This window comes from Bidens hawaiensis, unplaced genomic scaffold (genome assembly GCF_021521415.1).
Source record: "Bidens hawaiensis isolate Kalapana, Puna unplaced genomic scaffold, B.hawaiensis_p1.1 tig00031491_1, whole genome shotgun sequence".
NCBI lineage: Eukaryota > Viridiplantae > Streptophyta > Magnoliopsida > Asterales > Asteraceae > Bidens > Bidens hawaiensis.
In genome coordinates this window covers 81350-153438 of record NW_027495315.1, presented here as the reverse complement: position 1 = coordinate 153438, position 72089 = coordinate 81350, and the positions used below count along the sequence as shown (strand labels likewise).

The 72089-nt window shown below is 36.2% G+C and overlaps 1 protein-coding gene across 2 annotated transcripts; it reads right to left on the bottom strand.

The window, feature by feature from the left end:
* Positions 1-62837: 62837 nt before the first annotated feature.
* Positions 62838-66358, bottom strand: LOC143582202 (protein NRT1/ PTR FAMILY 6.2-like). Of its 2 annotated transcripts, XM_077064823.1 has the most exons (5): positions 66333-66358; positions 66114-66216; positions 65407-65624; positions 64326-64867; positions 62838-63761 (listed from the first exon to the last, which is right to left on the bottom strand). In XM_077064823.1, exons 1-5 carry the CDS (start codon positions 66333-66335, stop codon positions 62906-62908), a joined length of 1722 nt encoding a protein of 573 aa, XP_076920938.1. In that variant the 5' UTR covers positions 66336-66358; the 3' UTR covers positions 62838-62905. The 2 variants fall into 2 exon arrangements, with proteins under 2 accessions (XP_076920938.1, XP_076920937.1); XM_077064822.1 differs by lacking the exon at positions 66333-66358 and having other exon boundaries at positions 66114-66298.
* Positions 66359-72089: the final 5731 nt, after the last annotated feature.

Sequence of the window (72089 nt, the reverse complement as noted above, 5' to 3'; positions counted from 1 at the left end):
ATAAATTATCTGGATAATTTGTTTATATAAATAAATTATTTAATTGGTTAAATAATTACATAAATGTATGCACAATTTTATAAAAGTGAGTTTTATAAAATAAATGGAAGTGTTTTAAATGGTTAAAACAAAACACAAAAAAAAAAAAAAAAAAAAAAAAAAAAAACAAAACCGGCCACCCCATGTGGGTGGAGGGTTTGGTCCCATCCAAACTTTTGTCCTTTTGTGTTGACCACCTTTTATTAATAACCATTCACAAGACATGCATTTTGGTTCTTGTCTCATTTTGAATTTCAAGTAATCAAAAACATCCTCTCTTTCTCCCTCTAAACTCACGGCCACTTTGGCCAATTTTGGGGAGTTTTGTGAGCTTCATATAGTGTTCAATTCCTAGCATAAAGTTGGTGTTGTTGCTACAAAGCTTGGGGTATACAAAGCTTGAGGGTTTCTCCTTTGCAACCTTGCCATTTGAAGACATCATCATCTTCATCCACCTACATCTTCTTCTAAAGGTAGAAGAGGTACATTTTACATTTTGTGAGCATTTTGTTCTTGTAATATTGATCCTTGTTCTTTGGGTTTTAGTTTTAACATAATGGTATGTTCATAACAAGTTTTAAAATCTTAGCTTCCGTTGCGTTTTCTAGTTAAATATGGTTAACTTGAACTTTGATATTCTTGTTTAAAACCCAACAAAAATCATATTGAAGACAAATTGTAATATTACATAAACTTATTAAAAGTTAACTACATTGATGACTATGTTAACATTGTCATATACCTTGATCATTTTTTACCATCATTTAGTCACAAGTCTTCAATCTTCAAGGCTTATTGTGTAGATCTTCAAGTCTTTACTTATTTCTTCATTTCTTAATTTCTCTTCCCCTTTTTGTAATTATCAAAAAGCCGAAGAAAGCTCCCCTAAATGAAGATCATATTTGAACAATGCTCCCCCTCGATGTGAGATTATCATTTGACATTTAAACCCCAATGAAGATCACACTTAAATATTTATTCCCTTGATATAAGATTATTCTTAACATGTAAATCCCCCTTGAAGGATGTACTTGAATTCAAAATAGAAGTATTAAGCATAACTATAAGAAGCTCCCCATCAAATGTTGAGCTTCCCCTTGTAAGCATGCATATGTTGATCATGTGTATCTTTATATCAAATGTTGAGCTTCCCCTTGTAAGCATGCATATGTTGATCATGTGTATCTTTTTATATCTCCTCAAGTGGTTTTGAAATAGACCCTCCTAAAATTCTTGTTTCTTTCACCTTAAGATATCTTGAAAAAACAAAGGATTATTAGCACCAATTTGTGACAATAAAGTATAAATCAACAAAATTATCCTTAGTCCATTGTTTTTCTGTTCAAGCCAGATGATCATTACATCAATATTATGGCGCATGACATTTTCAACTCTCTTGGAGTATGCTAGAAGATTCAAAATCTCCCTTTCAAATGCTTAACTCTTTCTTAATGGTAGACATTTATCCTTGCAAAACCAAGTTAGTGCACACAAGTATGTATATAATAATGGCATAGCTAAGAAAAGATCTTATTCAACAATAACGCACCTCCTCAAAATGTGAACAACAATACGATGGATTTTTCTTGCAAGATAGAGGTAGTACATACATAAGCATATCATGTTAAAGAATATATATAACTGTTAGGGCTCGGATTTTCAGTATCCTAAACAAACGATATGGTCAAAATAACTCCAAGATATAGTATCCTTCGAAGATACAGGTATCTTTAATACATTATTATGCTAATGATTCCACCGCCTTTCTTTGATGCTTACCAGGTCATACAACGTTCCCATGTGCTCCTAAAGACTCGGACTACTCGTCAACAACCTCAAAGAACGTGTTCAACAAGATCAAACGACTACCTTAAATAAAACGTGTTCAAAAAGGAAATGTGGCTGATTGGAAGGAGTCTGTTATCTCCGGAGAATTACTGGGATGGCTAATCAGGAAAGAATCAATTATTCCCGGAAAAGTAGGAGCGGCTAATTGGAATTTAGTCTTCTGTTTCTTTATTGTAGGCAATCTTGTTAGCTCCTTTTGTATATAAATAGAGCTAAAGGCAAGATCATAACACACACTAGAACACACGAGACTTACTAGTACTCGCATTCTCTGTAATCACGATAAAGTTTAACTCCACACTTGTAACCGATTTATTTTATTAATAAACTGGTGGTGATAGTTTCACCACCCGGGGTTTTTTTTTTTCTTGTTATCCTCAGAATAACGGGTTTTTTCCTCGCAACAAATCTCAGTGTTCAAAGAGTTTTACATTCATTTTTACAAGCACCTAGTCCCACTTTACTAACTTGGTTGTAAAAATCACATTTGTCAATTTTTGACCAAAACAATAACCATCAAGAATATCCAAGTAAGTGAATTATATAATTCAAAGTTTGTTAGTTAGTTGCATCAATTAATCAATGCATCATAGTAACTCTATGCTAGACATGCCACTCGATCAAATATCATACTACATTACCTTTCATGCATGAAAGAAATGCCGAGTTCATATGCAATAAATCATAACTACTTCTCAAGTAATTTGTTAAGATACACACGTAACACGATAGGATAATCAAGCATACTATATTTAGTCAACTTAAGAAAGTAACCAATTATGCACGAAAGATAGCATGCTATCATATTTAAGCACATGATGCCATCAACATCTAAGTTACCTAGTGTTAATCACGATAAGCATGAGCAAATAATCTAATTATAAAGTGATTTTATCAAATCATGATCAAGTCAAGTAGATTAAAGCATTATAACACTTATTTCATGCGAATGAAAATAATTTAAAAGTTCTTTGTTTTCTCAATTTAATATTTCATATGATGACTCAAGCTTGCATTGAATGATTTTTGTTTTTCCTCATTTAGTCAAACAAGTATGCCATAAAAGTTTCATGTGTCATTAGTTAGTCAATTTTAGTAGAACGTTAAATTTAATAATTCACATAGGCATACTTGAGCATGTATCAAGATAACAGTTAATGTGATGTCACATGTGGAGCATAAATTGTTAATCGTTAAGCATCTAGATACATTACACAAACAACTTTCAATATGTGATGATGTTTAAATTCTCTACTTGTTTTATTGCCTTAGATATGCGATGATCATATTAGGATATGTTACCTCTGAGATAGGGATAATGATATGTCTAAGCATACACTAGGCTAATGCATGTTATCATAAGCATTCTACAAATGATCAATTTAATAAGCAATCTTAATTGTTCAAGCAATCAATTAGCACATATGTGATTATCTTAAAGACATATAAACAAATTTCAATTCATGTAAGATTATGTCATATGAAATTCTTAAGGTCATTTTAATCACGTAGAGGCATTATGCATGTTTATTTCTGCTATATTGAAAAACTCAATTCAAAACACCCCCCCCCCCCCCCGGTTCAAGCTTTCCCGTCACCGGCCTCTCCGACTCAGGTGTAACTTTCAGCTGTTACAAACCATGACCAAACATTTTTGATTCTTCATTAAATTATCATTGAATGATATTCGATTGTTATTAAAACCATCATCACTCTATTAATTGATTGAAACAGTTAATTAGATCGTAATAATCAAACCCAAACCAGGCGTCAACTCCGCCAATCAATTAGACCCGTAACAATTTAAAGCCCAAAGACATTTAGTTGATGTTTTCGCATCCAAACACGCACTCAATTTATTGCATCACACACTACAATCAAACCAAACCTCACCGCAAGTTCGGAGTTCCGACCAACCGTTTGCACCACATGTTTGTCTTTTTAGGTAATGTAATTTTGCTTTTTATTCGTTTACGACCTCAAATCGAAAGCCCTTTGTCAATTTTAATTGATAAAGGGATTTCATCGTTCAATTAGGGGATTAGAATGTTAGGGTTCTTGTAGGATTTGCGGGAAACTTAAACCATGAATAAAACTAAACATTTTCATAATATGACCAGGTGAGCCACTACCCAGTTGGACATTGCAATTCTTGTTAAACTTGATTCAGTTAAACCAAGGTTTGAGTTCACCTTGATTTTGTTTTCTTTCTTTTTTATATATAACTTTTATTGAAAACAATTTTCTTATTCTTATAATTCAAAACTAATTGATATATGACAAACCAAATTTCGTTTTCTATGTAAAATTAAAACTAATTACCCAATTTATATAAACGGTATAGACCGTAAGTTTAAAGTATTCTTACTCGTTTATAGTATATTTAGTTCGTTTATATTGGATGTTTTATAAAGTAAGCCCGTTAATTTTTTTTATTTAAATATATTACTTTTAGATAAAATAAATTATATGAAACCGTTAAGTAACCAATTAGTGACTTAACTATTTTTAAACCGAATTGACGTAGAATGCTATTTCATTTAGCTGAGTCAAGTTATAAAATATTTACAAAACGTTAGCTAGTAATTATAGAGCGTGTGAATCATTCTTTATTTGCGCTCGCGCATATATATAGAGAGAGAACTCTTTCTTAAAGAGAGAACTAGACATATAAAATATTTACAAAACGTTAGCTAGTAATTATAGAGCGTGTGAATCATTCTTTATTTGCGCTCGCGCATATATATAGAGAGAGAACTCTTTCTTAAAGAGAGAACTAGACAACTAATAAAGAAATATTTTTAATTTAATTAAAAAAAATTTTAATTTTTGTTTTTGTCATTATTCTTATATTTTGTTAACATTCACTCAAAAAAATTTTAAAAAATAAAAATAATAATAAATAAAACTCGTTGTAGTGCACATATGCAATACATCGACTTTTTTTTATTGCATGTGCACTACTGTGTATTTTGATATGTGCAATATATTTGAATAGCACATATGCAATTTTTTGTATTATATTAGTGCAATAGAAAAATTAAAAAAACCGATAGAGTGCATATATGCATTAGTGTTGTATATTACGTATACGCAATATTATGTATTACATACAATTATTAGTATTGTATTTGCGTATGTTCAATAGTGTGTATTGTATAATGCAATTGTGTTGTATTATATGTAATAAAACATTATTGTATATATGCAATACACATTAGTACACATATGTTGCAATACCGTATGCCCGAGACACATAATTAGGTTAATGTGGCTAGCCGTGTTTGATCCAAGTCGGGTCATACCCAATAACGAGTTAGACACACACCAATTATGTATTTGTTAAAATAAGATCTATAAGACAAATACAGAACACGACACATTCAGAAAATTGGGTTTCTGAATACTTACTTGAAAGTGTTAAATAAATTAATTGGTTAATTTATTTATTCAAATAATTATTATTGGAATGATTATTTAACTATGTGTTCTTTTATAAAATGGTTTATAAAAGATGGGGTGTTTATATATTTTATAAAGTATAAAATATATTAAAATTAAAAAATATATATATATATATATATATATTTTGGGGCCGGTTTTAGGGTGGGCCCCTCACCCCAAAGATTTGGTCAAACTTTGTCATGGTTTTGGTGGAGCTTGAGTGATCTTTACTTGACCAAAAACTAACACAATATATGAAAAGATTTGATCATGTTTGAATGGGAATATATATAGATATTAAAACAAGTAACAAAGAGGACTTTCAAGTTAGCAAACCAACTTTTCTCTCTTGTTCTTCTTGGTTCGGCCGAAGAAGCAAAAGGAAGAGGATTCGGTTTTCGGTTTCAAGTGTTCAAGCTCCCTAACATAGCTTGGTGTGTATTGGAGGCTCGGGGTACGAACCATTTGAGGTTTTCTCCTTGAAAGCTAGCCAAGAAACATCATCATCTTCTTCAACCATCAACTACATCTCTTAAAGGTTTAAGAATGTAAGTTTTACAAGCTTTGATAGTTTAGTTTTTCCCGTATTATTTGATCCTTAGTCTCGGGTTTCTAATCTTAAGATTAATGGTAATCTTGAAACAAGAATAAAGGGTTATTCATAGATTAACACACATATGAACTTGTAATGTATATATTTGGATATATGTACATAAAGTTCAAAGATAATCAGGCTTCCGCCTTAATTAATGACTAGTTAAATGGTTAACTAAGTTTAAAATATCCATAGAAACCCAACAAATGGCATCAAGAGCCGGGATACGGGAAACTAAGCTTCGGGTTTTCGGTTTTATATTTTTCCCTTTGAAAGATTTTATACAAAAATTAACATGCATGATTTTTTTTGTATTTAATCTTGTTATAATTTTTGGCTTTGTTCAAAAAAAAAAATAAAAATAAAAATAAAAATATAAAACCGAGTAAATGGGCCGAAGCCCAATTCGGGTGATATTGGGCCGAAGCCCACTTGTTTTGGTTAATGGGCTAACCGAAAAAAAAAAAAAGGGGAGAAAGTGAAATGGGCCGAAGCCCATTTTTGGTTAAATGGGCCGAAGCCCATGAGACTTTCTATTGGGCCGAAGCCCATGTGTTTTGCACATGTGGCCGAAGCCCATAATCAAATTATTGGGTTGGACTAGGCCCGATAAGGTCAAGGGGTTTTGGACGGGTTCTAAGACATAACTGGTTATGTTTGTTAAAACTAGACCGAGCCGTAGACCAAATGGATGTTTGTTGTGATTGTTATTAATTATTCAAAGTTTCGGTTTGTAATAATTAATTAGGGGCAGTTTTGTAATTTTGTAATTATTTATTCATATGGGTATGTAATAAATAGATTATTTGTAATATCTTTATTTTATAGAATAAAAAATGTATTAGGACATTTGGTTTTGTAAAATTAAAGAAGATTGCAAAATTGGAAGTTTGGGCCTTATTGGGCCGGGTATGGTGATAATGGGCCTCACAAGCCCATTAAGGGGATTCAAGCCCAAAAGGACCTAAGCCCACCAATTGAGCCCAAATGGAAGCTTATGGAAGCTAAGGCCCAAGTTCAAGCCCAATGGATTACAACGGGGTTGAAGAAGATGCTTGACGCATTTGGATGCGGGATCAAGTGGGAGCTACAACATCCATGTGTCGTGTGTCCCTTAGGATCGGACCTAAGACACACACTTGCTTCGGCTAACAAGTGTGGTCTAACTTAGTGGCTCGTGTCTAGTATAATTGTGTATGCTTGTTAATTGATTGTTTGATTGTGTGGTTGTTAGATATTAGGATATCAACTTCGTCACATAGAATTAATTAACAAAGCATAAAACGGGTTCTAACAATTATCGGTAATCACGTGACACGTAGTTTAATAAAATGGATTTATTAACTAGCCGTCTCACGCCCATAATAAAATGGTTTTATTATAAATTAGAATTTTGAAAATGGTTTCAAAATAATCATGTTACTAAATGCATGTTAGAACATGATTTAAAGTTTTACAACTAGAATTATTAAAACTAAAAATCTCTTTTAAAATTAAGGATAACAAGTTAAACACCATCCTTTTGTATAACGCTTAACATATTAGTAAGCTCTTAGTGGGAAAAAGGTCACCTAACCGCGTAGAGTAAATTAATATGTTAAGGTAATATTGGCATATAAATGGGAAAAAGGTCACCTAACCATTTGTATGTTGATATTACAAGTTGATACAAGTAGGACGACTTAAATTAGAACCATGTGAAGAGGGTCACCCAAGCATGGGGTCTAATAGGTGTTGATGGGATAAACATGCCGACACGAAATATGATTTCGAACCGGTCCCATAAACTCTAGAAGTTGCAAAAGGGTTTGCAATTGTTATGAATAACTACCTTGATAAACCGACAATGGGAAAAAGGTCACCTAACCGGAGTCGTGTTTATCGTTGGATTCTAGATTTTAATTATTAATTATATTTGGTATATATAAAAGGGTATTAATAATTAAAATTTGTAAAACACTAAAATGAACTTAATTAAAATTCTGCAGATGGCCGCACACGTCGACGACAATATAATCCCTAACGTCCAAAATGTATCTCTCCGATCTATTCTCGCTAAAGACCGTCTTAACCACAATAACTTTTCGGATTGGTTCCGAAATTTAAGGATTGTTCTAAAACAAGAAAAATTATATCATGTTTTGGAAACACCTATCCCCAACGAACCGGAAGAGGGAAGTGAGGTCGAATACATGAATTGGGTCCAACACACGGAAGATTCCATTCAAGTGTCATGCCTCATGTTGGCGACTATGGTTCCCGAAATCCAAAAGGATTTCGAAAACCATAATGCGTACGACATGATTACTCAACTTAAGGAAATGTTCCTTAAGCAATCGAGGGTTGAAAGGTTCGAAACGGTTCGAGCCTTGCATGCATGTAGAATGGATGATAATCATCCAGTTTCAACTTATGTACTTAAGATGAAAAGTTACATTGATCGCCTCGCCAAGCTCAATTGTCCCATCTCAAAAGAGTTAGCAACAGATTTGATCCTTAACTCTTTGTCGAAAAGGTTCGACACTTTCGTGTTAAATTATAACATGAACGGGTGGGACAAAAACATTGGAGAACTTCACTCGATGCTTAAAACAGCCGAGGCGAGTATGGGTAAAAGGGTTTTACCCGTGTTTGCGATCAATGAAGGTGGATCCAAGAATCGATCTCAACCCAATCCTAAGGCTAAGGTAGCAAAAAGAAAGGGTCCTCCTGTGCATCTTAAGGGTAAGGGCAAGGCACCGGTTGTGGCAAAGAAACAAAAGGTTGTGGAACCGAGGGGTCATAAGGATGATCCTTGTTTTGGTTGTGGGCAGACCGGACATTGGAAACGCAATTGCCCGGTCTACCTAAAAGAGCTAAGAGACAAGAGGAATGCAGGGCATGCCTCGGGTAATGTCTTTATGATTAATATTGAGCTAAATCTTATTTCTTCTAACACATGGGTATTGGATACCGGATGTGGAACTCACATTTGCAATTGGTTGCAGGGGTTCAAAAGGAATGAAGACTTAAAGAAGGGAGAAGTGAGTCTTTTCATGGGCAACGGTGCAAGGGTGCACGTGGTCGCTAGAGGAGACTTCACTTTATCGCTTCCAAGTGGTTTGGAAGTTGTTTTGAGGAATGTTTTGTATGCTCCTAGTTTGACTAGGAACATTATTTCCGTGCACCTTCTTAGACAATGTAATTTTGACTTTAAATTTGTAAAATCAGAAATGCATGTATCATCTAATGGTATCTTTTATTTTAAAGCTGTACCAAACAACGATATTTATGAATTGGTTCATGATAATACCTCAAATAGCTCATTATATCAAACTTCCACCAAAAGACTCAAAAAGGATTTGAGTGATTCCTACATTTGGCATTGTCGCCTTGGACACATAAACAAGAATCGTGTAAATACTCTCCAAAAGAATGGTCTTTTGAAAACAAACGAGTTAGGTTCGTTTGATGAGTGTGAATCTTGTATTCAAGGCAAGATGACCAAAGAGCCTTTCAAAGGTACAAATGAAAGGGCTAAGGACTTGTTAGGTATCATACATACGGATGTATGCGGACCTCTCAAGCCCACTAGTAGGAATAGTGAAAGGTACTTCATTACCTTTACCGACGATTTTAGTCGATATGGGTAGGTGTATCTAATGAAACACAAACATGAAGCCTTTGAAATGTTCAAGGAATTTCAAAATGAAGTACAAAATCAGCTCGACCGAACAATCAAGGTACTCCGCTCCGATAGAGGAGGCGAATACCTAAGTGATGCTTTTCAAAGTCATCTTAGAGATTGTGGAATTGTTTCACAGCTCACTCCTCCTGGTACTCCTCAACATAACGGAGTATCCGAGAGGAGGAATCGAACACTGTTGGACATGGTTCGATCAATGATGGCACGAAGCTCACTACCACCATCATTTTGGGGATATGCGCTACTTACAGCAGCTCGTATTTTGAATATGGCCCCGACCAAAAAGGTGGATCGAACACCCTATGAAGTGTGGCATGGAAAGGTTCCATCCCTTTCATATTTAAGGGTATGGGGATGCAAAGTTTATGTTAAACGTGACACCCCAAATAAGCTTGAGCCTCGATCCATCAAGTGTATCTTCATAGGATACCCAAAGGATGATATAGGATATATATTCTATGATCCTAGTGAACAAAGAGTGTTTGTTTCACGCAAAGGATACTTCTTAGAAACTAAGTTCCTTATGGAAGGACCTAGTGAAAAGAGAGTGGAACTTGAAGAGGTTCAAGAATCACTGGATGATACACAGTTGGTCGATACTAGCTTTCAACACGAGGATGTTGAAGGTGATCAAATGGTTGATCATACACACGTTGCTCGCAGATCTAGTAGGGTTAGTCAACCTCCCGAGAGATATGGATTTCTCGTGGATGATTGCTACTTGGTAGATTCGGATGAACCGATCTCCTACAAAGATGCTATGTCACAACCCGATTGTGAAAAGTGGCTTGAAGCCATGAGCGCCGAGATGCAATCCATGCACGATAACCAAGTTTGGGAATTGGTTGATCGTCCACTTAACTCCAAACTGGTTGGATGTAAGTGGGTCTTCAAGAAGAAGACCGATATGCATGGAAATCTAGATACTTACAAAGCACGACTTGTAGCAAAAGGTTTCACACAAACTCAAGGGATTGATTATGATGAAACCTTCTCGCCGGTCGCGATGCTTAAGTCGATCAGGATATTATTTGCCATTGCAGCTCATTTTGATTATGAGATATGGCAGATGGATGTCAAGACCGCTTTTCTTAATGGATATCTTGAGGAAGATGTCCATATGGTTCAGCCTGAAGGTTTTGTCGATCCATCTAATCCTGACAAAGTATGTAAGTTAAGGAAATCAATCTACGGGTTGAAACAAGCATCACGGATGTGGAATCATCGTTTTAATGAAGAAATCAAAGCGTTTGGTTTCGTCCAAAACGGTGATGAGGCGTGTGTGTATAAATGGGCTAGTGGGAGTATAGTCATGTTTCTTATTTTGTATGTCGATGCTTTACTTTTATTTGGAAATGATATACCAAGTATGGAAAGTGTTAAAGCGTGGTTAAGTAGTCGTTTCTCAATTAAGGATCTTGGAGAAGCGACATATATCTTGGGAATAAAAGTCTATAGGGATAGACAAAGGAAATTGATCGGACTCAATCAAAGTGCGTACATTGATAAAATCCTGAAAAGGTTCAGGATGGAAAACTCTAAGAAAGGTTTGGTACCTATTCCTAGAGGAACCGTGTTAAGCTCATCCCAAAGTCCTAGCTCTAAGGAAGAGCAGGATAGGATGAAGCATGTTCCTTATGCTTCGGCAATAGGATCTATTATGTATGCAATGATTTGCACTAGACCGGACGTCTCGTATGCTTTAAGCATAACGAGTAGATACCAGCACAACCCTGGTGACAGTCATTGGATGGCTGTCAAGAATATATTAAAATACCTTAGAAGGACTAAGGATATGTTTTTAATATATGGGTCTGGTGAGGAGGAACTCGTCGTAAAGGGTTACGTGGATGCGAGTTTCCAAACTGACCGAGATGATTCTCGGTCACAGTCGGGATATGTCTTCATTTTGAATGGAGGCGCTGTCTCTTGGAAGGGTTCGAAGCAGGATGTTGTCGCGTTATCCACTACAGAATCTGAGTACATCACCGCTTCAATGGCAGCCCAAGAGGCTGCATGGATGAAAAAGTTCATCATGGATCTAGGGATTATCTCTACCATTCAGGAGCCCCTAGAGATATTCTGTGACAATGAGGGTGCTATTGCACAGATCAAGGAGCCTCGTGCTCATCAGAAAACGAGGCACATTGAGCGCAGATTCAACTACATAAGGGATGAAGTTGAAAAGGGAAAGATATGTATTCATAAAGTTCATACCGATCAAAATATTGCGGACCCACTCACTGTTGGAATTACGTATGCCCGAGACACATACTTATATTAATGTGGCTAACTGTGTTTGATCCAAGTCGGGTCATACCCAATAACAAGCTAGACGACACCAAATGTATTCTTTTAATGATTTGATCATTTAAACGAATACCGAACACTACGTGTTTAGAAAATTGGTTTTCTAAACAAACACACTTGATAATTTAAATAAATTATCTGGATAATTTATTTATATAAATTAATTATTTAATTGGTTAAATAATTAAGATAGCATGCATGATTTATAAAATTAGTTTTATAAAGTATAAGATGGAGATGGAGATGTTTTAATTGTTAACACAAAACAAAAAAAAAAAAAATAAATAAATAACAAACAAAACCGGCCACCCATGTGGGGTGGTGGTTTTACCCAATCAAATGGCCTTGTCTCCATGTGATGACCATTTAATACATCTCCAATTACAAGACATGCATTCATATCTTTTTTTTGGTTTTTTCAAGTGTTGAAACAAGCAAAAATAACTCTCTCTCTTTCTCTCCAAAACCCACGGCTCACTTGGGCAACATTTGGGAGTTTTGTGAGCTAGTTCAAGTGTTCAAAAATCCTAGCAACTAGTTGGTGTTGTTGCTCAAAGCTTGGGGTATACAAAGCTTGAGGGTTTCTCCTTTGCAACCTTGCCATTTGAAGACATCATCTTCTTCATCCACCTACATCTTCTCATAAGGTATAAGAAGGTACAATTTACTTTTGTGAGCATCTTGTTCTTGTAATATTGATCCTTGTTCTTTGGGTTTTAGTTTTAACATAATGGTATGTTCATAACAAGTTTTAAAATCTTAGCTTCCGTTGCGTTTTCATGTTAAATATGGTTAACTTGAACTTTGATAATCTTGTATAAAACCCTACAATGGCATCAAGAGCCGGTTACAAGGACTTATGCTTCTTACATGTTCATAGATTTCGGGTTTTTCATGGGTGAAAAAGGGGTCCGAAATTTTGGTGGATTTTACCCCTCATGGATTTGTAAGATCTTGACATGCATGGAAAGATCTTAGGAAACCATTATTAACATTTGGATGTTGAAAATAAAAAAAAAATAATAAAAATTTTGGGCCGTAGCCTCTTGGGGGGGGGGGGGGCCGATTTTATTTGGTGATTTTGGGCATTGGTTGCTTAGGTTGCATGCTTAGAACATTTGGTATGTTTGGATGTGTCATAACCGAAACCTAGACCTTGGATGTGTTGATTGTTGTTTGTGTATGTTGATTATGTTTATTATTCAATATGGTTGTAATAATTCATAATCTTAGGCTTGTGTAATTTATTTATTCATAAGTTGGTTTGTAATAAATAGATTAGTTGCATTTTCTTTTTTTTTAGAAAAATATGTATTAGGATACATTTTGTAAAAATTGAAGATGCAAGAATTGGTGGATTTGGGCCTTGGACCGAAATTTTGGGCTTGTTGGGCCTCACCGGCCCATCATGGGATTCAAGCCCATTAGGCCCATAAATTTCACTCTTGGGCCCAAGAAGACTTTTGGAAGTTTGGAGCCCATTAACAAGCCCAACAAGAACACAACAACTTGGAAAGGATACTTGAAGCATTTGGATGCAAGTTCAAGTGGGAGTCAACATTCCATCCTTGTGTCATGTTTTGTCCCTTAGTTGTGACTTATGACCTATACTTGTTTCGGCTAACAAGTATGGTCAAACTTAGCGGTTCTCGGTTATGACTATATTTTGCATATGTATGCTTGGTTGTTTGTTTTACTTTATGTAATGTGTGGTTGATAGATATTAGGATATCCAAACCGTCACATAGGAACGACAACAAGCATGAAACGGGTTCTAATATATATTTGGTAATATCGCGTCAATTAGTTTAATTAAATGGGTTTATTAAAACTAAGCGATTACTCACATATAATAAAATTGGTTTTATTATAACTTGAACCTTGAAAATTGGTTTTCAAAATCGCCATATTTCTAAATGCATGTTAGGATATGGCATAATGTTTTTCAAACTAGAATATTGGAAAACTTAAAAATCCCTTTTTCATAATTACCAAGGAAACAAGTCTAACACCATCCTTTTGTATGACACTTAACGTATTAGGGAACTTTAAATGGGATAAAGGTCACCTAACCATTTTGAGCAAACTAATATACTTAGGGTAATATTAACATATTTGTGGGATAAAGGTCACCTAACCTCTTGTATGTTAATCTTACATGTTTATACAAGTAGGACGACTTGAATTGGAAACCATGTGATAAAGGTCACCTAAGCATGGGATCTAATGGTGTTGATGGGATAAACATGCCAACACGAAATAAGGATTTCGAATGGTCCCATACCTCTAGAAGTTGCAAAGGATTGCAATTGTCAAGATTGACTACCTTGTTAAATCAAATAACGGGATAAAGGTCACCTAACCGAAATTTGATTTATCGTTGGATTCTAGAATTTAATTATTATTTTAAAATCTGGAATAAAAGGGTATTAATAATTAAATTGATTATAATACTAAATAGAACTTTGTTAAATTTTGTAGATGGCCGCTAACAATGCAAACACCTCTACCCATAACACCCGTAACCTATCCTTAAGAACCATCCTTGAAAAGGATCGTCTAAACCATAATAACTTTATGGATTGGTATCGCAACTTGAGAATAGTTCTCAAACAAGAAGAGATATCATATGTCTTAGACGATCCCATTCCCGACGAGCCTAACGTGGAAGATGAGGAGGCTTATAACGATTGGGTCAACTACACCAAAGATTCGGTGCAAGCCTCTTGCCTCATGTTAGCGACTATGATTCCCGAAATCCAAAAGGATTTCGAGCATCATGGGGCATACGACATGATAACTCAATTGAAGGAAATGTTCCTTCAACAAGCTAGAGCCGAACGTTTCGAAACGGTTCGAGCATTTCATGCATGTCGTATGGAGGAAACCCAAAGCGTCTCATCTTATGTCCTAAAGATGAAAAGCTACATCGAAAAGCTTCGTAGGTTGAATTGTCCCGTGTCTAATGAGTTGGCTACGGATTTGATCCTCAACTCTTTGACCAAAAGGTTTGAAACCTTTGTCATGAATTATAACATGAATGGATGGGACAAAAGCATTGGTGAGCTTCACGCAATGCTAAGAACGGCCGAAGCGGGAATGGGTAAAAAGGTTTTACCCGTTCTAACAATCGATGAAGGGAAAAGGGGACATAACTCCAAACCCAAAGCAAGTGTTGCTAAGGGCAAGGGCCACGTCCAAGGAAAGGGAAAGAGGAAAGCCATCACGCCCTACAAACCGAAGGAAAAGAAGCAAAAGGTTGCGACGCAAGATCCATGCTTTGAGTGTGGAGAGATAGGTCATTGGAAAAGGAATTGCCCGACCTATCTCAATGCATTAAAAGATAAGAGGGATGCGGGGCATACCTCAGGTATTATCTTTACTATATATGTTGAACTGAATGTTATTTCTTCAAATACATGGGTACTTGATACCGGATGTGGAACTCACATTTGCAATTTGTTGCAGGGGTTCAAAAGAAGTAAACAACTCAACAAAGGGGACATTAGTCTCTTTATGGGCAATGGAGCAAAAGTTGAAGTCCAAGCTCAAGGAGACTACATGTTAAAGCTTCCAAGTGGTTTGGAAGTAATTTTGAAGAATGTTTTGTATGCTCCTAAGTTAAGGAGAAACATTATTTCCGTGTCCCTTTTAAAACAATGTGGCTTTGATTTTAAATTTATGGATTATGATATTCATGTTTTGATGAATGGCATATTTTATTTTAAAGCTATACCCATGAATGGTATATATGAAATAGATCAAAGTGGTATGTCACATAGTAGTTCAATGTACAATGTCAACACCAAGAAACTCAAGAAGGACTTGGGTGATCCCTATCTTTGGCATTGTCGCCTTGGACATATAAGCAAGAATCGCATGCAAACTCTTCGCAAGAGTGGTATTCTAGAAACAAATGAGTATGATTCATTTGATGTATGTGAATCTTGTTTACAAGGCAAAATGACAAAGCAACCCTTTAATAAAACTTTTGAAAGGTCAAAAGAATTATTGGGTATCATACATTCGGATGTATGTGGTCCTTTTAGACCAATGACTAGGAATGGTGAATGATACTTCATTACCTTTATTGACGATTATAGTCGATATGGTTATGTGTACTTAATGAAACACAAAGATGAAGCTTTTGAAATGTTCAAAGACTTCAAAGCTGAAGTAGAAAGACAACTCAAGACCACAATCAAAGTACTTCGTAGTGACAGAGGAGGTGAATACCTAAGTGATGTTTTTCAAGATCATCTTAAGAGTTGTGGAATTATTTCACAACTTACTCCACCTGGAACACCACAACATAATGGTGTGTCTGAAAGGAGAAATCGTACCCTATTAGATATGGTTCGATCGATGATGGCTAGAAGCAGTTTACCTCTATCATTTTGGGGCTATGCTTTACTTTCCGCTGTTCGCATATTGAATATGGCTCCAACCAAGAAAGTGGAGAAGACACCTTTTGAAATATGGCATGGAAAGGCTCCATCGCTATCATTCTTAAAAGTTTGGGGTTGTGAAGCTTATGTAAAGCAATACACCCCAAACAAATTAGAAGTCCGATCCACTAAATGTATTTTTATAGGTTATCCTAAAGATGATATAGGATATTACTTTTACGACCCAAGTGAGCAAAAGGTTATTATTGCTCGAAAGGGTAAGTTCTTGGAAACTAAGTTCCTTGAGGAAGGAACTAATAGTAGAACAGTGAAATTTGATGAGGATCAAGAATCACAAGATGATACACAATTGGTTGTTACTAGCACTCAACAAGAGGTTGTTGAAAGTGATCAAGTGGTTGATCAAAACACACAAAACGTTCGCAGATCTGGTAGAGTTAGCAATCCACCTGAAAGATATGGATTTTTTGTAGAAGGTTGCTACGTGGTAGATTCTGATGAACCAACCACATACCGTGATGCAATGTCCAAGAATGATTGTGACAAATGGCTTGAAGCCATGAACGTTGAGATGCAATCCATGTATGACAACCAAGTTTGGGAATTGGTTGAACTACCACTCAACTCCAAAGCTGTTGGAAGTAAGTGGGTTTTCAAAAGAAAAACTGATATGCATGGAAACTTGGATACTTATAAAGCAAGACTTGTAGCTAAGGGTTTCACTCAAACTCAAGGGGTTGATTATGATGAAACTTTTTCGCCTGTGGCAATGCTAAAGTCTATCAGGATATTATTTGCCATAGCTGCACATTATGATTATGAAATTTGGCAAATGGATGTCAAGACCGCCTTCCTAAATGGATATCTTGAGGAAGATGTCTATATGGTTCAGCCTGAAGGTTTTGTCGATCCGAAAAATCCTAATAAAGTATGCAAGTTAAAGAAATCAATCTATGGATTGAAACAAGCATCTAGAACTTGGAATCATCGTTTTGATGAAGAAATCAAAAATTTTGGATTCATCAAGAATGCTGATGAGGCTTGTGTGTATAAGAAAGCTAGTGGGAGTATAATTACCTTCTTAGTATTATATGTCGATGACATTCTACTATTTGGAAATGATATTCCAACCATGGAAAGCGTTAAGGCTTGGCTTGGAAGTAGATTTTCCATCAAGGATCTTGGTGAAGCTGCCTATATTTTGGGAATAAAGATCTATAGGGATAGGTCAAGGCGCTTGATAGGTTTGAACCAAAGTACATACATTGATAAGATCTTGAAAAGGTTCAAGATGGAAAACTCCAAGAAAGGTTTTGTACCTATTCAAAGAGGGACTATATTGAGTTCAGCTCAATGTCCAAGCTCAAAGGGTGAGCAAGAAACAATGAAACAAATCCCATATGCTTCTGCTATAGGATCCATCATGTATGCAATGATATGTACTAGACCGGATGTGTCATGCGCTTTGAGCATGACAAGCAGATACCAACAAAATCCAGGAAACAGTCATTGGATGGCTGTTAAGAACATATTGAAATACCTTAGGAGAACTAAGGATATGTTTCTGATATATGGATCTGGTGAGGAGGAACTCGCTATAAAAGGTTACACGGATGCGAGCTTCCAAACTGATCGAGATGATTCTCGATCACAATCTGGGTATGTGTTCACTCTTAATGGAGGAGCTGTCTCTTGGAAGAGCTCAAAACAGGAAGTGGTAGCATTGTCCACTACAGAATCAGAATACATCGCCGCTTCATTGGCAGCTCAGGAAGCTGCATGGTTGAAGAAATTCATTACTGATCTAGGGGTGGTCTCTTCCATTCAAGACCCCCTAGAAATCTTTTGTGACAACTGTTGGGTTTTATACAAGATTATCAAAGTTCAAGTTAACCATATTTAACATGAAAACGCAACGGAAGCTTAGATTTTAAAACTTGTTATGAACATACCATTATGTTAAAACTAAAACCCAAAGAACAAGGATCAATATTACAAGAACAATATGCTTACAAAATGTAAATGGTACCTTCTTATACCTTATAAGAAGATGTAGATGGATGAAGAAGATGATGTCTTCAAATGGCAAGGTTGCAAAGAGAAACCCTCAAGCTTTGTATACCCCAAGCTTTGAGCAACAACACCAACTAGTTGCTAGGATTTTTGAACACTTGAACTAGCTCACAAAACTCCCTTTTTTTTTGCTGCTGCTGCCGTGAGTATATTAGAGAGGAAGAGAGAGTTTTGAAGCTTGAATACACTTGAAAAATATCAAAGAACAAGACCCAATTGCATGTATGGGGAATGGAGGATTAAAAAGGAACCCAAGACAAGTTACAAAGAGCATCTTGTTTTTGATTGGGTAAAACCACCACCCCCACATGGGTGGCCGGTTTTGTTTTGTTTTTTTTTTTTTTTTTTTTTTGTTTTGTGTTTTAACATTTAAAACATCTCCATTCATTTTATAAAACTCATTTTTATAAAATGTACATACATCTATTTAATTATTTAACCAATTAAATAATTAGTTTATATAAACAAATTATCCAAATAATTTATTTGAATCCTCAAGTGTGTTTGTTTAGAAAACCAATTTTCTATACATGTAGTGTTCGGTATTCGTTTAAATGATCAAATTATTAAAAGAATACATTTGGTGTTGTCTAGCTTGTTATTGGGTATGACCCGACTTGGATCAAACACAGTTAGCCACATTAGTATAAGTATGTGTCTCGGGCATACGTAATTCCAACAATCTCCCACTTGCACGAGATACATAGAAAATTAATGCAAGTGGTGAATACCGCCTAACAACAGTTCACCACCCCTAATGTGTTTGACGAAGTGCCATTCAATAACATCATCCCTTCAAGTTCCTTACTTGATATGATTTAGGTGAATCTATCATTATATCCCTTTGTTACTAGATGTCATGTTGGATCTAAGAGACATAGGCGATCATTCTCTTTACAATTCAACTTTATCAGGCCTTAGACATCTAAACTCTCAACACATAAGAGGAACAAATTCCATCTTGACTGTATACGCCTCTCACTATCACTTTATACTCCACCTGAGCTCATCCTTATGTACCATCTTTTACGAATAGCGAAGGGGAGAGTCAAAGTGTAATACTTGGTGAAAATCAAGACCCAGTATACATCTCAGGTCTAAGGATAATATGAAATTCTCCTTTACTCAAGATTACTAATGATCAAGTCAATCGACTCCATGTAGTAATATTGAGAGCGGGTCAGTCCAATATTTGTATCCCACAAATATCTATGAACTTTGGCAGCAAACCTATGCTCCATATTCATTCCTTATGAATATCCACCAATCCTAGTTCATAATAGTCTTGCTTCACATTTGTTCCCACAAATGTGATTGACTACGGACTTTTAGAATAAGATAACTTATTCATGGATTAAACATGCAAAATTAGAATTTAACTCAAGATTCCATAATCATATAAAAGAGTTAAATTACAAAAGTCTTTTAAACTTTAATACAAAATAGATCAAATCCAATTACTAGAATATCGAAGTCCTAAGCCACTCGCATGACGCTCATGTTTCGGTCTTTCTAGGAGCTTCGTGAATGGATCCGCAAGATTTTGATCAGTTCCAACTTTGCGAATACATATCTTTCCTTTTTCAACTTCATCCCTTATGTAGTTGAATCTCCGCTCTATGTGCCTTGTCTTTTGGTGCGAACGAGGTTCCTTGATTTGTGCAATCGCACCCTCGTTGTCACAAAAGATTTCTAGGGGGTCTTGAATGGAAAAGACCACCCCTAGATCAGTAATGAATTTCTTCAACCATGCAGCTTCCTGAGCTGCCAATGAAGCGGCGATGTATTCTGATTCTGTAGTGGACAATGCTACCACTTCCTGTTTTGAGCTCTTCCAAGAGACAGCTCCTCCATTAAGAGTGAACACATACCCAGACTGTGATCGAGAATCATCTCGATCAGTTTGGAAGCTCGCATCCGTGTAACCTTTTATAGCGAGTTCCTCCTCACCAGATCCATATATCAGAAACATATCCTTAGTTCTCCTAAGGTATTTCAATATGCTCTTAACAGCCATCCAATGACTGTTTCCTGGATTCTGTTGGTATCTGCTTGTCATGCTCAAAGCGCATGACACATCCGGTCTAGTACATATCATCGCATACATGATGGATCCTATAGCAGAAGCATATGGGATTTGTTTCATCATCTCTTGCTCACCCTTTGAGTTAGGACATTGAGCTGAACTCAATATGGTCCCTCTTTGAATAGGTACAAAACCTTTCTTGGAGTTTTCCATTTTGAACCTTTTCAAGATCTTATCAATGTATGTACTTTGGTTCAAACCTATCAAGCGCCTTGACCTATCCCTATAGATCTTTATTCCCAAAATATAGGCAGCTTCACCAAGATCCTTGATGGAAAATCTACTTCCAAGCCAAGCCTTAACGCTTTCCATGGTTGGAATGTCATTTCCAAATAGTAGAATGTCATCGACATACAATACTAAGAAGGTAATTATACTCCCACTAGCCTTTTTATACACACAAGCCTCATCAGCGTTTTTGATGAACCCAAAACTTTTGATTTCTTCATCAAAACGATGATTCCAAGTTCTAGATGCTTGTTTCAATCCATAGATTGATTTCTTTAACTTGCATACTTTATTAGGATGTTTTGGATCGACAAAACCTTCAGGCTGAACCATATAGACATCTTCCTCAAGATATCCATTTAGGAAAGCGGTCTTGACATCCATTTGCCAAATTTCATAATCATAATGTGCAGCTATGGCAAATAATATCCTAATAGACTTTAGCATTGCCACAGGCGAAAAAGTTTCATCATAATCAACCCCTTGAGTTTGAGTGAAACCTTTAGCTACAAGTCTTGCTTTATAAGTATCCAAGTTTCCATGCATATCAGTTTTCCTTTTGAAAACCCACTTACTTCCAACAGCTTTGGAGTTGAGTGGTGGTTCAACCAATTCCCAAACTTGGTTGTCATACATGGATTGCATCTCAACGTTCATGGCTTCAAGCCATTTGTCACAATCATTCTTGGACATTGCATCACGGTATGTGGTTGGTTCATCCGAATCTACCACGTAGCAACCTTCTACAAAAAATCCATATCTTTCAGGTGGATTGCTAACTCTACCAGATCTGCGAACGTTTTGTGTGTTTTGATCAACCACTTGATCACTTTCAACAACCTCTTGTTGAGTGCTAGTATCAACCAATTGTGTATCATCTTGTGATTCTTGATCCTCATCAAATTTCACTGTTCTACTATTAGTTCCTTCCTCAAGGAACTTAGTTTCCAAGAACTTACCCTTTCGAGCAATAATAACATTTTGCTCACTAGGGTCGTAAAAGTAATATCCTATATCATCTTTAGGATAACCTATAAAGATACATTTAGTGGATCGGACTTCTAATTTGTTTGGGGTGTATTGCTTTACATAAGCTTCACAACCCCAAACTTTTAAGAATGATAGCGATGGAGCCTTTCCATGCCATATTTCAAAAGGTGTCTTCTCCACTTTCTTGGTTGGAGCCATATTCAATATGCGAACAGCGGAAAGTAAAGCATAGCCCCAAAATGATAGAGGTAAAGTGCTTCTAGCCATCATCGATCGAACCATATCTAATAGGGTACGATTTCTCCTTTCAGACACACCATTATGTTGTGGTGTTCCAGGTGGAGTAAGTTGTGAAATAATTCCACAACTCTTAAGATGATCTTGAAAAACACCACTTAGGTATTCACCTCCTCTATCACTACGAAGTACTTTGATTGTGGTCTTGAGTTGTCTTTCTACTTCAGTTTTGAAGTCTTTGAACATTTCAAAAGCTTCATCTTTGTGTTTCATTAAGTACACATAACCATATCGACTATAATCGTCAATAAAGGTAATGAAGTATCTTTCACCATTCCTAGTCATTGGTCTAAAAGGACCACATACATCCGAATGTATGATACCCAATAATTCTTTTGACCTTTCAAAAGTTTTATTAAAGGGTTGCTTTGTCATTTTGCCTTGTAAACAAGATTCACATACATCAAATGAATCATACTCATTTGTTTCTAGAATACCACTCTTGCGAAGAGTTTGCATGCGATTCTTGCTTATATGTCCAAGGCGACAATGCCAAAGATAGGAATCACCCAAGTCCTTCTTGAGTTTCTTGGTGCTGACATTGTACATTGAACTACTATGTGACATACCACTTTGATCTATTTCATATATACCATTCATGGGTATAGCTTTAAAATAAAATATGCCATTCAACAAAACATGAATATCATAATCAATAAACTTAAGATCAAAGCCACATTGTTTTAAAAGAGACACGGAAATAATGTTTCTCCTTAACTTAGGAGCATACAAAACATTCTTCAAAATTACTTCCAAACCACTTGGAAGCTTTAACAAGTAGTCTCCTTGGGCTTGGACTTCAACTCTTGCTCCATTGCCCATAAAGAGACTAATGTCCCCTTTGTTGAGTTGTTTACTTCTTTTGAACCCCTGCAACAAATTGCAAATGTGAGTTCCACATCCGGTATCAAGTACCCATGTATTTGAAGAAATAACATTTAGTTCAATATGTATAGTAAAGATAATACCTGAGGTATGCCCCGCATCCCTCTTATCTTTTAACGCATTGAGATAGGTCGGACAATTCCTTTTCCAATGACCTATCTCTCCACACTCAAAGCATGGATCTTGCGCCGCAACCTTTTGCTTCTTTTCCTTCGGTTTGGTGGGCGTGATGGCTTTCCTCTTTCCCTTTCCTTGGACGTGGCCCTTGCCCTTAGCAACACTTGCTTTGGGGTTGGAGTTATGTCCCCTTTTTCCTTCATTGATTGTTAGAACGGGTAAAACCTTTTTACCCATTCCCGCTTCGGCCGTTCTTAGCATTGCGTGAAGCTCACCAATGCTTTTGTCCCACCCATTCATGTTATAGTTCATGACAAAAGTTTCAAACCTTTTGGTCAAAGAGTTGAGGATCAAATCCGTAGCCAACTCATTAGAGACGGGACAATTTAACCTACGAAGCTTTTCAATGTAGCTTTTCATCTTTAGGACATAAGATGAGACGCTTTGGGTTTCCTCCATACGACATGCATGAAACGCTCGAACCGTTTCGAAACGTTCCGCTCTAGCTTGTTGAAGGAACATTTCCTTCAATTGAGTTATCATGTCGTATGCCCCATGATGCTCGAAATCCTTTTGGATTTCGGGAATCATAGTCCCTAACATGAGGCAAGAGGCTTGCACCGAATCTTTGGTGTACTTGACCCAATCGTTATACGCCTCCTCATCTTCCACGTTAGGCTCATCGGGAATGGGATCGTCTAAGACATATGATATCTCTTCTTGTTTGAGAACTATTCTCAAGTTGCGATACCAATCCATAAAGTTATTATGGTTTAGACGATCCTTTTCAAGGATGGTTCTTAAGGATAGGTTACGGGTGTTATGGGTAGAGGTGTTTGCATTGTTAGCGGCCATCTACAAAATTTAACAAAGTTTTATTTTAGTATTATAAACAATTTAATTATTAATACCCTTTTATTCCAAATTTTAAAATAATAATTAAATTCTAGAATCCAACGATAAATCAAATTTCGGTTAGGTGACCTTTATCCCGTTATTTGATTTAACAAGGTAGTCAATCTTGACAATTGCAACCCTTTGCAACTTCTAGAGGTATGGGACCATTCGAAATCCTTATTTCGTGTTGGCATGTTTATCCCATCAACACCATTAGATCCCATGCTTAGGTGACCTTTATCACATGGTTTCCAATTCAAGTCGTCCTACTTGTATAAACATGTAAGATTAACATACAAGTGGTTAGGTGACCTTTATCCCACAAATATGTTAATATTACCCTAAGTATATTAGTTTGCTCAAAATGGTTAGGTGACCTTTATCCCATTTAAAGTTCCCTAATACGTTAAGTGTCATACAAAAGGATGGTGTTAGACTTGTTTCCTTGGTAATTATGAAAAAAAGGAATTTTTAAGTTTTCCAATATTCTAGTTTGAAAAACATTATGCCATATCCTAACATGCATTTAGTAATATGGCGATTTTGAAAACCAATTTTCAAGGTTCAAGTTATAATAAAACCAATTTTATTATATGTGAGTAATCGCTTAGTTTTAATAAACCCATTTAATTAAACTAATTGACGCGATATTACCAAATATATATTAGAACCCGTTTTATGCTTGTTGTCGTTCCTATGTGACGGTTTGGATATCCTAATATCTATCAACCACACATTACATAAAGTAAAACAAACAACCAAGCATACATATGCAAAATATAGTCATAACCGAGAACCCCTAAGTTTGACCATACTTGTTAGCCGAAACAAGTATAGGTCATAAGTCACACCTAAGGGACAAAACATGACACAAGGATGGAATGTTGACTCCCACTTGACCTTGCATCCAAATGCTTCAAGTATCCTTTCCAAGTTGTTGTGTTCTTGTTGGGCTTGTTAATGGGCTCCAAACTTCCAAAAGTCTTCTTGGGCCCAAGAGTGAAATTTATGGGCCTAATGGGCTTGAATCCCATGATGGGCCGGTGAGGCCCAACAAGCCCAAAATTTCGGTCCAAGGCCCAAATCCACCAATTCTTGCATCTTCAATTTTTACAAAATGTATCCTAATACATATTTTTCTAAAAAAAAAGAAAATGCAACTAATCTATTTATTACAAACCAACTTTTGAATAAATAAATTACACAAGCCTAAGATTATGAATTATTACAACCATATTGAATAATAAACATAATCAACATACACAAACAACAATCAACACATCCAAGGTCTAGGTTTCGGTTATGACACATCCAAACATACCAAATGTTCTAAGCATGCAACCTAAGCAACCAATGCCCAAAATCACCAAATAAAATCGGCCCCCCCCCCCCAAGAGGCTACGGCCCAAATTTTTTTATTATTTTTTTTTTTTATTTTCAACATCCAAATGTTAATAATGGTTTCCTAAGATCTTTCCATGCATGTCAAGATCTTACAAATCCATGAGGGGTAAAATCCACCAAAATTTCGGACCCCTTTTTCACCCATGAAAAACCCGAAATCTATGAACATGTAAGAAGCATAAGTCCTTGTAACCGGCTCTTGATGCCATTGTTGGGTTTTATACAAGATTATCAAAGTTCAAGTTAACCATATTTAACATGAAAACGCAACGGAAGCTTAGATTTTAAAACTTGTTATGAACATACCATTATGTTAAAACTAAAACCCAAAGAACAAGGATCAATATTACAAGAACAATATGCTTACAAAATGTAAATGGTACCTTCTTATACCTTATAAGAAGATGTAGATGGATGAAGAAGATGATGTCTTCAAATGGCAAGGTTGCAAAGAGAAACCCTCAAGCTTTGTATACCCCAAGCTTTGAGCAACAACACCAACTAGTTGCTAGGATTTTTGAACACTTGAACTAGCTCACAAAACTCCCTTTTTTTTTGCTGCTGCTGCCGTGAGTATATTAGAGAGGAAGAGAGAGTTTTGAAGCTTGAATACACTTGAAAAATATCAAAGAACAAGACCCAATTGCATGTATGGGGAATGGAGGATTAAAAAGGAACCCAAGACAAGTTACAAAGAGCATCTTGTTTTTGATTGGGTAAAACCACCACCCCCACATGGGTGGCCGGTTTTGTTTTGTTTTTTTTTTTTTTTTTTTTTTGTTTTGTGTTTTAACATTTAAAACATCTCCATTCATTTTATAAAACTCATTTTTATAAAATGTACATACATCTATTTAATTATTTAACCAATTAAATAATTAGTTTATATAAACAAATTATCCAAATAATTTATTTGAATCCTCAAGTGTGTTTGTTTAGAAAACCAATTTTCTATACATGTAGTGTTCGGTATTCGTTTAAATGATCAAATTATTAAAAGAATACATTTGGTGTTGTCTAGCTTGTTATTGGGTATGACCCGACTTGGATCAAACACAGTTAGCCACATTAGTATAATATGTGTCTCGGGCATACGTAATTCCAACAACAACGAGGGTGCGATTGCACAAATCAAGGAACCTCGTTCGCACCAAAAGACAAGGCACATAGAGCGGAGATTCAACTACATAAGGGATGAAGTTGAAAAGGGAAAGATATGTATTCGCAAAGTTGGAACTGATCAAAATCTTGCGGATCCATTCACGAAGCTCCTAGAAAGACCGAAACATGAGCGTCATGCGAGTGGCTTAGGACTTCGATATTCTAGTAATTGGATTTGATCTATTTTGTATTTACGTTTAAAAGACTTTTGTAATTTAACTCTTTTATATGATTATGGAATCTTGAGTTAAATTCTAATTTTGCATGTTTAATCCATGAATAAGTTATCTTATTCTAAAAGTCCGTAGTCGATCACATTTGTGGGAACAAATATGAAGCAAGACTATTATGAACTAGGATTGGTGGATATTCATAAGGAATGAATATGGAGCATAGGTTTGCTGCCAAGGTTCATAGATATTTGTGGGATACGAATATTGGACTGACCCGCTCTCAATATTACTACATGGAGTCAATGGACCTGATCATTAGTAATTTTGAGTAAAGGAGAATTTCATATTATCCTTAGACCTGAGATGTATACTGGGTCTTGATTTTCACCAAGTATTACACTTTGACTCTCCCCTTCGCTATTCGTAAAAGATGGTACATAAGGATGAGCTCAGGTGGAGTATAAAGTGATAGTGAGAGGCGTATACAGTCAAGATGGAATTTGTTCCTCTTATGTGTTGAGAGTTTAGATGTCTAAGGCCTGATTAAGTTGAATTGTAAAGAGAATGATCACCTATGTCTCTTAGATCCAACATGACATCTAGTAACAAAGGGATATAATGATAGATTCACCTAAATCATATCAAGTAAGGGACTTGAAGGGATGATGTTATTGAATGGCACTTCGTCAAACACATTAGGGGTGGTGAACTGTTGTTAGGCGGTATTCACCACTTGCATTAATTTTCTATGTATCTCGTGCAAGTGGGAGATTGTTGGAATTACGTATGCCCGAGACACATACTTATATTAATGTGGCTAACTGTGTTTGATCCAAGTCGGGTCATACCCAATAACAAGCTAGACGACACCAAATGTATTCTTTTAATGATTTGATCATTTAAACGAATACCGAACACTACGTGTTTAGAAAATTGGTTTTCTAAACAAACACACTTGATAATTTAAATAAATTATCTGGATAATTTATTTATATAAATTAATTATTTAATTGGTTAAATAATTAAGATAGCATGCATGATTTATAAAATTAGTTTTATAAAGTATAAGATGGAGATGGAGATGTTTTAATTGTTAAAACAAAACAAAAAAAAAAAAATAAATAAATAACAAACAAAACCGGCCACCCATGTGGGGTGGTGGTTTTACCCAATCAAATGGCCTTGTCTCCATGTGATGACCATTTAATACATCTCCAATTACAAGACATGCATTCATATCTTTTTTTTGGTTTTTTCAAGTGTTGAAACAAGCAAAAATAACTCTCTCTCTTTCTCTCCAAAACCCACGGCTCACTTGGGCAACATTTGGGAGTTTTGTGAGCTAGTTCAAGTGTTCAAAAATCCTAGCAACTAGTTGGTGTTGTTGCTCAAAGCTTGGGGTATACAAAGCTTGAGGGTTTCTCCTTTGCAACCTTGCCATTTGAAGACATCATCTTCTTCATCCACCTACATCTTCTCATAAGGTATAAGAAGGTACAATTTACTTTTGTGAGCATCTTGTTCTTGTAATATTGATCCTTGTTCTTTGGGTTTTAGTTTTAACATAATGGTATGTTCATAACAAGTTTTAAAATCTTAGCTTCCGTTGCGTTTTCATGTTAAATATGGTTAACTTGAACTTTGATAATCTTGTATAAAACCCAACACTCACGAAGCTCCTCGATAGGCCAAAGCATGAGGGTCATGTTTGTGCATTAGGACTTCGGTATTCTAGTGAGTGGATTTAATCTGTGTTTAGTGTTTGTATAAGAACGAATGTAATGGGTATCTCATGAAAATTAATTATGTTTTAATTATTCAATGAGTTATGTTCTATATTTGCATGTTTAATCCATGAATGACTTATGTTGTTCTAAACGTCCGTAGTCGATCATACTTGTGGGAACAAGTATGAAGGTAAGACTATTATGTGTTGGAATTACGTGTGCCCGAGACACATACTTATACTAATGTGGCTAACTGTGTTTGATCCAAGTCGGGTCATACCCAATAACAAGCTAGACGACACCAAATGTATTCTTTAATGATTTGATCATTTAAACGAATACCGAACACTACGTGTTTAGAAAATTGGTTTTCTAAACAAACACACTTGAGGATTTAAATAAATTATCTGGATAATTTGTTTATATAAAATAATTATTTAATTGGTTAAATAATTACATAAATGTATGTGCATTTTATAAAAATGAGTTTTATAAAATAAATGGAGATGTTTTAAATGTTAAAACAAAACAACTATAAAATAAATAAAAAAAAAAAAAAAAAAAAACCGGCCACCCCATGTGGGTGGAGGTTTTGGTCCAACCAAATGTTTTGTCCTTTTGTGTTGACCATCCCTTTATATCTCCATTCAAATTACATGCATTTGGGTCTTGTCCCCTTCTTGGATTCTCAAGTAAACTTTTGAATTTTTCAAACTCTTTTCTCTCTACACACCCCATGGCTCATTTGGGGATTTTGGGAGAGCTTGGTGAGCTTGTTTTGGTGTTCATAATTCCTAGCAATCAACTTGGTGTTATCACAAATAGCTTGGGGTATCACACTCTTGAGGTCTTCTTCTTTGGAGGCTTGCCATTCATCCACCATCATCTTCAACAACTTGCTTGTTCTTCTAAAGGTAGAAGAAGGTACAATTTACATTTTGTGAGCATCTTGTTCTTGTAATTTTGATCCTTGTTCATTGGGTTTTAGTTTTAACATAATGGTATGTTTATAACAAGTTTTAAAATCTAAGCTTCCGTTGCGTTTTCTAGTTAAATTTGGTTAACTTGAACTTTGATAATCTTGTATAAAAGCCAACAATGGCATCAAGAGCCGGTTACAAGGACTTATGCTTCTTACATGTTCATAGATTTCGGGTTTTTCATGGGTGAAAAAGGGGTCCGAAATTTTGGTGGATTTTACCCCTCATGGTTTTGTAAGATCTTGACATGCATGAAAAGATCTTAGGAAACCATTATTAACTTTTGGATGTTGAAATATCAAAATTGCAAAATTTTGGGGGAAGGGGGATGGGCCGTAGCCTCTTGGGGGGGGGGGGGCCGATTCCTTTTGGTGATTTAGGGCATTGGTTGCTTAGGTTGCATGCTTAGAACATTTGGTATGTTTGGATGTGTCATAACCGAAACCTAGACCTTGGATGTGTTGATTGTTGTTTGTGTATGTTGATTATGTTTATTATTCAATATGGTTGTAATAATTCATAATCTTAGGCTTGTGTAATTTATTTATTCATAAATTGGTATGTAATAAATAGATTAGTTGCATTTTCTTTTTTTAGAAAAATATGTATTAGGATACATTTTGTAAAAATTGAAGATGCAAGAATTGGTGGATTTGGGCCTTGGACCGAAATTTTGGGCTTGTTGGGCCTCACCGGCCCATCATGGGATTCAAGCCCATTAGGCCCATAAATTTCACTCTTGGGCCCAAGAAGACTTTTGGAAGTTTGGAGCCCATTAACAAGCCCAACAAGAACACAACAACTTGGAAAGGATACTTGAAGCATTTGGATGCAAGGTCAAGTGGGAGTCAACATTCCATCCTTGTGTCATGTTTTGTCCCTTAGGTGTGACTTATGACCTATACTTGTTTCGGCTAACAAGTATGGTCAAACTTAGCGGTTCTCGGTTATGACTATATTTTGCATGTGTTTGCTTGGTTGTTTGTTTTACTTATTGTAATGTGTGGTTGATAGATATTAGGATATCCAAACCGTCACATAGGAACGACAACAAGCATAAAACGGGTTCTAATATATATTTGGTAATATCGCGTCAATTAGTTTAATTAAATGGGTTTATTAAAACTAAGCGATTACTCACATATAATAAAATTGGTTTTATTATAACTTGAACCTTGAAAATTGGTTTTCAAAATCGCCATATTACTAAATGCATGTTAGGATATGGCATAATGTTTTTCAAACTAGAATATTGGAAAACTTAAAATCCCTTTTTCATAATTACCAAGGAAACAAGTCTTACACCATCCTTTTGTATGACACTTAACGTATTAGGGAACTTTAAATGGGATAAAGGTCACCTAACCATTTTGAGCAAACTAATATACTTAGGGTAATATTAACATATTTGTGGGATAAAGGTCACCTAACCACTTGTATGTTAATCTTACATGTTTATACAAGTAGGACGACTTGAATTGGAAACCATGTGATAAAGGTCACCTAAGCATAGGATCCAATGGTGTTGATGGGATAAACATGCCAACACGAAATAAGGATTTCGAATGGTCCCATACCTCTAGAAGTTGCAAAGGGTTGCAATTGTCAAGATTGACTACCTTGTTAAATCAAATAACGGGATAAAGGTCACCTAACCGAAATTTGATTTATCGTTGGATTCTAGAATTTAATTATTATTTTAAAATTTGGAATAAAAGGGTATTAATAATTAAATTGTTTATAATACTAAAATAAAACTTTGTTAAATTTTTGTAGATGGCCGCTAACAATGCAAACACCTCTACCCATAACACCCGTAACCTATCCTTAAGAACCATCCTTGAAAAGGATCGTCTAAACCATAATAACTTTATGGATTGGTATCGCAACTTAAGAATAGTTCTCAAACAAGAAGAGATATCATATGTCTTAGACGATCCCATTCCCGATGAGCCTAACGTGGAAGATGAGGAGGCGTATAACGATTGGGTCAAGTACACCAAAGATTCGGTGCAAGCCTCTTGCCTCATGTTGGGGACTATGATTCCCGAAATCCAAAAGGATTTCGAGCATCATGGGGCATACGACATGATAACTCAATTGAAGGAAATGTTCCTTCAACAAGCTAGAGCGGAACGTTTCGAAACGGTTCGAGCGTTTCATGCATGTCGTATGGAGGAAACCCAAAGCGTCTCATCTTATGTCCTAAAAATGAAAAGCTACATTGAAAAGCTTCGTAGGTTGAATTGTCCCGTATCTAATGAGTTGGCTACGGATTTGATCCTCAACTCTTTGACCAAAAGGTTTGAAACCTTTGTCATGAATTATAACATGAATGGATGGGACAAAAGCATTGGTGAGCTTCACGCAATGCTAAGAACGGCCGAAGCGGGAATGGGTAAAAGGGTTTTACCCGTTCTAACAATCAATGAAGGAAAAAGGGGACATAACTCCAACCCCAAAGCAAGTGTTGCTAAGGGCAAGGGCCACGTCCAAGGAAAGGGAAAGAGGAAAGCCATCACGCCCACCAAACCGAAGGAAAAGAAGCAAAAGGTTGCGGCGCAAGATCCATGCTTTGAGTGTGGAGAGATAGGTCATTGGAAAAGGAATTGTCCGACCTATCTCAATGCGTTAAAAGATAAGAGGGATGCGGGGCATACCTCAGGTATTATCTTTACTATACATATTGAACTAAATGTTATTTCTTCAAATACATGGGTACTTGATACCGGATGTGGAACTCACATTTGCAATTTGTTGCAGGGGTTCAAAAGAAGTAAACAACTCAACAAAGGGGACATTAGTCTCTTTATGGGCAATGGAGCAAGAGTTGAAGTCCAAGCCCAAGGAGACTACTTGTTAAAGCTTCCAAGTGGTTTGGAAGTAATTTTGAAGAATGTTTTGTATGCTCCTAAGTTAAGGAGAAACATTATTTCCGTGTCCCTTTTAAAACAATGTGGCTTTGATCTTAAATTTATAAATTGTGATATTCATGTTTTGATGAATGGCATGTTTTATTTTAAAGCTATACCCATGAATGGTATATATGAAATAGATCAAAGTGGTATGTCACATAGTAGTTCAATGTACAATGTCAACACCAAGAAACTCAAGAAGGACTTGGGTGATTCCTATCTTTGGCATTGTCGCCTTGGACATATAAGTAAGAATCGCATGCAAACTCTTCGCAAGAGTGGTATTCTAGAAACAAATGAGTATGATTCATTTAATGTATGTGAATCTTGTTTACAAGGCAAAATGACAAAGCAACCCTTTAATAAAACTTTTGAAAGGTCAAAAGAATTATTGGGTATCATACATTCGGATGTATGCGGTCCTTTTAGACCAATGACTAGGAATGGTGAAAGATACTTCATTACCTTTATTGACGATTATAGTCGATATGGTTATGTGTACTTAATGAAACACAAAGATGAAGCTTTTGAAATGTTCAAAGACTTCAAAACTGAAGTAGAAAGACAACTTAAGACAACAATCAAAGTACTTCGTAGTGATAGAGGAGGTGAATACCTAAGTGGTGTTTTTCAAGATCATCTTAAGAGTTGTGGAATTATTTCACAACTTACTCCACCTGGAACACCACAACATAATGGTGTGTCTGAAAGGAGAAATCGTACCCTATTAGATATGGTTCGATCGATGATGGCTAGAAGCACTTTACCTCTATCATTTTGGGGCTATGCTTTACTTTCCGCTGTTCGCATATTGAATATGGCTCCAACCAAGAAAGTGGAGAAGACACCTTTTGAAGTATGGCATGGAAAGGCTCCATCGCTATCATTCTTAAAAGTTTGGGGTTGTGAAGCTTATGTAAAGCAATACACCCCAAACAAATTAGAAGTCCGATCCACTAAGTGTATCTTTATAGGTTATCCTAAAGATGATTTAGGATATTACTTTTACGATCCTAGTGAGCAAAATGTTATTATTGCTCGAAAGGGTAAGTTCTTGGAAACTAAGTTCCTTGAGGAAGGAACTAATAGTAGAACAGTGAAATTTGATGAGGATCAAGAATCACAAGATGATACACAATTGGTTGATACTAGCACTCAACAAGAGGTTGTTGAAAGTGATCAAGTGGTTGATCAAAACACACAAAACGTTCGCAGATCTGGTAGAATTAGCAATCCACCTGAAAAATATGGATTTTTTGTAGAAGGTTGCTACGTGGTAGATTCGGATGAACCGACCACATACCGTGATGCAATGTCCAAGAATGATTGTGACAAATGGCTTGAAGCCATGAACGTTGAGATGCAATCCATGTATGACAACCAAGTTTGGGAATTGGTTGAACCACCACTCAACTCCAAAGCTGTTGGAAGTAAGTGGGTTTTCAAAAGGAAAACTGATATGCATGGAAACTTGGATACTTATAAAGCAAGACTTGTAGCTAAAGGTTTCACTCAAACTCAAGGGGTTGATTATGATGAAACTTTTTCGCCTGTGGCAATGCTAAAGTCTATTAGGATATTATTTGCCATAGCTGCACATTATGATTATGAAATCTGGCAAATGGATGTCAAGACCGCTTTCCTAAATGGATATCTTGAGGAAGATGTCTATATGGTTCAGCCTGAAGGTTTTGTCGATCCAAAACATCCTAATAAAGTATGCAAGTTAAAGAAATCAATCTATGGATTGAAACAAGCATCTAGAACTTGGAATCATCGTTTTGATGAAGAAATCAAAAGTTTTGGATTCATCAAGAACGCTGATGAGGCTTGTGTGTATAAGAAAGCTAGTGGGAGTATAATTACCTTCTTAGTATTGTATGTCGATGACATTCTACTATTTGGGAATGACATTCCAACCATGGAAAGCGTTAAGGCTTGGCTTGGAAGTAGATTTTCCATCAAGGATCTTGGTGAAGCTGCCTATATTTTGGGAATAAAGATCTATAGGGATAGGTCAAGGCGCTTGATAGGTTTGAACCAAAGTACATACATTGATAAAATCTTGAAAAGGTTCAAGATGGAAAACTCCAAGAAAGGTTTTGTACCTATTCAAAGAGGGACTATATTGAGTTCAGCTCAATGTCCAAGCTCAAAGGATGAGCAAGAGATGATGAAACAAATCCCATATGCTTCTGCTATAGGATCCATCATGTATGCGATGATATGTACTAGACCGGATGTGTCATGCGCTTTGAGCATGACAAGCAGATACCAACAGAATCCAGGAAACAGTCATTGGATGGCTGTTAAGAACATATTGAAATACCTTAGGAGAACTAAGGATATGTTTCTGATATATGGATCTGGTGAGGAGGAACTCGCTATAAAAGGTTACACGGATGCGAGCTTCCAAACTGATCGAGATGATTCTCGATCACAATCTGGGTATGTGTTCACTCTTAATGGAGGAGCTGTCTCTTGGAAGAGCTCAAAACAGGAAGTGGTAGCATTGTCCACTACAGAATCAGAATACATCGCCGCTTCATTGGCAGCTCAGGAAGCTGCATGGTTGAAGAAATTCATTACTGATCTAGGGGTGGTCTCTTCCATTCAAGACCCCCTAGAAATCTTTTGTGACAACGAGGGTGCGATTGCACAAATCAAGGAACCTCGTTCGCACCAAAAGACAAGGCACATAGAGCGGAGATTCAACTACATAAGGGATGAAGTTGAAAAGGGAAAGATATGTATTCGCAAAGTTGGAACTGATCAAAATCTTGCGGATCCATTCACAAAGCTCCTAGAAAGACCGAAACATGAGCGTCATGCGAGTGGCTTAGGACTTCGATATTCTAGTAATTGGATTTGATCTATTTTGTATTAAAGTTTAAAAGACTTTTGTAATTTAACTCTTTTATATGATTATGGAATCTTGAGTTAAATTCTGATTTTGCATGTTTAATCCATGAATAAGTTATCTTATTCTAAAAGTCCGTAGTCGATCACATTTGTGGGAACAAATATGAAGCAAGACTATTATGAACTAGGATTGGTGGATATTCATAAGGAATGAATATGGAGCATAGGTTTGCTGCCAAGGTTCATAGATATTTGTGGGATACAAATATTGGACTGACCCGCTCTCAATATTACTACATGGAGTCGATTGACTTGATCATTAGTAATTTTGAGTAAAGGAGAATTTCATATTATCCTTAGACCTGAGATGTATACTGGGTCTTGATTTTCACCAAGTATTACACTTTGACTCTCCCCTTCGCTATTCGTAAAAGATGGTACATAAGGATGAGCTCAGGTGGAGTATAAAAGTGATAGTGAGAGGCGTATACAGTCAAGAAGGAATTTGTTCCTCTTATGTGTTGAGAGTTTAGATGTCTAAGGCCTGATAAAGTTGAATTGTAAAGAGAATGATCGCCTATGTCTCTTAGATCCAACATGACATCTAGTAACAAAGGGATATAATGATAGATTCACCTAAATCATATCAAGTAAGGAACTTGAAGGGATGATGTTATTGAATGGCACTTCGTCAAACACATTAGGGGTGGTGAACTGTTGTTAGGCGGTATTCACCACTTGCATTAATTTTCTATGTATCTCGTGCAAGTGGGAGATTGTTGGAATTACGTGTGCCCGAGACACATACTTATACTAATGTGGCTAACTGTGTTTAATCCAAGTCGGGTCATACCCAATAACAAGCTAGACGACACCAAATGTATTCTTTAATGATTTGATCATTTAAACGAATACCGAACACTACGTGTTTAGAAAATTGGTTTTCTAAACAAACACACTTGAGGATTTAAATAAATTATCTGGATAATTTGTTTATATAAAATAATTATTTAATTGGTTAAATAATTACATAAATGTATGTGCATTTTATAAAAATGAGTTTTATAAAATAAATGGAGATGTTTTAAATGTTAAAACAAAACAACTATAAAATAAATAAAAAAAAAAAAAAAAAAAAAAACCGGCCACCCCATGTGGGTGGAGGTTTTGGTCCAACCAAATGTTTTGTCCTTTTGTGTTGACCATCCCTTTATATCTCCATTCAAATTACATGCATTTGGGTCTTGTCCCCTTCTTGGATTCTCAAGTAAACTTTTGAATTTTTCAAACTCTTTTCTCTCTACACACCCCACGGCTCATTTGGGGATTTTGGGAGAGCTTGGTGAGCTTGTTTTGGTGTTCATAATTCCTAGCAATCAACTTGGTGTTATCACAAATAGCTTGGGGTATCACACTCTTGAGGTCTTCTTCTTTGGAGGCTTGCCATTCATCCACCATCATCTTCAACAACTTGCTTGTTCTTCTAAAGGTAGAAGAAGGTACAATTTACATTTTGTGAGCATCTTGTTCTTGTAATTTTGATCCTTGTTCATTGGGTTTTAGTTTTAACATAATGGTATGTTTATAACATTATGAACCCGGATTGGTTGATATTCATGTGATGAATATAGGGCATAGGTTTGCCACCAAAGTTCATAGATATTTGTGGGATACAAATATTGGACTGACCCGCTCTCAAGGATCACTGCATGGAGTTAGTGTAACTGATCATAAGTAATCCTTGAGTAAAGGCGAGTATCATTGTGTCCTTTGACCTGAGATGCATATTGGATCTGGTTTTTCATCAAGTCTGATAACTTGACTCTCTTCTTTGTTATTTCGGTAACACGATAACGTGTAAGAAAGAGCTCAGATATCATACGAGATGTCAACAAGGGTGTATGCAGTCAAGATGGGATTTGTTCCTCTTATGTGTTGAGAGTTTAGATGTCTAAGGCCTGTTAAGTTAAATCATTGAGAGAATGATCACTCTGTGTCTCTTCGTTTTGACAGGACATCTAGTAACAAAGGGATGTAGTGATAAGACTTACCTATATCATATCAAGTATGGACTTGAAGGGGATGATGTTATTGAATGGCACTTAGTCAAACACACTAGGGGTGGTGACCTGTTGTTAGGCGGTATTCACCATTAGCATTAACTTCTTATGAGTCACGTGCAAGTGGAAGATTGTTGGAATACCGTATGCCCGAGACACATAATTAGGTTAATGTGGCTAGCCGTGTTTGATCCAAGTCGGGTCATACCCAATAACGAGTTAGACACACACCAATTATGTATTTGTTAAGATAAGATCTATAAGACAAATACAGAACACGACACATTCAGAAAATCGGGTTTCTGAATACTTACTTGAAAGTGTTAAATAAATTAATTGGTTAATTTATTTATTTAAATAATTATTATTGGAATGATTATTTAACTATGTGTTCTTTTATAAAATGGTTTATCAAAGATGGGGTGTTTATATATTTTATAAAGTATAAAATATATTAAAATTAAAATATATATATATATATATATTTTGGGGCCGGTTTTAGGGTGGGCCCCTCACCCCAAAGATTTGGTCAAACTTTGTCTTGGTTTTGGTGGAGCTTGAGTGATCTTTACTTGACCAAAAACTAACACAATATATGAAAAGATTTGATCATGTTTGAATGGGAATATATATAGATATTAAAACAAGTAACAAAGAGGACTTTCAAGTAAGCAAACCAACTTTTCTCTCTTGTTCTTCTTGGTTCGGCCGAAGAAGCAAAAGGAAGAGGATTCGGTTTTCGGTTTCAAGTGTTCAAGCTCCCTAACATAGCTTGGTGTGTATTGGAGGCTCGGGGTACGAACCATTTGAGGTTTTCTCCTTGAAAGCTAGCCAAGAAACATCATCATCTTCTTCAACCATCAACTACATCTCTTAAAGGTTTAAGAATGTAAGTTTTACAAGCTTTGATAGTTTAGTTTTTCCCGTATTATTTGATCCTTAGTCTCGGGTTTCTAATCTTAAGATTAATGGTAATCTTGAAACAAGAATAAAGGGTTATTCATAGATTAACACACATATGAACTTGTAATGTATATATTTGGATATATGTACATAAAGTTCAAAGATAATCACGCTTCCGCCTTAATTAATGACTAGTTAAATGGTTAACTAAGTTTAAAATATCCATAGAAACCCAACAACATATGCATTACATCGACGTATTTTTTAGGAACAATATCATCTTATTAGGAGGAAAGAAAAAAAATCGCAAAATATTTTTTTAAAAAAATTTATAAATAATTTTTATTAGTTCTCTAGTTCTCTCTAGATCCCACCTCTATATATATTTATTTATATATATATATCACTACTAGAAAAAAGACCTTTAATGACATGCGTCGATTTATGACACACAATTATGTGTGTCATCAAAAAAACGTCATATTTTTAAAAAACTTGAGAATTTATGACATTTGTTTTTACATGTCATTAAATCAGTGTCATAGTGTTAAAAATTACTAATGCGTGTCATATTTGTGTGTCATATTCAAAATACCAAAATAAAATAACACAACACAGTACCCCACGTCTAACTTAATTCCCCCTTCTCTCAAATAATCTCCAGAACTGAAGATGCGACTGCCATAAGCAATGCTCACCACCACCGCGACTCCTACAACTTCCACACCACCACCCCGACTGCACAAGCAGCCCTCACACCACCACCGCGACTGCCACAAGCCGCGACTACACAACCACCGCTCGCCACCACCGCTGTGACTGCACAACCACCGCTCGCTCACACCACAACTATCAACCACCGCTGGTCACCACCACTGCCATCACTAATCTAGTAGGTTCTCCATTAGTCCTCAATTTTACTTCTGTTAGGTTAGGGTTTAATGTTTAAATCGAAGCAAACATTCTGATATAATTAGTTTACTGTTAGGTTAGGGTTTAATGTTGTTTGAAATCTGGTAGTTTAAAATCCTAATGTTAATTTGTTAAATAATTGCTTTACTTAATGATGTGTGAATTGTTAATTGCTTAATTAGTTATATTAATTTTAAACTATAATTGAAGATGTGTACCTTTGATTTATAATTACTGAATTGTTAATTACTTAGGTCTACTATTAATGTTAATTGCTGATATTTGTTAGGGTTTAATTGCTAATTATGCTTAATAATAACGAATATTAGGTGTTGAGCATGTAAAATGTAAATGTTCTAATAATGAAGTAGGGATAGTTGGGTATTAGTGTTGTACTATTGAATGTTTATGCTTGCTTGTAGAAACATATGATTTGTTTATGATTTGCTTGTAGAAACTTATCAATTCCATACAACTTCTCGAGATGAATCTAGAACAACTCAATGTAGTCGAGTATCTTTAGTTGCACATGCTATGCAGATTGCTATTGCAAAAGATTCTAATCCCGTGTATGGAGCTGTTACTTACTTCGGTTGTATAAAGGAGATATTGGATGTTGATTATCACATGTTTATAGTTCCTGTTTTCATGTGTGATTAGGCTGATAGTCATGGAGTTAAAAAGGATGATTTTGGGTTCACGGTTGTTAACTTTGATAAGCTTGGTCACCAAACCGAACGCTTGATATTAGCAAGTCAAGCTAGAAAAGTTTTTTATGTTCGCGATCAGCAAGATGAGAAGTTGTCTGTTGTTGGTTTCAAACCACATAAGATGTACAAGTATGAAGCAACTGATGAAATTGATGACATGTTGGAATTTGAGGCTACTGTTGATGTTACACAAGACTTTGCTTTAGTAGTCCTTGATGAAGATTTTTTTTTTAATTCGTGGCTGTAACTAATATATTATTTGAATAAGTTGAAACAGGTTGTTTGTGGTGACATGGAGTCGAACCCGGGTTCGGATTATGATGAAGGTTCCAAATCACAAAGAGATCCGACTATAAACTCAAAAACCTAATAAAGGGAAATATATTTTCGTATGTAGCGCAAAGACTTTCAAAAAAGCAGGTTCATGAGTTTTAATTATTAACTTTTCGTATTTATAAGCAACAATATTTAGTGCCGCATAACAATTTTATGTTTCTAATGATGGACAAAAGTAAGAAAAATAAACAAGTGCGTGCAAAGAATATATACAATCATCGTTTATGTAGAAAGGGATCTACCGGACTCACTGCTGAGATTGTATGTATTAAAATAATCAATTACTTTACTTGTATTTGCTTATATTAATCTACTTTTGGTGTTTAGATGCAAGAAACCGGAAAGGAGGTAGACGATATTGAAAGGTCATTGTTGTGGAAAAAAGCTAGAGAATTGAAAACAAGAGGATTCCAGCCAAATGTCCAAGAGATTGTTGATAAAATTGTAAGTTAAAAAAATGAACTGTTCGGGTCTGTTAAACAAACTGTTCGGGTCCAAGAGATTGTTGATAAACTTGCAGGTTAAAAAACGAACTGTTCGGTTCTGTTAAAAAAGCTGTTAAAAAAAGCTGTTAAAAGCGAACTATTCGGGTCTGATAAAAAAGCTGTTCGGTCTGTTGAAAAGGTTGGCGGGTGGAAATGATTAACAAAATGGGTTAAACAAGTCAACACAACACGGCCCTTTAGTTAAACATTTTAACCACCGAGCACGACCCGTTTTTTAACGGGTTAGATATACTAACCCGAAACCTAATTATCTTCATGTCGTGTCGTGTTGGATATGCAATAAAATGTGAAAGATATTACATACTCCTCGGTCTTTCCCGCAATCTTACCAAAACAAGCTGCACATATGACCAACACCAGCAGACACCAAGATTCTGCTCCTTGAATCATAGCTTGTTTTGGTAAGATTCTGCACATATGACCAACACCAGCACATATGATCAACAGCTATTATTATTTTTTGAAATTTTAAACCAAATTTATGTTTTTTAGGAAAAAAAATTTTTAAACCGAAAGTTAAACTACCCATAACTAATGGTGAAATGTACAAGGATAACAAATGACCACCGGTTGTATAGGATAACCGGGAATGAATGCACCGAGTTGGAACGATAGAGTTGCTTCCCGTTTGTTGTGGTTCCCTCGAGAAACAAAAGTACGAGAGGATGGGCGTTGGTTGAGGCATTTCTCTGCATTGAAATCCTTGATATAACACATCTGTATCAAATTCCCTATGTTTTGATTCAATGCAAGTGTTTTGTAATTTTGAAAATATTTTGGTTAACTAAAGTCAGCTTCCATTTTATTTTTTGGGTTATTTTAGTCAGGCTCATAACAGTTTATTATCAAATCTAGTTCAAGTTTAAAGTTAAACTTCCCATAACTGAACTAAACCAACATGTCAAACAGATTAACTGAATGAAAATAGTCAGTTTCGGGGTCAGTTTCTGTGTCAGTTTCGGGCCTTATACGGGTCTGATACGGGTAAGTTTCGGGTCTGATATGGGTCAGTTTCGGGTCGGGTCAGTTTCAGTGTCAGTTTCGGGTCAGTTTCGGTATCAGTTTCTGGTCAGTTTCGGTTTTTGTAGTGCCCTACAATCGCGGTTTGAATTTTCATTTAAATAATTGTTCATAAAGAAATTAGGACCAAACTGTTTTGACTTTAATTGGTTTTCGGTTTTTGTAGAACGAATGAGTTGGAACGATATGAGTTGCTTCCCGTTTGTTGGTTTTCGGTTTTTGTAGAAAACACTGGGTGTTGGCTGTATTAGACATGAAGACTACTACTTGCTGTTACTTGGATTCGTTAAGGCCTATTGATGTATGTCCGGAGCTAAAGCAAATTATCGATTTGTAAGTAATACAAATTATTGAAAAATAATATATTATATTCGTTGATATATTTCACTAGTTATTGTAGGGCAATGGTATTGAATGTTACAAAAAAGGGATCCGACATGCGGGTAAAAGTCAAATGGGTCAACAGTAAGGTGAGCATTATAACGGTCAGAATAATAATAATAATAATAATAATAATAATAATAATAATAATAATAATAATAATAATAATAATAATAATAATTAGTTTTAACGGTCCAATTTGGTACTTGGAAATAGGACCGTAAACAAACAGAACGATCTTTATTATATGTCTTAACTATTTACTACTTTGTAATTTTGTAGTGTCCAACTCAGCCGGGATGTACCGAGTGTGGTTACTATATCTTCGACTTCATGAAAGAGATCTTTCATGAAGGACTTCAAACACTCGTCAATAACAACGTAAGTATAAGTTAGATGTTTAATTATGTTTAATATTGACCCAAATCGTTTTTACTCGACCAAAATTTGAAGTGTTTTGTTTGTGTAATTTTCTTACGTTGGGGGAGGCAGAAGCGAGTACACAGATGCGGATATTGATGCTGTTCGAGAGGAATGGTCAAGTTATACCTCCCAGTTTATTTTCCGATAGTGATATATGTGTAGCTTTTGAATATTAACGCTTTTGAATATTAACAAATACTTTTGTTAATTAACTTTGGAATATTTGGAACATTTTGACTAACGTTGTCTAATATATATATATAATTTTGATGCTATATTTGTGTATTTGTGTAAATTAATGTGAAAATTATTAATTATGCAATATATATATTTTTTTAAAAAGTATACAATGACATGCATAATGCTTGTCATAAATTGTTGTCATAAATGTGAGTAACGAAAGCGTGTCATAACTGTATGTCATAAATGCATGTCACAAATGAATGTCATTAAAGCGTGTCATATAATATGACACGCAGGTGCATGTCATAATTCGTTTATGACAGGGCTTCCTTGACACGCATTTGCGTGTCATCTGTACCCATCAATGACACGCAATGCATGTCATTAAAGGCCTTTTTTTCTAGTAATGTATATATATATATATATATATATATATATATATATATATATATATATATATATATATATATATATATATTTATATCAGACTAAACTAATCAAGATTCCTAAACGAATCCCCAAATTCGTATATGAACCCAATATCCCTAATGTCTTAAGACTATTTTCTTCGTTTAGAGCAGCGATTTTATTCTAGCATATATACTTGTTTAGGATAATCCGTTACGATTTTCCACCCTGTTCGATCAACTCATTTAGACTATCATCAATTCCACTCTATTATCCATGTGAGTATTCATACCCCTTTTTACGTTTTTACATTTTGGGGTGGTATATATACCTATTACCAAATCTCAACTTTTTATTTCAAGTTTGTGTAAATTACATTAAGCAATTCAATGCGATGTTTGTTGAGTGTCAAATTACGTGCTATATGTTTATGATTACTTGTTAAGTGTTTATTTGCTCAATGTGTATTTATCTCAATCGCAAAGATTTATCTTATTCTCAAACTTGAGTATGATCATACCACTCTATTAATGTATGCTTGGCTTATGCTGATGTATAGGAAAACACATCCGTCTTTCGCACTTGTTTTAATAAGAAATCATGCTAAATTATAGCGTTTATCTATAGGATTTAACATGTACTTACATATTTTCATATATCCAGGTACCCGTGCATGGAAGGAGCAAAAACAAGATTAAATCATGAAGAAATGAGCGTACAAGAAAATGCATGAGGGTGAAAGAATAAAAATAGAAATTACAAATGGATTGGAAATGGAGATATTGGAAGATAATATAATAGAGGGTTGAAATACAAAGACATGGGAAGAAACGTGGAGTGGGAGCTAAAACGAATATTTTACGAGAAAACGAATAAAAAAATATGTTCAGATACGCCCCCGCGTGATGCGGGGGGGGGGGGGAAGGGGAGGGGCTAGTGAGCCTGGTCTTACGTGCCGCTTGAGGGACCCGTATGTCGGCAAATAGTTTCCAAAGCCTCATTTAAACATTTTTATCAACCCAAAACAATTCATTCAACTGTTATCCATCCCTTTGGGACCATTGGGATGATTTTGGAGTAGGAGAGATTTCAAAGAAAGAAGTTGAAGATTGGTGTCCCGTTGATTGATAAACGAGTCCCATGTTTGTGTCGTTGATTCGTATTGCTGTATCTTGTGTTTTCAAATGATGTTTGCTACTAGTTATCTTGTTTATTTATTGTTTAACATGTTTTAGGGCTAAACCCATAGTTATCTAGGCTTGTGGTGATATTTTGTTGACTGTTTGGTACTTAATCTAGTTTTCGCGTTTTGTATACAGGTTTTTGTTTAATTAAAAGTTTTTATCATTTTGTTCGATGTGTTTAATTACATATACACTTCTGGTTAAATGCTTAATATTATTCACATGCATTGTTGAATGTCTTTCGTTAGATGCACGTTACGGTTAATTAATGTATGTTTTTACTTAGTTTGTGGTTTACTGAGCTTGTTTTCCTTATAAACAACCTTGTAGCAGCCAACTAGAGGTGTGGATTCAAACCTACTTAGATATCTGACGGTTGATAGTTGTTGGGGTTGGTTGTTTGTGTTGTTAGGTTTTTACGTTTAACACTCTGAAGGAGGTTTGCCTAGAGTTACCTTAGCTCCACTGTTTACCCGTGCCCATTACACTTTTATTACACCGCCTTTACACTTAGTTGTATAGAGATAGTGAAACCGACGGGTAATCTGTTTTTTTAGGATAATTAGTCAAATTTGGTGATAATAACAGGTGAACCACTAAGCCGGTGCGTTTAAACGACCTTTTGGGTTTCCTCTTAGGTGACACCTGGTGAGTGATCAGGGATCCATTGGGTTTCCTAGGGTGTCGTATCATTAGATAAAGCCAAGCCGTCACAATTCCTATAACCGATAAAGCCAAGCCGTCACAATTCGGAATCCTTGTCTAGGAAATCGTTTCTTGTATTTGAATTCTTATAAGTCTTAAGTTTGTTAATTTGATTTCCTAGTTAATCTATATAAATTAGTTAATTGTTTAATCAGTAAAAGCATTAAGTTCTTAGTTAGAGTCTAGTTAAGGTGTCGCTAGTGTCCTTTGTGTTCAATATTCGAACTTCATTACGCTTCACTAAAGTCGATAGGTACCCTTTCCTGTTTAATGGTTTAGCATTATGAGAGTCTAGGTTTTTAAATTTAAAACTATAGTGTCTAGGTTAGATTAAAGTTTTTATAAATCACTTTTAGCACATCATATGCCAACGAAAATGAATACGTGTCTATTTATTTTTGTCTATTCATATACGTTTGGCTTGTGCTAACGACAATGAATACACATCTGTTTATTTATCGGTTTACATTTTTCATATATGCTTGTATTTACACCTACCACATGCGAATTGCATGATTTTCATGATTATATATATTACAAACCAATGTTTACTCAACAACTACCTGTAGCTGACCCTTTTATTTTGATAAGTGTTAGTGGTACAACTGTTTGATGCCAGTTCAATATTTAAGATCATTAGTTGGATTTTAGGTTATTAATTATAAAAGGACATTATTTGTGTTTATTCCTCAAGTTTGAACTATGTGTAATATGGGACTATGAAATTAATATGGATAAATATTGTCATTTTAATGGTGTCAATGTGTGATGAACAATCTAGATTACGCCTTGATGTATAATCCGTCATCGGTCGGGGTATGACACATGTTACGCCCACCCATGGCTATAAGCTACGACCAGCCCCACACCAAAATCTCCAAATTTTTATTTTCTATAGGTTCCGATCCCCCGGTTGCTTCTCTTCACCTACAACTTAATTATCAACATTATGAATACTCTGAAAGAGCTCATTTAAGCACCGAACACCACACACATAAAAGATCTTAAAGTAATTGTGTTTGGCATAAATAAATAACCATAATGCACGATATTAAACACTAAAAGCATATTCTCTTACCCATTCATCAAGACTCTAAACAACAGAAAAAAAAGGTACAAAAAATACATAAGTAGTAAGCTACTACTGAAAATTGTATGGACGAAAAATACAATAATACTATCAAAACCATCATATAGAGAGAAGGCATATAATATGATAGCATGTAAATATCACCACAAGAAAAAATAAAGTTTTTATGAGAAAATTATAAAAAATAACCACCCCCCCCCTCCCTAAAATTCCTTAACCATAATTCTACATCTTCACGAGCTTATATACACACAGGAGTTATTTAAAATTTTAAAAATGTTATTAGTAGGTTCGACTCATCAATGAAATTATTTACACTAGATCAAATACCTTGGAAATAGAAACACAAATCAATGGGTACACAATCTAAGATTTTGTGTCTGTCCTTTTCTAATAATGAATGTGTCGAAATTAAGCCATATGCCTCCCAAACAAATAAAGAATCTCATAAAGCATACCATAGTTCATTCTCTTATCTATGTCTCTAAGATACATCAATATCATTGTGTATCTTTCACTACTGTCACTTCATAGGCATTCCCATCCAAGCATTAATTAAACAAACAGCTTAATATTACAATAACATAACATGATTTAAAACAAGAGTTGAGAGTCAATTTGTTACATTAGCTTATCTTTTCTGTAAAATAAAATAAAATGAATTTTTCAGTAAGCAATCGAACTATTATACAACGATTGACTTAGAGGCTATGAGTATAATGCAAATTCTGAGGGGCACACCAGAGGGTGTGAGTTATATTCCCATTAAAGAGCCTGGCGAGGTACAAACATTGATTCAGCCAGCCGTACAACATCCACCTCAACAGGCTAGGCAAGTTGCTACCAATGTTGCCGAAATTGTTGTATATGGTAGCGACGCATTGACCAGTTTTATTCGGCGGTCATACCAACGTCAGGAATGGATGATGTTTGATATATATAAAAATATACATCTTTATGCATAAAATAATCTCCAAAATAACATATTTAATTATAATATTCAGTTCAAATATTTATTATGTTGTTTTTTAATTTTAGGGCTATTCCAATCTCAAAGGAAGAAACGAAGGGATACATGAAGAAAAATTAAGAAATTGTGTATCAGTTAGGAAAACACGCCCCCTTGCCTCTACAACCACGCCCCCGTGGCCATCTTTCCATGAAAAGACAAAATTCGATGAACAAAACATGGGGTCGAGCCTTAGCAACCATGCCCACGTAGTCACCTTTCCAATCTTTTTGGTGAGTTAAACTTAACTTATTTTCTTGTAACGCCCGTTAATTCCGGTTTAAAGAATTAAAGCTTGTAGAGTATGTATAATTCTCGGGATTTATCCGACGTTTCTCGGAAGCCTTTGCGTCATCTCGGTACGTTAAACCATTTAACTTTCTTTCCATTTTGCCTTACACTTCAATTTGGAGGGGCTTGGATGTAACTATTTTTATTATATCATAAAACAATTAACCTAACCCTAAAACCCTTTCTAGCGGCCGATCGGAAGAGAGACTCCCCCCTGCTCGAAAATCTTCTGTCCAGCCAAGTTTGATCCGTAAAAACTTCAATTCAAGGTCGGTTTTATGATTCCCCATGTCTTTTACACCTTAATTGATCATATTAACGCGCTTATTGGTCGTTAAGGTTGAGTTTTGATGATAACAGTTTGCTGACAGATTCATATACGTTTATTGTAGGCTCTGTAACGCGATGATAATCCATTGTTTTTGATCGATTCTTGATTCCATGATGTTCTACTTTGAGTCTAGTTTCCAGAAAGGTATGATACGTAATTTTTGGACCAGATTTGAATAGTTTTTATGACTTTATAAAATCGAGTGTCAAAGCTGATGCGGGATGACGGATTCTGGTATGTCTTCCCGATGTCATAACCTTTTTTCGACAGGTCCAAATTGGTTGGTCCACTTCTGGAAGTTAGTATTTTGAGTTAGGAACCAAACCCAATTGGAATTGTTTAATTTGGTTTGGTAATGAATTTTATTAAAATAAAACCATTTTGTTTCACACTGAAATAGCTGCATGTACCTTGCTGTGTTGGAAGAATTTTTATAATTTTTTTGTGTAATAGAAAAATATAATAAAAATATTTTTATAAACCTAAGACATTTATTAAATTCTGGTAAAAATTTAATAATTTATTTAAAAGGTTATCATATGTCATTAAATGCATATTTTCATGCTAAAATCTACACGTTTTACTCGTTATTGATCGATAAGTTCGTTTTAGGCTTAACCAGTGGATGTTCAATTGTGTTCTTGTCGGGGCTGTTTGAAGTGAGTTTTTGCACCACAATCTTCCTAGGTATGTCCCGGATATCATACTTAAAGATCATGTTCATAGGTGTTCGTTAAGTTGATCAACTAGTTGTAGTTTGATTGTTATGTTCGGTTGTCTAGAATTGTAGTTTGACGCGTTTAACGCGAGGGTTGAAGTGATTAACGACCAATTCAGCTCGGGGACACTTGGTTTGATTTACGGGCTGTTCAAAATTCATTTTTATAAGTTATGGGGCTGGATTGGTTGTCGGTTACTCCAACGGGTCGGTACAACGCACAATTGTGTTTATTGAATAGTTGGTGCGTTGTACTTGCGGGTTATCGACCCATTTGACTCGTGTGGCGTCGTGTGGACTTGTTGGCTGTGATTTTTTCATAATGGGTCCAAACGGGGCTGAGTTGGATGTTAACGGCCTAAACGACTCCTAAACGCGCGTGTTGGTGCCACCTAGTGCTCCCGGGGGCAAATTGGGAATTCTTTATTCCCGGGAGTACCTAAGGGTCGTTTTGGTGAATGTGAGACCTGGGGGCTGTTGTGATTAGGGCCAAGAGAAATGTACTTGTGTAATAAATAAATCATATGGACGATTTATATTTTATGAGAGAACATTACATAGTGTTATTTAAGTTGGTTAAATAACAATATGTAAACATAATTAACCTTGCATGTTTATTAAGTTGTGTAACTTTAAATTCTAAAAGTTTACATAACATTTTTTTTATAACAAAGTTTTATGTTATAAAAGGGTTTTTAAAATTTTGAACATGAGAACGGAGAGGTGGCCGCCCCCCCCCCCCTCCTTTTTCTCTCTTCAATATTTTATTATTATTCTCCACTTAGTGGAGGCATGCAAGTGATTCCATTGGTTCTATGGGAGGTGCCAATTGTGAAAGATTTATGTGTTTCTTTCTTTCATTCATCTCTCATAACTTACACAACATTCATACAACACAAGACTAGGGGAAAAATCCTCTACTCTTTCTTCCTCTCTTCCTTTCTTTAGACGGCCAAGAGCAAGGGACTAAGGAGTGTTGTCAAGTGTTACCAAATTCTAGCTACAAGTGGTGTTTGTTGGAAAGCTTGGGGTATGCTAGCTTGAGGAGCTTCATATTTAAGTTCTTGCCTTCTTCATCATCATCTCCTTCCTCTTCCATGGATTTTAAAGGTAGCTTTAACATGCATGGACTTAAGGTGACATGCATGTGTTGGATAGTATGTATTTCGTATTTATAGTGACATGCATGACTTGGTTTTGCATGTGTAAAATAGGTTTTATACATATGAAATTAACAAGATTTAAAACAAACTTCCGCTACATTTTTTTATAAACTTGGGATTTTATGACTTTGATAATCTTGTTAAAACCCAACAATGGCATCAAGAGCCGCTTATACGGATGCATGCTTCATTAGACCCAAAAATTTTCGGGTTTATGGTGGGGTTTTACCATATGGCCGAAAATTTTAGGGGTTTTGGTTACCCCATGGTGTTTCAAGGTTATACTTTACATGCATGTGGTAATCTTGAAAAACTAAGTCATTTGGATGATTGATTGTGTTGTTTGGACAAAACTCGGGACTTTCGGTTCTGTCAAGTTTGGCCGAAAGTTTCAAGGGGTAAAGGGGAACCATTTGGGTCTTGTATTATTGCATATATGGATATGTATTGGATGTTCATAACCTAGCCATGGCCTTGTGTTTGGTTGAATGTTTGTCTTGATTGTTTGTTCATTCAATATGGTTGTAATATTAATTTGGGTTTGTAATCTATTTATTCTTTCAATTTGTTTGTAATAATAAGTAGATTAGGAGCATTTCTTTTACAAGAAAAATGTATTAGGATCTGTTTTGTAAAAGAAGATGCAAGGAAGAGAGCCCAAATAAAATGATGGTGACCACAACACGGGGGTGAACACTTGGAGTATTTGGATGCGGGATCAAGTGGGAGTTCACCTACACAAGTTCATGTCCTTTTGAGTCCCTTAGGAGAGACCTTTTGACACACTTGACTTCAATAAACAAGTGTGGTCAACATTAGGAGGCTATGGTTATAAACTTATGGTTGTGTATTTTATGCTTGCATGGTTGATTTACTTTTGTTTGTATGTTATTACAATTTAGATTGTTAACTACTTAAATCAACAACTAGCATAAAATTGGTTCCTTAGAAATCATTAGGTAATAAAAATTGGTTTTATTAATGTATAATGATTTCATAATAAAATGGGTTTTATTAATAGGAACTTTGAAAAATGGGTTTTCAACTAAGTACATACATTTGAATGCATGCAAATGAAAGGTACATAAAAGGTTTTCCAATCTAGAATTTTGAAAAATAAAATCCCTTTTATAAAATAAGTTGAACACCATCCTTTTATACGACAATCGAATCACTTGGGAACTCGGTGTGGGATAAAGGTCACCTAACCGCATTAGAGGAAACTTGTGAGTTTGAGGTAGGTTTGCCCTATTTGTGGGATAAAGGTCACCTAACCACTTGTATGTGTAAACTCACACGTGTGTGTAAGTAGGATGACTTAAATTGGAAACCATGTGAATAGGGTCACCGAAGCATGGTGTACAATGGTGTTTATGGGATTAAACATGCCGACTAAACATAAGATGTTTAACCGATCCTATAAAACTAGAAGTTGCAAAGGGTTGCAATCGTCAAATGTTAACTACCTTGTTAATTAAATAGTAGGATAAAGGTCACCTAGCTACTATTTGAATGTAATGTTGGGTTCTAGATTTTAATCATTAATTGTCTAGGAGACATAAAGGGTATTAACGATTAAAATTAATTGATATCGAAAATACTAAAATTGAGCTTTGTTATGTTTGTAGATGGCCACAATCAACAATCCACCTAACGTTATTATTCCACCCGTCAATAACCTATAACTAAGATCTATGCTTGACAAGGATCGTCTAAACTATACCAACTTTATGGATTGGTATTGAAACTTGAGAATCGTTCTCAAGAAAGAAAGGGAAAAGGAAAAGTGGAACCACCTAAACCAAAGAAGCTAAAGGTTAGCTCGGAGGATCCATGCTTTGGATGTGGAGAGATTGGGCATTCGATGAGAAATTGTCCAACCCATCTTAAAGAGTTGAAAGCTAAGAGGGATACGGGGCAAACCTCGGGTACAACTTTCATGATTCATGTTGATCTTAATATTATTTCCTCTAACACATGGGTATTGGATACCAGATGTGGAACTCATATTAGCAATTTATTGCAGGGGTTCATGGGAAATGAAGGATTTAAGAAATGAGATATTAGTCTCTTCATGGGCAACGGAGCAAAGGTTATTGTCGAAGCCTGAGGAGACTACACATTAAAGCTTCCAAATGGTTTGGAAGTTATTTTGAAAGACATTTTATATACTCCTAGTTTGACTAGGAAAATTATCTTCGTTTCTTTGTTAAGACAATGTGGTTTTGATTTAATGTTTGTGGACAATGGAATTTATGTTTTCATGAATAATGTCTTTTATTTTAAAGCAATGCCGTCTAATGGCATTTATGAAAGTTCGTGATAACACATCCTTTGATAACATGTTGTACTAATCAAGCACCAAGAGACTCAAAATGGATCTGAGTAAGACTTATCTTTGGCATTGTCGCCTTGGTCATATAAACAAAGATCGTATACATACACTTCAAAAGAATGATCTTTTGGAATCAAATGAAGATGATTCATTTGATAAGTGTGAGTCTTGTTTACTTGGAAAGATGACCGAGAACCCCTTTAGTGGAACAAACAAAGAGGCAAAAGACTTATTGGGTATCATACATTCGGATGTATGTGGTCCCTTTAAGGCAATGACAAGGAATGGTGAAAGATACTTCATTACTTTTATCGACGATTATTGTCGTTATGGGTATGTGTACTTGTTAAGACACAAAGATGAAGCCTTTGAAATGTTCAAAGTCTTCCAAAATGAAGTACAAAATCAACTCGATAAAACCATCAAAGTACTTCGTTTGGATAGAGGAGGTGAATATCTAAGTGATGCTTTCCGAGATCATCTTAGAAGTTGTGGGATTATCTCACAACTTACTCCACCCGGAACACCACAACACAATGGTGTGTCCGAAAGGAGGAATCGAACCTTATTAGATATGGTTCGATCTATGATGGCTAGAAGCACATTGCCTCTCTTATTTTTGGGTTTCGCTTTGCTCTCCGCGGCCCGTATTCTAAATATGGCCCCAACCAAGAAAGTGGACAAGACACCTTTTGAAATATGGAATGGAAGGGCTCCATCATTATCATATTTAAAGGTATGGGGTTGTGAGGCTTATGTCAAAAACAACACCCAAAACAAACTTGAAAGTCGATCCACTAAGTGTATCTTTGTAGGATATCCCAAGGACTCCATGGGATATTATTTCTACAACCCAACCGAGCAAAAGGTATTTGTTGCTCGAAAGGCCGAGTTCATAGAAACTAAGTTCCTTATGGAAGGTACTAGTAGAACGGTGGAACTCGAGGAGGATCGAGAACCACAAGCCGATACACATTTGGTTGATACTAGCAATCAACAAGAGGTTGTTGAAAATGATCAAATGGTTGATCAAGACACACAAAACGTTCGCAAGTGCGGTAGAATTAGTCATCCACCCGAAAGATATGGATTTTTCATGGATGGATGCTATGTGGTAGATTCGGATGAATCCACCACATACCGTGATGCAATAACACAATCCGATTGTGACAAATGGCTTGACGCCATGAACGTTGAGATGCAATCCATGCATGACAACCAAGTGGGATTTGGTTGTACCACCTCTTAATTCCAAACTGGTTGGAACTAAGTGGGTTTTCAAGAAGAAAACTGATATGCATGGAAACTTGGATACTTATAAAGCAAGACTTGTAGCAAAAGGTTTCACTCAAACTCAAGGGGTTGACTATGATGAAACTTTTTCTCCCGTAGCAATGCTAAAGTCTATTAGGATATTGTTTGCCATAGCCGCATATTATGACTATGAGATATGGAAAATGGATGTCAAAACCACCTTTCTAAATGGGCATCTTGAGGAAGATGTCTATATGGTTCAACCCGAAGGTTTTGTCGATCCACAACATCCTAACAAGGTATGCAAGTTAAATAAATCAATCTATGGATTGAAACAAGCATCTAGAAGTTGGAATCACCGATTTGATGAAGAAGTTAAGAAATTTGGGTTAATCAAGAATGGTGATGAAGCTTGTGTGTAGAAGAAAGCTAGTGGGAGCATCATTACCTTCTTAGTATTGTATGTTGATGACATACTATTATTTGGGAATGACATTCCAACCATGGAAGGGGTAAAAGCATGGCTTGGAAGTTGTTTTTCTATCAAGGATCTTGGTGAAGCCGCCTATATTTTGGGAATAAAGATCTATAGGGATAGATCAAGGTGGTTGATAGGTTTAAACCAAAGTGCATACATTGACAAAATCTTGAAAAGGTTTAAGATGGAGAACTCTAAGAGATGTTTGGTACCTATTCAAAGAGGAACAATATTGAGTGCATTTCAATGTCCAAGCTCAAAGGATGAGCAAGATAAAATGAATGGAATACCATACACATCGGCTATTGGATCCATCATGTATGCAATGGTATGCACTAGACCGGATGTGTCATGCGCTTTAAGCATGACAAGTAGATTCCAACATAATCCAGGAATTAGCCATTGGATGGCGGTTAAGAGTATAATGAAATACCTTAGAAGGACTAAGGACATGTTTCTTCTAATATACGGTTCGGGTGAGGAGGAAGTCGTTGTAAAAAGTTACACGGATGCGAGTTTCCAAACCGATCGAGATGATTCCAGATCACAATCGGGATATGTTTCGTTATGAATGGTGGGGCAGTCTCTTGGAAGAGCTCAAAACAAGATGTGGTAGCTTTGTCCACCCCGGAATCGGAATACATCGCTACCTCATTGGCAGCTCAAGAAGCTGCGTGGATTAGAAAATTCATTGCCGACCTAGGGGTAGTCTGTATCATTCAGGACCCTCTAGAGATCTTTTGTGACAACGAGGGTGCGATTGCTCAAATCAAGGAACCTTGTGCACATCAAAAGATGAGGCCCATTGAGCGGAGGTTCAACTATATAAGGGATGAAGTTGAAAAGGGAAAGATATGTATTCGCAATATTCACACTGATCAAAACATTGCGGATCCACTCACGAAGCTCCTTGAAAGGCCAAAGCATGAGGGTCATACTTGTGCCTTAGGACTTCGGTATTCTAGTGATTGGATATGATCGAATTTTGTATTTAGATCTCGGAACAATTGTTATTTTGACTCATTCATATGATTATGGTTTATGATTATGACATTTTGAGTTATGTTCCATTTTAGCATGTTTAAACCCGTGAATAATTTACTTATTCTAAATGTCCATAGTCGCTCATATTTGTGGTAACAAATATGAAGGTAAGACTATTATGAACTTGGATTGGTGGATATTCATGGGATATGAATATAGAGCAAGGGTTGCTGCCCAGGTTCATAGATATTTATGGGTTATAAATATTGGACTGACCCGCTCTCAAATGTTACTACATGGAATCCTTGTGATTGACCATAAGTAAATTTGAGTAAAGGCGAATATCATAGTATCCTCCGACCTGAGATACATATTGGGTCTTGATATTCACCGAATATTGTGCTTTGACTTAGTTCTTCGCTGCTATGAAACATTAAAGTACATAAGTCTAAGATCAGGTATGGTACAAGGTGATTGTGAGAGACATATGTAGTCAAGAGGGGATTTGTCCCTCTTATTCGTTGAGAGTAAGATGTCTAAGGACTGATAAGTTAAATCAACAGAGAATGATCACTCTGTGTCTCTAGATTTGACATGACATCTGTGGCAAAAGGATAAATGATAGATGTACCTAAATCATTTCAAGTAAGGGACTTGAAGGGGATGATGTTATTGAATGGCACTTCGTCATGCGTATTAGGGGTAGTAAACCGTAGTTAGATGGTATTTGCTACTTGCATCAATCTTCTATGTATCTTGTGCAAGTGGGAGATTGTTGGACTCGGTATGCCCAAGACACATATTATTATTGATGTGGCTAGTACGTCATGATCCAAGCCGGGTCATACCCAATAACAAGCTAGACAAACACCAATTATATTTGTTTATAAATGATATGATCATAAGTAAATAAATATTGACACTTATGTTATTCAGAAAGGGGTTTCTAAATACAATGTACTTGTGTAATAAATAAATCATATGGATGATTTATATTTTATGAGAGAACATTACATAGTGTTATTTAAGTTGGTTAAATAACAATATGTAATCATAATTAACCTTGCATGTTTATTAAGTTGTGTAACTTTTAATTATAAAAGTTTACATAACATTTTGTTTATAACAAAGTTTTATGTTATAAAAGGGTTTTTAAAATTTTGAACATGAGAACGGAGAGGTGGCCGCCCCCCCCCCCCCCTCTTTCTCTTTTCAATATTTTATTATTATTCTCCACTTAGTGGACGCATGCAAGTGATTCCATTGGTTCCATGGGAGGTGGCAATTATGAAAGACTTATGTGTTTCTTTCTTTCATTCATCTCTCATAACTTACACAACACAACATTCATGCAACACAAGACTAGAGGAAAAATCATCTACTCTCTCTTCCACTCTTTGGACGGCCAAGAGCAAGGGACCAAGGAGTGTTGTCAAGTGTTACCAAATCCTAGCTACAAGTTGTGTTTGTTAGAAAGCTTGGGGTATGCTAGCTTGAGGAGCTTCATATTCAAGTTCTTGCCTTCTTCATCATCATCTCCTTTCTCTTCCTTGGATTTGAAAGGTAGCTTTAACATGCATGGACTTATAGTGACATGCATGTGTTAGATAGTATGTATTTCATATTTGGATCCGGACTTGGGTTTTGTATGTGTAAAATAGGTTTTATACATATGAAATTAACAAGATTTAAAACAAATTTCCGGTGCGTTTTTTATAAAATTAGGATTTTATGACTTTGATAATCTTGTTAAAACCAACAAATATACTTTGAAGTTCATGTACAATGCATAGGCCAAAAAGTGACGAATGGCCTCAAATGTAACAATGAGAGCATAAAATTCATCGTAATCAAGAACTTCACGTTGAGAGAAGCCTTGCACCAATGATCTAGCTTTATTTCTTGTAATCACCCCTTCATCATCCTTTTTATTCCGAAACAACCATCTTGTCCCGATCGGTTTCTTGTTCTCCATCTTTTTGACCAGCTTCAAAACGTTTAGCATCTTGAACTATAATAGTTCCTCTTGCATGGATTCGACACAGGAACTCTCTTTCAGAGCCATCTTGTAATCTTTTGGTTCAACATACGATATAAAACATGTAAAAAGACACTGCTTAATGGTACCAGATTGGCTTCGCGTTTGGATGCCGGCTGAGGGAGATCCAATGATGTTTTCTATAGGGTGAGATCAGTGAATCGTCATTTGAGGAGTTGGATCAACTTGCTAAATAGGATCTGCCTGAATCTCCACGGTCAGGCTTTCTACAGGATTGAATATGTTGGGAGCATTGATCAGAACATTAGTGGCTGGTTGAACAGTGTGTGGCTGATCAACCACGTGTTCTTGGGCACTGGGACCATCCAATAGATTCTCCATGAACGGAACAACAATTTCAGGAACCAAGGTAGAGTCAATGCTATTAGAAACACCAGTAGGAACTTCATTTGCACCAGTCTCTTCAACAGCAACTTGGATATAATCTGATGAGGGAGGTATGGGAATAGATTCGACCACACTAGGTTCTGCCTGAAGATTCACTACAGGCTCAGTCTGATTTGGATCAACGTTGTCAGCTGACATGAATGAACAGAATCAGAAGCATCTTTAACGTTTACCATATCTGACGTATCTGCTGGCTGTAGTAATGGATCAACTGCAGCAAGTTGAGGAGCTGCAAGCAACACGTTTCTATTAGAGGGACCAGCAGATAGATGGACATCATCTAAACAGTTTAACACATAGTGCATTAGAACTTACTGAGATACTATAGCATGGACTAGAGCAGTTGCAACAGGATGGGTAGAAATACATCAAAACTGATTAAGCAAACCATCATAATCAAATAGCTAGTTGGATTCCATGTGTGCGTCTGTCGGGTTAACCTCTTACTATTCAACGTTGAATAATTGCACAATCTCTTTGGTTTTCTTATTATAAACGTGATAAGCACATTTGTTGGCAGGATATCCAACAAGGTAGCACTCATCGACCTTCTCGGCAAACTTTCGAGCTGAGTTGGAATTTGTATGAAGCAAAGTGCATGGACATCCAAATGTCTTGAAATAGTTAACTTTTGGCTTCGTCCTGTAATAGAATTCGTAAGGAGTCTTGTTTAGACATTTGTTCAGTAGCATAGGTTCTGAATGAAGCAACCTGAATTAATTGCTTCACCCCATAAAAACAAAGGAAGCTATGAGTATGAGAGCATTTTTCTGGCAGCTTCGATCAGTGTTCGGTTACATCATTAGCAACTCCGTTTTTTATGGAGTGTATGGAGCATTGAACTGGTGATTAATCCCCTTTGAGTGGCAAAATCATCAACAGCTTTGTTGTAGAATTCGATTCCATTGTCACTTCTAATACACTTGACTCGCTTGTCAGTTTGATTCTCAACAAGCGTCATGAATCTGATCAAGAATTGCGTGGTTTCATCCTTGTGCCCAAAAAGAAAAGTTCAGCTGAAACGTGAAAATTCATCAGTAACAAGACAGTAGGCTTTTCGCCCTCGTGGCTGAGGTTGAATAGGACCAAACAAATACATATGTAATAGCTGAAGACTGGAATTAACTGAACTGACGGTTTTGGGCCTGTGAGAGAGCTTGTGTTGCTTGCATTGAGAGCATGAAAGACTTTTTCAATGCAAGAGAGTTTTAGCAGGCAAGCCCCTCACATGCTTATCTTTTACCAGTTTGTTTAAATTCTTGAAGTTGACATGACCCAGATGTCGATACCAAAGAGATGAATCGTTCTTCGAGGATTTTGATATTAGATATGAAGCAGTTCTGTGTGAATATGAACTTCTCATATCTAATATATATATGCATCATTATGTCTCAGGGTACGCATCACTATCCATTCTTCAAGGACTTTGAAACTTGGTTTCAAGATCAAGCATTCATTTTCTATGAAAAAAGTTTAGAATTTCTTGTCGCAGATCTAAGACGCACTGATCAAGTTGTGATTGAGTTGCTCCACCAGATTGACATCGTCGAAGGTTATGGTGAACCTTCCTTCTTTTGGTTGTATTTCCTCCCACATCTCCTACAAAGGAAACATGTCTGCAATAGAACGGTTGAACAACAAATAGCAAGGACTCGTCTCCTATCATGTGTTGTTTACAGCCACTGTCTAAGTACCAAATACTGTTGACAGGCCTTCTTGACTGACCCTACACAAATGAACAACTAGTTAGACATGGTTTCTCGAGACTTAGTTATCTAGGGAAGGTTGACGAGAAAACCACCAAATTTTATTTTACTTTCTGAAATTATAAAGTGACCTGATGAGTCAGAGTCAGAAGAGCAGTCTTCATGAGTCTATGCAGAAGCATGTTTCCTATTTTTTGAAGATTTCTGGGCCATGTTCTTTTTATTTTAAAAATGAAATCCTCAGGTATTTCGACCTTAGAATCTATTTTCTCATTTTTTTGGCAGGTTTTGGACTTTTCAGTTTTCAAACCCTTTTTGGCTCTTTCCTTTTTGGTTATCCAAAAAGGTTTCTTTATTTTCTGGTTTTTGGTGGATCTCACATCCATTTCACTAGCTTGACTTTCTGCTTGATCAGTCCTTGATCTTTAGCTGATGGCAACGGCAGAACGGGACTAATTAAACTGACTTCTTAGATCCTTTTGTTGTCTGTGCCAGTTCTTTCAATGTCTTGCAAGATGAGACGGGTTACCACACACGTAGCAACACTTTCTATGACAAGCATCAGAATAATCATCAGAACGGTAATATGATTGTCTTGGTGGGAAAGGTGATCTTTGGAAAGGAACATGATTAAGCATGCTATATGGTTTGTGACCTTGATTATTGAAAACGTTGGTATAATGTGAGTTAAAATTGTTCTGTTGATGATGGCCATAGTAGTTGTTATCATAAAAATTATATGACAGAGAATGCTTTACATTTTTATGTGTTTGTGAAAATGATCTGTTGCTAGGTGGAATATACTTAGATAAAGTACTAGCTTGCTCATTTTCAAAACCTCCACCTTTTATTGAAACAACCTTAGTCTTACAATTTGATGATGAACAACTAGGTTTGTTTACATCAACCAACACAATTAAATTTTTAAAATTTTCAACACATGTTTCATCAAACATAGTTTCACAATCGCTCTCTGAAATAATATCAACCTTTTCATTCAAAATAATATGAGAAGTCCCAACATCAACGCTCTCACAATCCACATCATCTTGCGAAGATGAAGACGATGTATTTTTTCTGGAAATAGAATTGTTATTATTACAGACATAATTGTTAAATGATTTCAAATTCAAATTAGAAACAAAAGTGCAATTTGACTCTCTTTTGTTTCACAATCCATGTCACTTTTCACGAAATCACTTTCTTCTACATGACCTGCAGAACAAGACGAATCATTATTAGAACTAATGGGAACATCAATTGGATCAACAATTTTAGGAACCTTAGGAACAAAGATCTTGGGTTTTGGAACATGTCCAATATCATAGACCAATTCTTCTTTAGGTGGGGTGTTGTAACTGAAGTAGAGCATGGATGTATAATTATGATTGAATGGATCGAGGTGGAATCACGGCAAGTTCATATCTCAAACCGGTTTTTTGTTTAACACCCATCTGTGCTCCAATTATACCATTCAACTTAGCATAAGACATTTCAAATTTTTCAACAGGTAATTTTTCTTTGTGCAAGGTCTAATGGTAGAGTCTCAATTTTAGCATTTAATTCTAGTATACGTTTTTCATGAAACTCAACTAATAAATTAGACTAAAACAATTTCAAATTTAAATTTGCCATGATTAGTTTTAATTCTAGTGGTATACACCTTGTCAGCTTTTTTGTACTCACCAATTTGATATTTAATGCCTAAGTTTTCTTCAACTAAAGAGGCATTATGAGTTCTGTAACGTTCTAATTTATCTATGCATGCTTGAGAGTAAAGATGTGTGTGTACTCGGGAGTATCCGGAGTGTCGTGGTTGTCTCCTGAAGTGGAACTTGAAGAGGCTTTGTCTCCAGGCCCAAATCCCATGCCGGCAAAATTCAACGGGTTCATCAGCTCCTTGAATTGGCCTCCCCAATCCTACTTAGATGTTTCAGCGGACAGTGTAATAAGGGCCCTAGGGTTAGTGTTCCCTATGCTTGATCCTCCTTGCCCAATTCATAGACCCTTTTGTCCAGATGAACTGTTCTGCCCTACTAGCCTCTTGTCATTTCTCTTCCCACTTCTTTCTCCATCAGATACTTCAGTGATCATCACATCATCAGCATGTTGAGTTGGATTTGTGCACTCCCTTTGTATAGTGACCTGTTTCGTTGCATTTATAGCAATGGAGCTTGGCTTTATCAAACCCAATACTCTTGCTGTTGGAATCCCTAAAGTTGTTCTTTCCATATTTCTTCATGAATCATGAAATTTGTGGCATGGTGAACTATCATTGCCATATGGTACTAGATATCCATCTTCTCCATATCCTTCTCATTAATCTCGGGGGATATCTCCATGCGGTAAAGATGGTGGTAAGAGGTTTCCTTGCACCAGGTCCTCATGACTGGCCATGAATGCATGGAAACGAGCAATGTATGAGTCGTCAATCTGGGCGGGCAAGTAACTTGAACCCTTTGAACTGTTGCTAGCTGTTTTGCTGATCCCTTGAGCCTTAATCGCTTGCTCAACAGCCTTATTCACTACATCCTGGAAGGAGTTTAAAGATGATACAGGTTGGCTTGCTGAAGTCTTAAAACCATTGTTCATCTCAGATTGAGCAACATAACCTCTTACACCATCAACAATATGAACTGTTGGATGAAACTGGCTAAGAAAGGTCGTGCTTATAACAGAACCAGTAGATACACCTACATGATTAAATGATCTGACACGATTATTCAAACACAGCTTATCATCCATCTCAAATGACTTTATGGAGGAAGTCAAGTCGCTCAAAGTTGTTTTATTCAAATTTGCGGTCCTTTTAATAGTCGTTACACTACTATTCCACGTATTAGGCAATTAATTTAACAAGTTCTTGTTTACTTCCGAGTATTCAAGATTAATGCCGACACTTCTCATCTTGGTGTTAAAATTCTTAAAATGATGAATAAGGGATGTAACAGAGCGAAGTCATTAATTCTTAAATCTCCACTTAAACTTCTTAAAGTTACTGTCCTAGTTCAGAAGGTGGTTTGTTCGTTGTGCCAGCTTCATTCTCAAACACGATACATGTCTTCAATTCAGGATCTTGTGCCATTTTGACTATAAACTCAGAAAGTCAAACAGTTAGATTGTGTTAAAATCACTAAGTACAGCTGAATCACACAGGATATGCGACTGGAATGTTTTATGCGATGCGATTTGATTTCTGTCACGAACGAATCGCACAACAGATGCGATGCGATTGGTTTACCAAATGCGATGTGATTGGTTTCCAGATTTTAAGATGCAATGCGAATGAGATTTCAAATGCAATGCGTTTTATAATCCAAATGTGATGCGATTTGAATACCAAATTCAATGCAATTAGAAGACCAAATGTGATGCGATTTGAAAACTGAATGCTATGCGATTTGTTTTTCGAAGAAAAACAGATTGCCTAGGAAGCAGTTTGGTACGAATTTAAATACCTTTTTACACTGTTAAACTCAAGGAACACTTTATCAATCTCAAGCACACCTCTGAATCGATTTTTAAGCTTTCAAGTACACTATGTCAAACCCGAAACTACTTTCAACACTTGAACACACTTCGTTTTGCAAGAACACTCCTTTCAAACACATAAGCAAGACCAAAATCCAAGGTTGTGACCCAAGAACTTCAACTAGTAGAGCCAAAAGCTCCGATACCAATTGCAGGTACAGAATACGGGATCAAACAATGTGTTCTTGGATCAATCTCCTTTTGAGCTAGCGGAAATCACTCACAAGTTTACCAAGATCTCAAATCTTGTAGGAGTTTGGTTATTACCAGTTATGGAAAGGAAGGAAGTAAATGAAAGAGTTGGTGAATGGATAAGATGGTGAATATGTAAAAAAGGATATGTTATATGCATGGAAGCTTGCACTATTTATAGTGTAATTTTTATGCACACTTCTTTTATTATTTTAGCCCAATAGACTTTTACTTATAAAGATAGATGAAAGACTATTTCATTAAGTCATAAATATACAAAATATTACAAAAGTCTACATTTACAAAATAAGACCTAACACTTATACATTCTTTAAAAAACACTAACACAACTTTCTTTTCATTAATAAGTCAATTAATACAATATACAAATTTAATTCAAATCTAAGTATATATTGAATTACAAATCACACTTTCTTATTTATACTATTTGTACATTTCCAACAAGAAAACCAAAAAGAAAATGCAAATCACACACAATCATAAAACAAGTCTTCCAAAAATCAACACTTCTCCATTTCAATTTTACTTGATGACTGATCTTTCTCTTTCTTGCACCAAGCCGCACATACCAGATAAACCACAAAATTTATGCCACACAAAACCGTCAACAACCCATAAAACAAATCAAGCCTTCCATTATTAATGTTATCCGCAAGCCACCCTTTTCCATCACTGTCCCTAGTGATCTTTTTCACCACTGACACCAACAAACTACTCATGAAAAATCCTAATGACAACGTTGTCAAAAACAAACCAGTACTCATTGTCTTCATCCCTTTTGGTGACCTAGTAATAAAAAAATCAAGCTGCCCAGTGTAAATAAAAGCCTCACCAGACCCCACAAGAAAAAACTGCGGGATCAAGATGAACACACTGATCGGGAGCGGCTGATCAGGAGCCCGAACCGAGTGTGTTTTGGCCACGGACAACCTTTTCACTTCAAACACCGCAGCCGCGGCCATTCCTAGCGTCGAGAGAACCAACCCTAACCCGATTCTTTGTAAGTTGGTGAACCCGGGTGTGCCTTTCCAATTTTTCCAAAATGGGATGATGAGGCAGTCGTAGAGGGCGCATGTTAGCAAAATGGTGGTGACGAAGAAGACGGTGAGGCATCCGGCGGGGATTTGGAAACCGGAGACGGTTCGGTGCATGGTGGCGGCTTGTTCGACCGAGAAGGTGATCATTTGGGCGTAGGTTGTCCAGAAGAGGATGGTGGTGGCCCACACGGGTAAGAGTCTTATCATCATCTTTACTTCTTCTACCCTTGTTAAGGTGCACAGGTTCCATGGGTTACGAGGGTTTGAAGTGTTTTTCTCGAGATCACCTTCGGCTACTATTGCAGCTTTGTCCAAGCAACTACAAGGAAGAAACGAGCATTTATTAACATGTAAAAATTATGTAAATATAACGTTTTCATTTTAAATAAAATTGTCCAATAAAAAAGATACAAATAAAAATTTTATTTTTTTATAGGGTCAAAAGATAAGGTAAACAGAAAAGCCAATGGCTATTTTGTTCACTTTTATTTTTTTTCCCGTTATTGCGGTTCTAAAAAACGACGAAAAAAACTAAGACGAGAAAAAAAACACGATGATTAAAATTAACAAAAGACACAATTATAAATTAAAAAAAAAAAGACACAATATATCGTAAAATATGACACAATATAAAAAGAAGACACAATATTAAATAAAAAAACACAATCAACAACGAAAATAAACAAAAAACACATTGGTAAACAGAAATTCACAATGATCTTTTTTCTTCAACGATGTGTGTGTGTGTGTTTTTAACGAGAAAGACGGGAGAAACTTTATTGTTTTTTTACTTTTTTTTTTATTTTGAATTGTGATTTTTTTTATTAATTTTAGCGGTTTTTTGTGACCACAAATCCTTTTTATTAAGATGATAGTACCATACCGAAATTGGTTCGTGTGATGGATACGTGAACCCTCGGGGGTATTTTCGTGTAACAAGTCGGAATCATATGGAAGATTCATCTTTCTTTTCTTTATAGCCCCAACGATCACTTGCAAGATTTGAACTATTGGGCTTCCCTGACACTTTTTATATCGGTACCGTTTTGTCCCGTACAAAAGCACCAAGATCGCGGTGAACATCGAGACCGAACATATCCCATAAGCCCAGCTTCTACCCACTTCATCTTGTATGTACACTAGCACAGTACACGCCATTAACGTTCCCAAACTTATAAAAAAGAAGAACCTGTTGAAGAAATAAGCCATTTGTGTCTTTTCTTGTTCGTTCTTCTCATCGAATTGGTCGGTCCCAAATCCTGACACACTAGATTTCAAGCCGCCTGTCCCTATGGCGATCAGATACAATGCAAGATTCAAAATTCCCATCTGTAGACCGTTTGCTTGCTTACAGTTTTCTGATGGGTGGCATGGTGGTGGTCGTAGTTGTGGCAGCTTGGTCGACAACGACAACGCAGCTGTACCCTGAAAAAAAAAATGTATCACCAAGTTGAATTAGCCGCAAATGTTAGTGAAAGTACACCGAAACAAAGTATGCATAACACAGTCTTTTACGTGAACAAGAAAAAATTTATTTGTTTTCCAATTTTAAAAAGTTCATGATATAAGAAAATGACTGACTTACAATGTTTATTATCTCTATTGAAATTTCAATACACACATATATAAACAAAGTTCGTTTATTTACATAATCTATACGTACTGTACGTGTAATTAAGTAATGTTTATTTTATATAATCTACAACCTACATATGTGCTTGGTGAATGTTTGATAAATAATAAATATTCGAACAAATCAGTTTATCACTTTACACCAAAACGTTATAAACTAGTTAATTGTCTAGGTTTGAAGTGAGATCTTCACTTTTTTTTCTTTTTCTATTTTGTATATATAACATTAAGATTGAAGTTACGTTGTTATTTTTTGTCATAATAATTTAGTGTTTTCTAATAATTTTGTAATAAAATACACCCCTATTTATTCATATTAGTTTATGACTTACTAGAGTTTGAATAGAGGCAAAAATGACAATTGTTTTGAATCTGCCAAGAAAAGAGTCAGCTAAAAAGCCACCAAGAAGGCACAAAAGGAAAGAAGTGCCCATGAAATCAGTGACGACATTGGCTGAAGCCGAGCTCGAGAGGTGCATGGTTCCACCCAAATATGTCACCAGGTTCACTGCAATCCCCATTGTTGAAAGCCTCTCGCATATTTCGATTCCTGTTCGACCAAAAAGTCAAAAGCCAAGATTCATGTATTTGCTTAGGAATTATATAAACATTATTGATTATTTGAATCTGTGATATTGTCTATATTCATGTATTATCTACTGTTGCATTTGTAAGAAAATAAGGAACAATGATTTTTTTTAGTCATGTCGAACACTTGCGTGCCTATCCCTCGACATTACAACACCAGTATACGTCACTAATAAAGCTAGAAACTATAGCCTTTTGAGGACACAGTGGGGGGGTTCATCATTGATATTGACATGTTCATTAATTTACGGAAAACCCTATTTTTGAACAATAATTCGAAAGGTTAGTTAATAAAAGATTTAAACTTTAACCTGCATGAGAGTGGTATAATTAACAATAATAACTAGAAGAAAACCCTAATCAGTAACTTTTATTGAAATTAGTTAATTAACATCATGTATAAGCCTAGATCAATCACATGCATGATAAAATATGAAGATAATAAATTGACCTAAAATGAGGGCGGCAGGAACCCAACCGCCAGTTTTCGCCCTATCAGCAGGAAAACCTTTGTAATCTACAGCATCCGCAATGGTAAGACTCACCTTACCCTCCTGAAAACGCATATAAAGCAAAGTCTTTTAAGTATGCAACCCAAGAAAACATAAAATAAAAGTTTTCTACATCTAATTCAAGAATTAACGAGCTTGTAGTAGCTTAAGATGCTAACCATGATCTTTGCTTTCTACAAGTCTTCTAAAAATGAAAGAGTTTGGAAATATAGAAAGAGAGCATACTTCTTGTTCACCAAAGACCCTGTCTTTATATAGCCAAAAAGGTTGATCAACTTCTTGTAATAGTCAATTTCTCATGTGTGACAAATCATTATTATAGTTTTTTAACAAAGTTTAAAACTACCCTAAATACTCAAATAATTTTTTCTAAAACGGGATATCAACCGTTCATTATCATAGTCGGTAAAGATTAATTAGTCCTATGCCTTCCCACCACTTAGGAATATTCTACTTTGTGTTTCACACTAACTTTCATATATTCTTGGGTGAATAAACGTGAATACCGTTTCAAGCAAAATGGTGTATTTCTAAGCTTACGTGTAATTGAGGGTTACAAAACGGGTTGATGTTTGACACGTGACTCCATGTTAGCAGGGAGACGATTTTCAATTTAGGGGTAATGGTATTGTAGCCGGTTCACATCATATATATATATATATATATATAACACATACTTAATATCAAATATTAAATCAAAAAACACACCGACGACATGTATTTGTCCCCCTCCCTGTTGCCCCTCTTATCGTCCCGGGGGAGGGGGTGCTCCTCGCCAAATCGCCTCTTGTCACCCAATCTTCCCGCCCACTGCACAATTAAATCAATATGTTAAACATGCATGTTTATATAAATACAAATTAAATATGGCATGCCATGCTGGAAATTGAAATGTATCTAAATAAAAGTGTAACATATTATTCTTGATTCACGCATTTTTTTTAATTAAACAAAATCAAATCAAATCACGAATATATAGAAACGAGAGTCGTGCAAATTGTCTATCGCATCAGTCCAAGTGTTCGACTCGTTGAGTCGTTTTAGTTCAAATCTTAAGTCATGTATCTTCAAACAAAGCAAAAGTTACTAATTTTTATTCGGTTGTTCTTAAATATGAACCAGATAATGTTTGTGCGAGCTCCATGTAAATATTTGAACTTAAATGAAACCTTTTGTATATGATAAAATTCCTTAGTACTTGAACTCATGAACTACCAAAAATCTTTAGTAAATGAAGTTTTTCTGGGTTAGTTAGTATGTGTCTCGCCCTATCTAATTTTTAACTAGCGGGCTTTCTTTATAGCATCTCTGCTATTCAAAAAAATCTTTTATTTTAGGGTCCTACGAGAGACATCCCCTATACGTCCTGTATAGGGCTATATGAGACCATATACGCCCCATATAGAGCTATACGGGAGCCTATACGTATGGGTACAGGTCCCCCCCGGTCCGTCCTGGTATAATCCTATACGAGATGTATAGGAAAGTATTTAGTGTCCCAAGAAACCCCCTTATTTTACCTTACGTATTTAACTTTCTATACTACAACAAAGCTATTCAGCCTATCGCAAAGTAGTGGTGATGGAAGTAGCTCTGGAATATTCCGTCACGCAAAATAACACTAATTACATCTACACCTAGGGGGTGTTTGGTACAGAGAATGGAAAAGGAGAGAAAATAGAAATGGAAATGGAATTGTAGAGAAAGAGAATTGGTATGGAGAATGAGAATCATTTCTCTTGTTTGGTACACGAGAAAAATAAACAGAGAACTCTACCATACCCAACCCCACCTCCACCCAACCTGATACCACTCACCACCGCAGCCCCACCACCACAGCCCCACACCACCAGCACCAACACCACAGCCCTTTCTTCAACCACAGCCCACCACCACCGGCTGCCGCCACCAAATCCCCTTCTTCAACCACAGTACACAAGAAATTAAAAAGATTCAAATTTTTGGAACATAAGATATAGAAAAAGGAGGCTCAGATCTGTCATCACTGCCTCTTTGGAGATTTTGTGGTGGTGGTTGTGGTGGCGATGATGATGATGATGATAATCAGAAGCCACCTGCGACAACCGCTGATTTCCACCACCACTGTCACCCACCTGCGACCACAATCACCTGACCATCTGAAAACCCTAACCTACCACGAACCACCACTTGAAACCCTAATCTCCGTTCACCCGTACCACCTGCAACCTACAACCGGTTACCATCTCTGTGTTCACCACTGCGAACGGCGGAGACGGGGTGGCGGTTGCAGACTTGGAGACGAGGTGGCGGTTGCAGACTTGGAGACGAGGTGGCGGCCGGAGACGGGGTGGTGGCCGGAGACGAGGTGGTGGCCGGAGACGAGGTAGTGACATGCTATGAGGAGGCTGCTGAGAAATGGATTTCTCTTTGTTTTAAAGAGAAATGGAATTCTCTAGTTTTAGAGAAATAGAAAGAGAAATAGAAATGAAAAGTGGAAAACAAACAAAAGTAATATTTCTAATTCCATTTCTCCCCAATCAAATCCCTCTACCAAACACCCCCTTAGTGGGAGTACTGTAGAAAGAATAATCGAGACTGTAGAGCATGACTGTCAAGCATCTCCGACCCTTGAAATGAGTTTGACTATTTGTGGGTCGTACAATCTTTTTAGCATTATCATTTATGTATATGATACAAGTTATTTTCAAAGTTATGTGAACCATAAATTCAAAATGGTTAATGGCACACCCATATATTTTCCTTATCATTTCGGATTAATTAGTGCATCTTCTACCCCACACAAACTTAAGCTCCTATTATGCTTTGTTATTCGTTTCCTCGTTTGGCATTCATATCATTCTCAGGAGAATGAATGTTACTAAAGTAAGCAGTTGCTCGTGCTACATGCATGTATTAGAATCATAAACTATAATTTCATTATTAATGTTATTATTGTATATATTATTATAGTGCATGGTCAATAATGTAAATCAAAATTAGTTAAATTGTCTAACCCTTTGCATAGGGTTATTTATACCCCCATATGTAAACACTTACGATCACTTTTGGTTGTATCTGTTAGATCTGGATCAGGGTACAGGTACTGTGTGATCAAGAAACGAATGATAATAGTCGAACGTAATCTCTTTATTGAATAATCAAATGATTACAGATAATGACAACCAAATGATTACAATAATTATCGACTAATTGGAATTGAAAGTGATAAAAACATGCATACTGGAATGTTTAAATAGGAAATAAAATAACAAACTTAGCAGATAACTAGGTCTTCATCTGCTCCTTTATTTCTGGACCTCTAACGATCACAAATATACACGTTCTTCTCCTGCTTACTTGGTCACCAAACAAAACGGTTACTCCCCGAGAATTCAGTCAACATTAAACCAACACTCTCCCCCTTAATCTTGACATCTTCGTGCAGGTCTTTCACTCCGATAAGACTCCTCATTTCAGCAAACTTCAAACGGGCCAACGGTTTTGTCAATATATCTGCTTTCTGCAGATTACCACTCACATGTACTACACATACTTGTTCCCGTTCCACGCATTCCCGAATGAAATGATGCCTTGTGTCAATGTGTTTGCTCCTCCCGTGGAACACGGGATTTTTCATTAAGGCAATAGCAGATTCGTTATCAACTAGGAGTTTCACCACCAGTGCCTTTTCTTCCATTATGTCACCTATCAAATTCCTTAACCACAAGGCTTGACAGGCTGCTAAAGTTGCTGCCATGAACTCAGCTTCACATGAACTAAGGGCCACCGTCTTCTGTTTTTATGAAGACCAAGTAATCAAGTTGTTAGAATAACAAAACGCCATACTCGTCGTACCTCGTCGGTATTCAATATCAGTACGGTAGCTACTATCGTTGTACCCGAGTAATTTGCCATCACCACCAGCATTGTACTTCACCCCGTACGCAGTTGTACCTCGAATATACCTTAATATCTGCTTAACTGCTGCATAGTGATTCTGTTTTGGGTTCTGCATAAACCTGCTCACAGCCCCAACCGAGTTGCTTAAGTCCGGTCGGCTGTGAACCAAATAATGAAGACTTCCAATTAACTTTCGATACATAGTCTGATCAGTTTCTTCCCCATCTTCATCTTTGGTTAGCTGCAACCTTTACATCATAGGAAAACTTGTAGCATTGCAATTCAACATACCTGCCATTTTGAGAATCTTCTTTGCATATGCTTCTTGTCTTATAGTTATTCCAGCCATGGATTGTTCCACCTCCATACCAAGATAGTAGGACAACTTCCCCATATCACTCATATCAAATACAGACATCATCTTTCTCTTGAAGTTAAAAATTCTTTTGTCACTTTACACCGTCACAATTAGATCATCAACATAAACACCAATTATAAGAACATAATCAAATCCATGTACCTTATAAACTGCCTGCTCATGGACACACTTGCTGAACCGAGGTCTTTTAGGACTTCATCAAGTTTTGCATTCCAAGCTCTCGGGGCTTGTCGTAAGCCGTAGAGGGCTTTGTGAAGCCGATACACCATTTCTTCTTTCCCTTTTACTTCAAACCCGGTCGGTTGTGATACATACACCTCTTCCTTGAGATTGCCATTTAAGAAAACTGACTTTACATCTAGGTGATGCACAAGCCAATTTTCCTTAGCTGCAATCGCAAAAGAAGTTGAATAGTTTCTAACCGAGCCACCGGTGCAAACGCTTCTTCAAAATCAACCCCTTTTCTTTGCACATAACCCTTTGCAACCACACGTGCCTTGTATTTCACCTCACCGTTTGCATCCCTTTTCACTTTAAAATCCACTTCAACCCAATTGCCTTGTGACCACGTGGCAACTGAGTTAGAGTCCAGGTTTTGTTTCAATTAATAGAGTTAAGTTCTGCCTTCATGGCCATTATCCATTCTTGTTTTGTTGCTGCCTCTTCATAAGATGCTGGTTCTTCATCAATCAGCATAAGCTCTTGGTTTCTTTCATAGAGGTCTTGAACTTGTTCTTCATTTAAGGTTGTGGTGTCTTCATACAAACCCTCCATAGACCTGAACCCTCGAAAGGGTGTATGATCGAATAGAGTTGCATGTGAGGAAGATTCTGATCTTTGATTACCTGAACCTGTATTCAAATTATCTGAAATTGAAACATTAAACAAAGGTGAGTAATTAATGGGTATACTAGGGCTTCTGATTTCGAACTCTGCTTGAACTTGTGATGGACCAGACATATCTAGCCCTGGAACCGGCAACTCAGCCCGCCCAAACATGGGCCTTTCAACATTGGGTTTACCCCAATTCCACTTCTTGTTTTGATGAACTCAACTGTTCTTGCAATAACAACCCTGTTCTTTATTAGATCAAACATTCGATACCCTTTAGTTCCCTCTTTACTGGATCAATCACTTGGGAACTCGGTGTGGGATAAAGGTCACCTAAACGCATTAGAGGAAACTTGTGAGTTTGAGGTGGGTTTGCCATATTTGTGGGATAAAAGTCACTTAACCAATTGTATGTGTAAACTCACACGTGTGTGTAAGTAGGATGACTTAAATTGGAAACCATGTGAATAGGGTCACCGAAGCATGGCGTAGAATGGTGTTGATGGGATTAAACATGCCAACTAAGCATGAGATGCTTAACCGATCCCATAAAACTAGAAGTTGCAAAGGGTTGCAATCGTCAAATGTTGACTACCTTGTTAATTTAAATAGTGGGATAAAGGTCACCTAACTACTATTTGAATGTAACGTTGGGTTCTAGATTTTAATCATTAATTGTCTTGGAGACATAAAGGGTATTAACGATTAAAATTAATTGATATCGAAAATACTAAAATTGAGCTTTGTTATGTTTGTAGATGGCCGCAATCAAAATCCACCTAACGTTATTATTCCACCCGTTAAGAACCTATTACTAAGATCT

Bases quoted from the DNA above. Each gene is read 5' to 3' on its own strand.
- LOC143582202 (XM_077064822.1), bottom strand. From the start codon at position 66,228: ATGCGTTTTCAGGAGGGTAAGGTGAGTCTTACCATTGCGGATGCTGTA. The intron at 64,868-65,406 runs GTAAGTCATAAA...TTTTTTTTTCAG, and splicing joins TTGCCTCTATTCAAACTCTA to GGTACAGCTGCGTTGTCGTT. The intron at 63,762-64,325 runs GTATGGTACTAT...TCTTCCTTGTAG, and splicing joins CATCACACGAACCAATTTCG to TTGCTTGGACAAAGCTGCAA.